General features: G+C 37.1%; 1 protein-coding gene across 1 annotated transcript; it reads right to left on the bottom strand.

Annotated features, from left to right (window-relative positions):
* Positions 1 to 49,769: 49,769 nt before the first annotated feature.
* Positions 49,770 to 61,478, bottom strand: LOC141613990 (uncharacterized). Its single transcript, XM_074432739.1, has 3 exons — positions 61,330 to 61,478; positions 60,694 to 60,752; positions 49,770 to 50,815 (listed from the first exon to the last, which is right to left on the bottom strand). The coding sequence occupies exons 1-3, from the start codon at positions 61,476 to 61,478 to the stop codon at positions 49,770 to 49,772; spliced, it is 1,254 nt and encodes a 417-aa protein (XP_074288840.1).
* Positions 61,479 to 72,089: the final 10,611 nt, after the last annotated feature.

Raw genomic sequence — 72,089 nt, 5'->3', positions numbered from 1 at the left:
CATAGTTCTAAGATACTCTTTTACATGATATGTCCTTAACCTATTTCTAGGACTTCATGACGATCTCATTGATGTAAAATTTTTACGTTGATCATCTTTATAATACGCTTCTCTTGAATCAAGCTTGAATAACTAAATAATAAACACTACAAAACATACCAAGCTCACAAAAGCGTAAAATAAAATAGCTTAGAAATAAAATGCTAATTTGACATGCTTCAAAACGCATCAAGCCCTAGGGTCAACAAATTCCCCCTTTTTGATGATGTCAAGTCTTTCCTAAGATTTATTTCTAATTTAGTTCCCTCTCAAATAGATATCATCTATAGTCAAATAAACCAAGTGTCAAAGAAATCAGGGTATCAACCGTAATGTCTAAATCAAACCATTATAGACAATTTAGAAACACAATCTAGAGGCAGAGAACGAATCTTTAAAAGCGTCTAAAGGGTTGACAAATAAATCAATCGAATCTTAGGTCTATTTCCCCCTTTTGACTTCATCGAAAAGGATAAGAGACTAGAATAATACCATGCAAAATTAGCACATCAGATCAAGAATATAAGACATGCACAGTAGGAATTATGCAAAAAGTCGAGTAAACATAGAAACAAGAAAATAAGAAATTGGTCAGTGAGAAGAACTAAATGAAAAACAGGAAGAGAGGAAAGATCCTAGGACCGACTACTTGTTCTTGGGATTGATGATATCAAGGATGTAACGACTCCTGGAAGTGTCTGTATAAATTTGGCGCAACCTATCCATGATCTCTGTATGCCTAGAAGCAGGAGCCGTGATTGTGCTACATACCAATCTAGTTGCTTCGGACATACTTACAGCCAACTTGTCTCCCTCAGTCCTTAAGCTATCCAAATCGTGCATGATACTTAACACACATAAGGAGATACTATCCATACTAACCTTAATCATATCGGCCATATGAGCCACATAGTCAGTAACGTTCTTTCCTGTAGTCTCAAACGCAGATGTGAAAGTGTCAAGCATACAACTGATTAACAACATCCATCCCTTGATTTCATCGATCCCTTTCATTATATCAGTGTTACTTGGAGATCCCTCAACATAACTTCCAATCGCCAACTTCTCATCCATCTTCTCAAGTTTATGCCTTTCAAAGTCATCAAGCTTAGTATCAATGATTGCTTTAATTACATCAAGAAAATTTTGTTCATCACTTAGACTAACACCCTTACCCTTTGGGTCAATATGAACCTCTTTTGCAAAATCAGGAACTGCACTACTAGCCTCACCTATCTTCCTCTTTCCCTTATTAGGCACCATACCTTTCAACAACACACGTTCATCCAACAACTTCATCTGTTTTAGGATTGCATTAGACATGTAATCCTCACAAACAACTGGTGTGACCAATCGTCCAATCACACCCTTCGATTTCAGAATAGATGACAACCACATGCAATACGGTATAATATGTTGGAGGATGTGTCCTCGATAATAATGCGATCACATGTTTAAATCTCATAATAAGAATGCGCGAGGGAAAGTAATATTTTGTTGTCAACTGATCCACATTAATCGATAATGATTGGCTGGCTAGAGTTTGACATTACTGTCGTGTGACGGTGGTGATCAGTTGATCCCATAAGGTCATACCTCTAGGGTAACATTCTTAATTGATTAATTAATTAATTGTATGTTGATAAAAGTTAATTAATTCCTTAAAATTGAACAAATGATTTTGTGAGTGAGATTACGTATCTTATTGTAATTCGATTAAATAAGATTCGTACTAAGTAATTAAATTGTTTTATTACTTAGGTTTATTTATTTTTTATGAAACAATTAAAATAAGAATGAATAATTTATTATAAATACAAGTTAATGTGATTTATAATTCTATGACCCATTTTAAGTTCTTGTAATTATTAATTACTAGTTAATTTTTGTATGTGACTTATTTTGTTAATAGAATGATTTTTAATAAGTTAAAAAAATGCATTATTAACAAACATGTCTAGTAACATGTCCAATATGTCACACTATACATATTGACAATTGACAAACTTAAAATGGACCCTTTTATCTCATGGGTGCCGTGTAATTAAGGGGTATGGGAGGTTGGTTGTGTTTTATTCATTTAATTAACATAACACAATTATACCCAACTAATGGTAGGCATGCAAGCCTAAATCTTGATAAGAACAAACTTGTGCATGCATTGGGCCTTCTTCCCCATGGTGCCCGGCCACCTAGAAAATAAGAAGAGTTTTCTCTTCTTATTTAAGTCATTCTTACTTAACAAAAATATGAGTAATTTGTAAACTCGCTCCTTTTGTTTACAACACTTAAGAAGTAAAAACTCACAAAATTACTAATATTATCTCATCTTTACTAGTAGTAGTAAACAATAATATTAGCATTATTTTAAGGCACATATACTAATTTCTAGTAACTAAATTAGTACATGTATTAAGGGTGATTATCTTGGTACAATTCCTTGAGGAGTAGATCCTACCATTGGGTCGAAGTTCATCCTTGGAGCACTCAGTTTTTACGAAGACTAATTTGGTAGGAGACCGATTAGTATAAACCATTCGGCCCTCATTGTAAGTAGATCATTTTCTTCGTACTTTGTATTATTTTGTTATGCATGCATAAGATCTAGTTAGTTTATGACTAAACTAAATTTTATTAAGTTATTAGAAGTGTCTAATAAGAGGTTAATGAATCTTATAATTGGTATCAGAGCAATGGTTGTTGCATGCATAATCGGTCATCCTTTTTCCGAGTTAATATGTTAATATATAAAACTAGAAATTTGTGTTTTATGAGGATAATACCACGAAAATTTTGGATGAATAACATTCTGGTCCTAAATTGATTTTAGGTCATTTTTAATGATTTATGGTATTTTATTGCTCGTTAATATGATTTTTAGTATTTTTATTACATTTTATTGAATAAAATGACACTTAAATTACTAAAATTAGTTAGACTTCGTCTCTGACCATGAAATTTTAGTATGTTCTCACATGAAATATTTACACACTGTATGTAAATTTTGAAATAAAATGGCTTTGTTTTGAATAATTTATGATTTTTAGATGTAAACATTACATAAATAGTGACTATTTTAGCATAAATTAGCTAAAATTAATTTTATGGCATGAAATTTTTTTCCCAATGTTGTATATGTGATATGAACATCTGATCTAAAGTTTCATGTCAAATTTCATTTAATTTGGATGTTTATTGATTTTATATTGTAAAATTGATAAATAGGAACTTTAAATAGTCATTAATATGAATTCGTTTTTGGAGGCTTTAAAATTTGTCATTTCCAGGTTATGGAAATTTATATAGAATATTCAAAATTTTAATTTTGATTTTTTTCATAAATTTTATGTTTAGTTTGGAATTAAAGGGATAAAGTTTTATTAAAATTTTATGTTTAGTTTGGAATTAAAGGGATAAAGTTCTATGGGCAAATTTTATTAAAATTTTGGAATGTTGGGAATTTTTGAGAATATAAAAAATTATGATTTTGAAATTTTTCGAATTTTATGACTTATTGGGAATTATTTCTTTATTATTATGAATAAAAGATGTTTAAAGAGCAATAATAAAATATCTAGTTGAATTGTTGTCAAAGATTTAGTGAAGACTATATTTTTGAGTCCTAAGAAGGTTGGGGTAATTAACTTGGACATAGATTTGATTTATGTAATATTGTGTGATTTTAATAAGTTAATAGTCACAATTATCTATAAAACCGGACCGAATATATGATATTAGCTTAAATAGGGCGATTTGGCACATCACATGGCATGTTTCATACATATATTAATGCTGAATTTTATTATGATTGTCATATTTTAAATTTATATAATTTTGAATTATGTAATTTGTACTTAGTATGGCCTTAGTTTTTAATTTATATTTCCCGAAATAAATGGGGATATCGATTCGGTTGTAATTATTGTGATCTCGTATCATTTTTATTTTATTTTTGTTTCTTTTTATAATGTATAAAGTAGAAAAGTTATGTAATTTATTTATCCCGGAGATCCTTGAAGACGGTACCATTTGGAAAGGCGTTCCGACAAAGGCGGTGTTGCCTTGGAGTGCGTGGCAAATGAAGTTCAAGGGACCAAAGGAGTTGGTTTCCGAATTTGTAAATAGTTTATTAGATTTACTATTTTAAGAAGGTCATACTAGGATTTTATTGCTTTGCTTTACATTTGTTTTATATGTTTGCATGCATAGCCAAATCGCCATAACTTCACATGCATATCATATTTTATCGAGTCATCGACTGTGTCAATTATAATTATCATAGTTCACCGCTTTAGTTCACTTAAAACGTGATAGATAATAAATTGACAAGACCTCTCACTAAATAATAATTGAGAATTAGCCTTACCAAATTGTAGAACCATGAATCCCAATTTCATAAGGAAGAAGGCTTGGCTCACCGAGGTACTAAACTTGTTACATTGGGTAAGTGGGTAGTAAATTGTTATTACATCGAAATTTGGATTGAGCTCAACGGAAGTATTCATGACCGTAGCCGCATGTGTTCCGGGCTTAAGATAAATATTAAAGTAATTTTATCGACCGAGAATTCTAGAAGTAGAGTCGATTAAAGAGTTAATCCACCGAATTATATTAATTAGGGATGAATCAGCTCACCGTGCCCGAATTGATATGAATTTGGATCTCGGGATCATTTATAATACATGGGTAGAGGTCACTATATAAATGCTTAAAACTTGTTTAAAGTGTTTACAAGTATGATTAAAATGACAAATGTTAATATTTCCTTTACCTCCATTTTGTAGTTTTTTCAATGGATCCTATCAATCCAACAACACCTATTACCATTGAGTCTTGTCATAACTTATTTGACGATATTTGCTCCAAGAACAACCTCGATACAACTAGAGAGCTTCATTTTGGGATCGGTTCCGACGGAAACTTTAATTTCATTACTTCCTCCATACCTCCTACTATGACTAGATATTTTGTGAATGTTTCTCGGGAAGCCAATATCACTAAATCTATGGGATCCTTATCTTTAGAAGAAAGGAATGCCGAAATTAGTGGGAGTCCTAGCCAGCAAGCTCTTGCAACTAAAGGGAAATAGTTCAAAAGGAAGGGGAAGAAAGGTAGAAAGTTCAACAATGGGAACAAGATGGCTAATGGGACTACTAAAGGATCCCAAGTTGATGATGAATGCCATTATTGTCATGGCATGGGACATTGGATGAGGAATTGCCCCATATATTTGTGAAATATTAGGGAAGGACTTGTTATTCCACTCGGTAAAATTCCTTCTGAAATTTATGTTATTGATGTAAATTTTACTTCCACCACAACGTGCGTATTAGATATCGGTTGCGGTTCTCACCTTTGTAATCATTTACAGGGGCTAAGAAACATGGAAAAGCTGAGTAAGGGCGATGTTGATCTCCGACTTGGGAATGGAGCTAGAGTAGCGGCCACATCCAAGGGAACTTATGTACTTGTTTTGGCAAATGGATTTGAGTTGTATTTCCATAATTGTTTTTATGTACCTTCTCTTTCTAATAACATTATTTCAATTGCTATGTTAGACATAGAAGGCTTTAATTTTGCCATTAAAAACAATTGTTGTATTATTTCTAGAAATGACTTGGTCATAGGTCGAGGCTCTTCTATAAATGGCATTTATATTCTAGAAATTCAAATCCATGTAAAGACATCTATAACATACAATCCAAGAGACTGAAATCAAGTGATCCAAATGAATCGTACATTAGGCATTGTCGATTAGGTCATATTAACGAGAATCACATTAAAAGATTAGTTTCAACTAATGTTATTAAACCATTTGATTTTCAATCATATGGTATATGCGAATCTTGCCTCCTAGGTAAAATGACTCATAATCCTTTTAGTGGTAAAGGGACACGAGCTTGTGAATTATTGGGCCTTATACATACCGATGTATGTGGACCAATGACTATCACCGCTAGGGGTAATTATGACTACTTCATTACCTTCACCGATGATTTAAGTAGATATGGGTATATCTACTTAATGAAATACAAGAGTGAGGCCTTTGAGAAATTTAAAGAATTTCAAAATAAAGTAGAAAACCAATTGAACAAGAAGATAAAGGCACTACCATCCGATCGTGGTGGAGAGTATCTTAGTAATGAATTTGATTCACACTTGAAAGGTTGTGGCATTGTGTCACAACTTACTCCACCCGGTACACCACAACTTAATGGTGTTGCCGAAAGGATAAATCAAACTCTACTAGATATGGTTCGATCTATGATGAGTCAAACCGAGTTACCCGACTCGTTTTGGGGATTTGCAATCCAAACCGCAATCAAATCATTAAACAATAGTCCGACAAAAGCAACTGAAAAGACTCCATATGAGATGTGGAAAGGAAGGGTACCTAATATATCCTATATGAAGATTTGGGGATGTGATGCTTACGTCAAGGTAAAGACAGACAACAAGCTAGCCCTGCGATCCGAAAAGTGCACCTTTGTAGGTTACCCCAATACCTCCCGAGGCTATTACTTCTACAAACCTCATGAAAACAAAGTGTTTGTGTCTAGTGAGGCTGTCTTTCTAGAAAATGAGTTTATTTCTAAAAGACAGAGTGGCAGAAATTTTGAACTTGATGAAGTTCAAGAGCCACAAACCGAAATAGAGGCGCAAGAAGACGTTCCTTTGTCGTCTAATTCTGTTGCTATTCTTCAACCAAGGAGGTCGGGTCGCGTTTCTCGCCATCCTGATAGATATGTCGGACTTATCCAAGAGGATGGGAGTCTTGATGTGTTACTTCTAGAAAGTGACGAGCCCGCCACCTATAAAGCTGCAATCTCTAGTCCCAATTCAGCTTTGTGGCTTGAAGACATGAAATCCAAATTGATTTCTATGCATGAAAATCAAGTTTGGAACTTGGTGGATTTGCCTGAAGGAGCAAGACCTTTTCAATGAGAATGGATCTTTAAGGTAAAGAATGGCATAGAAGAACATGATGATGTCTACAAAGCTAGGCTAGTGGCAAAAGGCTTTACCCAAGTTCATGGTCTTCACTATGACGAAACCTTTGCCCCCGTAGCCATGCTGAGATCCATTCGGATTCTGTTAGCGATCGCCGCATTTCATGACTATGAAATATGGCAAATGGATGTCAAGACCGCCTTTCTAAATGGGCATTTAGAAGAGGAGGTGTATATGATGCAACCTGAAGGTTTTGTAGATCCTGTAAATCCTAAAAAAGTGTGCAAGCTTAAGAGATCCATTTATGGTCTTAAGCAAGCATCAAGAAGTTGGAACCATCGATTTAATCATGTTATAAAAGAAAATGGTTTTTTTCGAAGTGTTAAGGAACCATGTTTATACATGAAGTTCAGTGGGAGCAATGTTGTGTTCCTAATATTGTATGTGGATGGCATACTGCTTATTGGAAATGACATTCTTATGTTGTCCTCCGTCAAAGAGTGGCTGGGAAATCATTTCCAAATGAAGGATTAGGAGAAGTACAACGCATATTAGGTATCCGGATCGATAGAGATAGACCCAAAAGGATATTGGCATTAAGTCAAGAATCTTATATTGACAAGGTTCTTCGATGCTTCAACATGGACCAGTCCAAGAGAGGCTTAATTCCTATGGGTAGTGGGATAATTTGAGCAAGTCTCAATCACCCACTGAACCCGAAGATGTGGAACGCATGAAGTTGATTCCCTATGCTTCCGCTGTTGGATCAATCATGTATGCCATGATATGCACTCGTCCAGATGTCTCGTATGCTTTAAGCATGACAAGTAGATATCAAGAAAATCCAGGTGAGAGTCACTGGATAGCTGTTAAGAACATCCTTAAATACTTACGAAGGACTAAGGATTCTATCATAGGGTTTGGAGGAGACTCCGAGCTATGTGTTAAGGGTTACACAGACTCGAGCTTTCAAACAGATAGAGATGACATGAAATCTCAAGTTGGGTATGTTTTCATGCTCAATGGTGGTGTTGTAAGCTGGAGAAGCTTCAAGTAAGCTGTGATTGCGGATTCTACTATGGAGGCTGAGTATGTTGCAGCATTAGAAGCTGCCAAGGAAGCCGTGTGGATTAGGCAATTCATGGAAGGGCTAAGGGTAGTTCCTACCGCCAAGGATCCCATTACTTTCTATTGCGACAATAATGGGACAATCTTCCAAGCTAGAGAGCCCAAGCACTACGCCAAATCTGGCAATCAATAAGGAGCGTATCACAATGGTCTAATACATTTAATAACGACACTTTGATTACCGTTTTCAAAATATTGGCGGAAACCTAGACCACGCTAATAAGAATAACGGTTTCCGTCTAGAACCGTTCTTATTATAATGTGACAACGGTTGTTTAACAAACCGTTATAAAAAACGTTTAACGATTTCCAAAAAACCGTTATAAAATCGCTCTTATCAACGATTGTTAGACAACCGTTACCAGTTTAAGAAAACGACATTTCGAAAACCGTTACTAAATTAGCACCATCAACGGTTTGTGGTACCCATTGTTATGTTATAGATACGCATTTCTTGTAACCGTTACAAGTTTAAGAACTTTAATAAATATTCAGTTTGACCAGTAATATTCAATTTGACCAAAATAATTCTATAAATGTGTCTTCATAATGTTTTAGGTCAAAATCTAAATTATCAAACATTTACTCTTTAATTTCTCTCTAAAAAAATATGGTTGGTGTATCGGAGCTACAATCCCGTCATCGTTACGCACAGCCTTTTACTTGCATTCTCCATAATCTCCCGGTGCGTTATGATGGGAATAGAAAGGGTTTAAACCCTAATTTTGGGTGGTTGACGCAAATGCTTCATGACTCCGGTTTCACTGCGGTTAAAAAAGTGTACCCTGTGTCTACAAACAAGCAAGGTTTTGTAGGCTTCGCTTTTATCGAGTTTGACGAAGCCAACTGCCATGATAGTTTTCGTCAGGCAAGAACATTAGGGGCTAGATTTGTTGAGAAAGATGCGGGGAAAAAGGACTTTTATTCGGATGCTAAACAAAAGGGCCCTTCTCTATGGGTTGCGACCCATGTTGATTTTCGTCTGCTGACACATTACAGGAGGCAGCACATTCCTGCAACGATGCCTATGTCATGGGAGAAAGAGGTCATTCTACCAGCTGTGCTGCCCGCTGATGATGAAGAGTCGATCTACGACTTGATCTATGCCGAAATTGGGCATGAAGACTATCCTAATTCTTCATCATATTCTAATTAAGTCTTTAATTAATTATTATCTGACATTATGAGTTGTATTTTGTTTATGGTGGTTATTTGAATAAAAGTTTAATTATTTATATTATTTGTTACTACGTTTTAATCAAGTCCTTATACTCAAATTCAATCCACTAAATAAAATATTATAATGACTAACTTTCTACTTATAATAATAAAAAAGAATGGAAACGACATAATAAAATAACAAGAATTGGTACCGTTATGTCAATAATAAGACAAAATGATAACGGTTCTTTGTTAAGTCGTTATCATATTTCATATATCAACAACGGTTATTTTAAAGACGTTGTCATATTACAACAATTAACAACGGTGTTTCTTAAAACCGTTGTAAAAATAGATCCACTGTGAAAACTGAAACGTTTGTGATTTTTGTTTACCAACTATTGTATATATAGAGTATTTATATTTTTAGGGTGTTATTTATAATGAAAAACTAATTAAAGAAGTCATCTTTGTCGTCGTCGCCGTCATTAATCTTTATAGCTTAAAAAAGGCAATCTCATTTTCATATCTACTGGCTTATATATGGGTCGTACTAGGATGATTGATGGTGAAATTGGTGATCCCATTTATAATGATGGAATTGCTGAATTTTACAATTTTGTTAGTGAAAATTTTCATCTCACTCATCAATCCCCTGCCCTTGTAATAGATGTGGTAATATTAGGGTTTTGCCTATCCCAGATGTCAAAATACACTTAGAAAATAATAGTTTCAGTAGAGATTATACGCGTTGGATTTTTCATGGAGAATTAGAGGATGAGGATGGGGAATCTGATGTAGAGGTAAATAATCATACACCTGAAGCTGCTGGTTTAGATATAGGGGATGGGGCATATGATGTGTGTGTAAACAATTGTTCACCTACACCTGAAGTTGTTTTAGGTGAGAAGTTTGCTGAAGATGATGGATTCGATGATTTTGAAGCTACCGGTGATGGGGAAATAAATGCTGATGATTTAATTGAGAAGTTGGGTCAATCTGAACTGCCTTTATTTACTGATTGTAAGAAGTATACCAAATTATCCGCGGTGGTAAAGTTATATAACTTTACTATGTGACATGCTTCCAGACGGTATTGTTCTTCCGAGTCGGACATATGAGGCTAAAAAATGATTACGGAATTGGGCATGGAATATGAGAAAATACATGCTTGTCCCAATGACTGCATATTGTACCGTAAAGATTATGAGAAATTATCATATTGTCCGCGCTGCTCTGTATGGCGTTATAAGACTAAGGAAGGGATCCCAGCTAATGTGTTGTGGTATTTTCCAATAATACCAAGATTCATAAGGATTTATTTGAATGAAGAAGATGCAAGAATGTTGACTTGGCATAATAGTGGAAGGATTGAAGATGGAAAGTTAAGACACCCAGTGGATGGTCAACAGTGGAAAGAGTTTGACGCTAAATATCCTGACTTCGCCAAAGAAGCAAGGAACTTGCGTCTAGCGCTCTCCACAGATGGAATGAACTCTCATGAAAACATGAGTACCCAACACAGTACTTGACCAGTTGTGTTGGCCATCTATAATTTGCCCCCATGGGTTTGCATTAAACGGAAGTATCTTATGTTGTCTTTGTTAATATATATGGCCCTCGACAACCTAGAAATGACATAGATGTGTATTTGGAACCACTTCTAGATGATCTGAAGCTTCTGTGGGAAAGAGGGATACCGGTGTTTGATGGTTATAAGAAGGAAAGTTTCAATCTGAGAGCTATGTTATTGTGTACAATAACTGACTTTCCGGCGTACGGCGATCTTTCTGGACATACTGTACATGGGAAAGAGGCTTGCCCATTGTGTAGGGGGGGGGGGGATGTTGAATCAGAATATTTGAAGCTTTCTCGCAAGCATGTGTACAGGGGAAATCGTCGATGGTTATGCCCTGATCATCATTATCGTAAGATTCACAAGGCGTTTAATGGGTGTCCTGAGCAACGTGGGAGTCCTCAGATTTTGAATGGTCATAAAGTGTATGAGTAAGTGAAAGATATTGAGATAACGTATGGGAAGAAGGGACCTAAGTTGTCTACTCGGGGTTATAAAAAAAACCATATTTTTTTATCAAACTTCCGTATTGGCGTTACCTCCCGGTTAGACATTGTCTAGATTTTATGCACATTGAAAAGAACGTTCGTGATAATATAATCAATACTCTGCTGAATGTTCCGGGTAGGACAAAAGACAACAAGGCCGCTAGGGATGATATGGTTGAGATGGGTATTAGGCCCGAGCTGGCAGCTAAAACAAATGGAAATCGGACTTTTTTTACCGCCTGCAGCTCATACTCTTTCAAAAAAGGAGAAAAAAAGTGTTTTGTGAATGCTTGCATGGTATTAAGGTGCCAGAGGGCTATTAATCTAATATTAGAAGCCTTGTTTCGTTGCAGGACCTAAAACTTACTGTTTTAAAGTCACATGACTGTCATACATTGATGCAACAACTATTAGTTGTGGCCGTTCGTTCCATTCTACCTCCAAAGGTTCGACCTGCTATATTAGATTTTGCTATTTCTTCAAATCAATCAACAGTAAAGTCATTGATCCCGATGAAACGGAAACTTTGCAGAAGATCCTCGTCATCAGTCTTTGTCAGTTTGAAATGTATTTTCCATCCTCATTTTTCACTATCATGGTTTATTTGACTGTCCACCTAGTCCGGGAGGTTTTGTATCTCGGGCCAGTGTATTTGAGATATCAGTACCCATTCGAATGATTGATGAAAGTTTACAAGGATTACACATCTAATAGGTATTGTCCTGAGGGGTGTATTGCTGAGCGAGCATTTATCGATGAAGATCTTTCGTATTGTTACGCGTACCTCTCCTTAAATGAGTTAATTGGAGCTCATACGAATCGTCATAGTGACTGGATGAATGGAAAAGGTGTAAGGGGTCGTGTTTCCAAGGATATGTCATCTAACATGCGACATAGAGCTCATACATACGTTCTATTTAACGATGATCATGTCCCGCCTTATAGTATGGAACACCAGAGTTTCCTTAAGGAAAAACACCCTCATAAGAACGAAAGGTGTTATGCAAATAAGCATTACAAGCAATTTAGTGACTGGTTTAAGGATACTATATACGATGATGACAACCTAATTGATGATTGCTCAACCAGCCTACGACATCTCGCTTTCGGTCCTGATGCTCGTGCAACTTTTTATAGCGGGTATGTGATCAATGGGTACACTTTCTACACCCACATTCAAGATGAGGCGAGCACAATGCAAAACAGTGGAGTTTGCTTAGATTCTGAGGCAATATACTTTGCTAGTTCAAAGGATAAAAATCATATTTTGGGTACAATGCAATATTATGGAGTTATTGAAGAGATAATGGTTTTAGACTAAATGGATTTTGAGATACCTCTATTTCGGTGCAAGTGGGTTGACAACAACAATGGTGTTAGAAAGGATGATTTAGGATTCACATTAGTAAATTTTGACAAGGTTGGAAACAAGGACGATCCTTTTATATTAGCGTCACAAGCAAAACAAGTTTTTTATGTTACCGATCCTAAGGATAAGAAGTGGTCAGTTGTTCTATCTTGCCATCGCCGAATTCCAGATGACGAAGACGTCGAATTTGAAGGACTTGATCACATTGCTATATCGCAATTTGGTAATGATGTTGAAAATTCTAACATTCTAAACATATATACACGTGATGATCATGATGAAGGTATTTGGGTTAATTAAGAGACTAGCAAATCCAAAAAACGTTCCCGGGAGCCGTGAAAATATCAGCAATCCAATCGAGATATCTTACGTCATGTGTAATTATTGTCTTGCTGTTATATATATCAAACTGTTGTTGTAAACTTTTTCTACTGTTGCAGCGGGCAGGTTAGGGAAAAATCGTAGCAAACAAAATGATGCTTTATCTATATGAAAATGTTGCTTTATTTCTTGGCGGTAAAATCAAACAAAATGAAATATAAAGTAAAACGGATATACCTAAACCATTGTTCTGGACGTGTACAGTTATAACGGTTGAGACCGTTGTTATGTATATAAAAATGTTGCTTTATTTCATGGCGGGAAAATCAAACAAAATGAAAATATTTCAGACAACGGTTATTTCTAACCCGTTGTAGATAGTACTAATCAATTACGGTTTCAAACAAAACCGCTGTCTATTTGGAAACAAAATATAACGGTTTTTCTTATACCGTGTTTATTACTTTCCAATAAACAAGGTCTTGCAAGTGTTGTATTATTCACACATATATACTCTGAGCTTCCCCTCCCCCACATAAGATTCTCAAACAATGAGCTTCCCCTCAACCACCAGCCTACCCCATCGCCGTCGCAGTCATCGTCATCATCGCCATTGCCGCCGCCAGATCAATCCGGATTATCCTCTTTAAAGAATCCGGATTCTCCTCTTTAAAGAAGTAATAAACCCTCCTCTCTAGAGATTTGTTTGTTATTATAAGTATGCATTATTATTATTTGTTTATTAATTTTTGCTTTAGATATGGTCCAAAAGCGCAAACGAAACGATGGAAATGCGTCAGGCGACGACTCAGGTGATGAGAATAATTTGCAACACACTGCGGGTCGAATGCGCCACAGGGTTTCCCTAGAAGCAATAAATTCAAAGATACCTAATCCTTTACAATGGGATAAAGATACGGGGCTGCCATATGGTGAGTATGCTGGGTATTTTGCGAATTGGATTGGTTGTTGTGTAAGATAATATGTGCCTCTCGGTACGCCGCATAACTATGAACTGAGTCAAATACCAAACACCATGCTAATAAACAGGATAACGGTATGTATATACAATAATAAATATTTTAGCTGAAATTAAGTTACTACTTGATATGTGTATTAGCAGAAACACTTGTACCAACTATGCTCATCATATATGCAGTTAGCTTACATTGTCCCCGAAATGTATGATAAGTACCTAAAAAAAAAGACAGGGGAAGCCCTCAGATCTTGGAAGTTAAAGACAAGTTTAAGGTAACTTAATAATAATAATAAGTAAAGAAGTATACTTAGTTTAGTGTTTGGTCATGCTTACGTTTCTTGATACAATTTATTTGATGAAGGCTATGAGTGAGAGGAATAAGGCGAACCTTTCAAAGAAAAAGACCGTCTTTTACGGCTCCCGATGTGGTTATAGATTGATTAAGAAGAAACTTGTAAGTACATAATTGTTATAGTATTAGACTATTAGGTGTTTTAATCGGATGTTATATATGTTCAAAGTAATCATACATATTTTGAGAGAATATCAATGTGATGAATGAATTGTAGGCGAAGCTTAGAAAATTCAGTCGCCACGACGCTTGGGTGGAAGGTCACACTCCTAAGAATGGAATGACGGAAACTGAATATGATAAGGACATCAAAGACAAAATTGTAAGTTTGAATAAATATGTCACTCTTACCACTGGTAGTCGGAGTTATATAATTGTGAGTTGCTTAATGGTTTTATGTGTATGTAGAGGATCTGTGAGAAGGAGGTAGAGGAAGGAAAATGGAAGCTTAAAGGACGTGATGACATTCTTGCTAGGGCAATCAGCAAAGCAGAGCATCCAGGTCGTGTGAGAGGGGTAGGAACGTATGTTGGTATCACTAAGTATTTTGGGAAAACTACTCGACGTGGTGATGCTTCCAAGAAGGTAATATATAAATACTGTATTTGAACCAACGTAATTAATTTATAACTATATATGCTGACATTAATTTCTACTACACAGCTACATAAAATAGCAAGGTTGTTGATGAGAATGTTGAAAACTGGGGAAAAGGCATCAGAAAAGGAGTTGGATATGGTTCAAGAAGTCATAAAGGAAGCATAGGAGGAGGAGGAGGAGGAGGAGGAGGAGGAGGAGGAGGAGGAGGAGGAGGAGGAGGACGAGGAGAAGAAGTAGGAGGGGGAGGAGGAGGAGGAGGAGGAGGAGGATGAGGAGGAGGAGGAGGAGGAGAAGGAGAAGGAGAAGGAGAAGGAGGAGGAGGAGGAGAAAAAAGAGGTAATAATATTTGTCTTATATAAAGTGTGTTATATGATTTGGAAAATCAGTACGTGTTATATGGACAAGTGTTAATGTACAGAAGGAACCCGAGGATGACATGGCAAGGGGGAAGGAAATGGGAAAGGAGACTGATGTGGGAGCCGAGGATCGGTATCATGCGGTTGAAGAGGAAGAGGATACCAGGAAGGCCGTGACACAGGATGAAGTGGAGGTAGTTAATGATCAAATGTTCTTCTCAACACCGAAAAAGGTAATAGATGCTAGTTTATAATTATTCATATCATTCACGTTTTTTACTTAGGAAATTTATTAAAGGTAGTGAATGTATGTGTACTAATTGATTAAAGCTGATGTGAAGGGCGATTGCAAGGTGGCTTGTCGTCTGTCCTATTTACTGGGGAAACAGAAAGTTGTTGTTGCCAGGGGATACGTGTTCAATTACGACCGGCTTCATCAAGTTAAGGTTCATAGTATACCCCTTCGTCACAATTGCAGGAAAGTGGAAGTGTCACAATTATATAAAGACGAGTATTGGGAAGTAAAAGTACCATTTCCTACTGAGGGGGTCACTTATTTGAAAGAAGCCCTAACCTCTTATGTGCAATGGCCTGACAAACTCATCAATGGTGTCATCCCCGAGGTACATATATGCAGACGTTAATCTTTACTGAGGGGGTCACTTGTTCTTTAAATATATTAGGGTACGAATATTAACGTAACGTAAGTAATTTAATCTATACATTTGCAGAACTTAAGCAAAGCCATGATGGCACCTAAAGCAATTACTACTACGTTAACGAAAGTTGTTGCAGGCAAGCCTGCTTATGATTCTTATTATGAATCGTGTGAATATTAGAAAAAGATGAAAACTGTGTAGATACCCGTATTCGTCGATATTGGAATTTATAGAGAACCCGACAAACACCCGATGATGATAGGAGACATGTATTCTTTAGTTGTCATTGTCATTATTTAGGCTCGTTTTACGATGTGGAATGAGCGTTGTCGACGGAGTATTTTATTAATTTAAATGATATTTAAATTAAAGCTTTTTTAAGTGAATTCATTTTATTATTTTAATTTGAATTTATTTCCTTAAATTTATTTTATTGAAAATAAAATATATATTTTGATTTGAAAAATCATTTATTTTAATGTGTTAATTGATTTGAAAAATCGAATTTGAAAATTTAAAACTCGTTTCAACCACGCGTTTTGGAGCTCGATTTTAGCTCGGTTTTTAAGCCCGTTTTCTTTACGAGTTGGCACGAATCTCGAGTACACTAACCAACCTAGGCCTCTACCCATTAAACCTCAGTTCGAACCCCCATATCCACACCCAAATCTCGTCTTAAACACTCCCCAACACAGCCCAATTCCTTCCTTTACCCGTGTTTGTATAGCCCATCGAAAGCCCTTCTAAACCGACTCAAACTTGGTCCAAACCCGCAACCCATCACCACCAACCCGCGCTCCACATTATCCACAACAACCCAGCACCTAGAACACCACAAAACCCATCCAATTCTCGTCCCAAATACTCCACAAACAGCCCGCAACACAAGCAGCCCCCCCTGTTTTGCGTGCTCAATCCCGAGCCCAAAACCCGCTCCAAACAGCTACCAAACCCGTGCCCATTAACCCTACACCATACCCTAGTATCCTACCCATATTACCTTAGCTTAACCACCAAGAAAACCTGCCATACAAACCCTAAAAACCCCACGATTTAGCTGATGGACAGCTGCTATGCGAAACAGGCCCGACTGCTTGTTGCCCTACTTCTACCCTTCGAAACTCCTTATAAATACCCCCCCTTCACCATACATTCATTCCTCTAAGTTCTTCACAGAACATACTGCAAATAACAACCATCAATCGTCCAAAAAACCCTAAACTAAAGCCGTGACAGCCGCTCGAAAACAGGGACACAAATCTTGTTTTCGAGTTTCTGTCGTGGTCTTTGGCCTTGATTCTCGTGCACAAATCCCATTAAAACTTCTGGTTTTTTTCCATATTCACAAAATTCAGTCTTTCTAGTTTCCAAAACATCTTTCGGTTTGAAAAATCGTTGAGAAACGAAGTCGTGGTGAGCGATTGAAAATCGCTGCCCAAGTCTGCCTTTTGAACGTGTTTGTTTCGTGATTTCAAAATTCAATTTCAATTGTATTCGTCGACGAAGGCCCCTCGAGATAAAATCTACGATCGATTACGACCCAAGACGGTGTCAACGATTCATGTAGGTTGAGGGTGCATTAAAACTCCCTTCTCTCATTTTTATTTCGTTTTTTTATTGTTTATTTACAAACCATTGTCTAACATCGTCTAACTAATATCGAAACTAGAATAGTTTGATTATGAGTTAAAGTACCATTCCGGCACCCGCGTTGACTTGAGATGGGAAAGAAATCCGCCATATCGGTCGGTCGTACACCCCGTCTCATTTACATATCCTCGTGTTGGAATAGGGCAATTTAATAAATCGAGTTTATTTAATTTACGTGTATTTATTTTTAACCATATAAAAATTGATTTTTTATGATTTTCCAGACCTATAATTTGTAATTTTAATTTAGGTAGATTTTCGTAATTTATTGCATTGATTTAGTATTTATTTCGTAATTAGCAATGTATTAATTCAAAACCTGTGCAGTGCACGGGTCAATTCTGACATATTTCGAAAATTTCAGATCCGTGCAGTGCACGGGTTTGTCCAGGTTTTGTGTTTTAATTTGTTTCCTTGTTTGACTTTGTTTGATTAATCCTTAGTTTAATTAGTTTATGTTTTAGATTTTAATTTACATTATTTATAATTTATATTGTATGTATGAGCTAACCACTAATGTTTGTTAATACATCTTATGCTAAGCGTAAGCCTTCCTATCCCTCTCTTTGGATGTGTTTTCTAGTTTAATCAATGAACCTCACATGCTAAACCACTTCGACGAAGTTAAATGCATTTTAAACGACTTAGAATGAAATTCGCATGATAGGATTTAAATTCAATGGTTGCATACGCATGTGATATCTTTCCGGAATAGCCATCTTTCACCTAGTAGAGACCGTTATTGCAACGGGCGGGGTTGGGTGTTGTTTTAATGAAATTAAATTAACTTCCTAACACGTAAAGTCACACGAATTCAAATCTCTAAAATTGGTTTCTAAATTCCATTTAAAAATTTAGTGGCGACTCTTTTAAAATTAAAAATGTTTTGAAAAAGCATTTGAGTGGAGCGTTTTTCCATAGTCCCCAATTTGGCGACTCCGCTGGGGAAAGTGAAACTTGAAAAGTGTAAGATGGCTATTAGAATTATTGTCACATTTTTTTTTTATGTTAATCATGCATAAACCCCCGAGACTTTAGGCGGGCCAAAGAATCTCTTGGGTTAATTCCAAGGGAGGATATTGATGTCCACTATGTCCGATTTAAGTATCAAGGTGATTCCGTGGAGGTAGGCAGCTGCATACGAGGCATATTGCTACGGGCATATGACGGTATGTGGACTCCCCGACAAAGCGGTTTCACTGGCATAGACCCATTTTAGAGGACTGACCGAGACTTAGAAGAGTCTAGTTCATGCATTGCATCCCTAAAATGCGAATGATTACATGCTATGTGAATCCCGGGTCATGTTTTCAAAATAGCATTTTCAAATCCATCTTCTTTTTCTTTCGAACATTTGATTCTTTTTCAAGTCCATTTCTTTTCGAAAATTTCGGCCCTCTATTTCGAAATTTTGAACCTTCTTTCAAGCCGAAGTGCTGCCCATTTTAAAAATCAATTCAATCCTTCTCGATTTCAAATTTCGATGAACCGTATCCCAGGTCCAACCCAAACCTAGAATAGAGTTTGAGTCAGTGGGGTCGGGTTAGTCGAGTTGGGCTTTTGCTTGCTCGATATAGGCGAGCTAGTCCACCCTTAGGCTCGAGTGAGCCTTTGTTTGGTTAGAACACTTGTCAAGTGAGTCACATAAACCGATCTTTGGGTCTGAGTCATGAAAGTCGACCATTTGGTCCAAGTCAGTCCACCAAAACGTCCCCACTAGGCCACCTAGGGCGTTTGTCACAAAGCCCAAGAGCCATGTCTGGTTTGAACACGGGTTTGTCATGTCGGATTTATGATCACGTTGAGTCTAAAACCCAAGCCACGTGTGTATCACAGTTAGCACCCGTTCCAACGAGCCAGAATAGTTCTATCGTAGGATCCATGTCAAGTTATAGCCAGTTTTTAGGTTTGAAAAACCGTCCCTAGTCGTGTATGACCCAAACCGAGGGGGCCCAATTGCTCGCTCTCCGGGTCTAAGCCCAATATCGAGTCGCATGGAGTCCGTGATGTTGTTATGAGTCGAGTCCTGTTTGTGCAGGGGATTTTGATTTGATAACTGATACTCGCTCGGGATTTTATTGTAGAAAGGCCGCTACAAACAAGAAGTATGACTACCGCAAAGGCACTGAAGCAGATTAACGACACTTTGGTCACAATGATGGAACGCTTGACGGCTGTGGAAGCCAAGATCGCGGTGGAAACTCCCATACCACCGCCCCCGGAAACTGAATTCGAAAAGAGGTTCCGACTAATATAGGAACAGTTGAAGCTATCCCGAGGGGAAAATGTGCATTATGAGAATGCCAGAGGGTACATGCCGGTCCAGGACAAGCTACCAACCAATTTTGTCCTAACTGATATCCCAAAGTTCAAAGGGACGGAAGATCCATTGCAACATATCCGTTCCTACAAGGAGTACCTTGCATTGAAAGGGGTACCTTTTCTTTGAGATGTTGCCCCACATTTTTGCTCAATCCCTAGGAGAACACCCGAAGGCGTGGTTCTACAACCTTGAGCTTAAGAATTTCCCCACTTTCGAAGATATAGCGGTGGAGTTCTGCAAACACTTTGCGATAATGCCGAGATTCGGACTCATCGTGCGCACACTCGAGGTGATGACACGAAGGATAAGGAGGATTTACTCGAATTCCTCAACCGCCGGCGCTGCCGAAAGCGTGAAGTTGGCCAAAAGGCCAGAGGAGACTGAAATGGTAGATAAGTTCATCAAAAATCTTCGACCTGTCTACCGTGACGCTATCAAATATCAACATTTCGGCTCATTCAAGGACCTTATTCGAGTCGGAAGAAAAATTGAGGACGACGTTCGTTCTCGCCGAGGCCGAAAAGCCAAAAGGGTATCGGGTGCCTCCTCTTCCAAAGCTAAGGCATCCGATTCGCCAATCATATCCAAGCCATCGGTCTTTTGGGAGGAGCTCCTAAGGGATCGCAACGCCATGGGCCAAGAGCGTTCACTGACATCGGGTGTACCTATGCATACGCCCTCCAAAGGCTCTCGACCCAAGGGAAACTGAACCCAATTGGTCCAACTCCGGACCCGCCTGCGGATCGACAGGGTAAATGGTATAAGCCCAACGCCTGCTGTGCTTATCATCATGGAAAAGGTCATGATACCAAAAATTGTTACCGTCTTAAACATGAAATCCAAGACATGATCGAGAATGGGTCGCTCCCCATCCCCACCGTCCGACCTAACAACCTGGACAATCCTTTTGGCGACCATGCCAATGCAGTATTCGTCGAAGACAATACCGATGTATCTCACTTAATCCAACCCATCTGCCGTCTTACTGGGTTTTTCGAGGGGAAGGTCTATGTAAGCTGATCTGAGTATATCCCTCAAGCTAAGAACGAAGTTCGAATTGGGGATTTTGCTATCGATTGCACACCATACATTCTCCGAAGCGAGAATGAAATTAATGGGGTCTGGGCTGACGATGAAGACGATATCTATCTCACCGAAGGTGCGATTATTCCCCGAACTCAGGAAGAAATTTCTAAATTGAGGAAATATGTCCTCGAATCTAATCATTTGACTCGATCGGGACGTCCCTATCGTGTCGAGAAGGCAAACCATGTCTCTATCTTTGGAGACAGTCAAGTAAGACACCCACCAAGGAGGCGCCACCTCGGTCCGGGCTCTTGGTGAAGGGTCGACCTCGAGGCCTCCCTCATCAAGCGATTCTAAAGACTAAGGCGGATGTCTCCATCTGGGAGTTAATGTTGAGCTCGTTTGAACACCGACAAGCTCTGCTTCAAGCCTTAATGAATATGACCGTGTCACCGCACACTACTCCAGATGACGTGGTCTCATTTGTTGCTCAAAACCAACCTCGGCTCACTAATGCCGTAACTTTTTCTCGATGAAGACCGCCCTCATTTGGGCCACAACATTGTCTCGCTATGTACATCACGGTAGAATGCCGTCATAAGCGACTCCCAATGACCCTTGTCGACCACGGGTCTGCAGTTAATGTTCTCCCACTACGGACCGCTTTTATTTTGGGACTCGAGAAAAGCGACTTCGCACCCACTACGCAAACGGTTCGGGCTTTCGATGGCACAGTGCGTCGAGTGTCCGGACTCGTCACTTTAAGCGTGAATGTGGGAAAGGTGGAGCGCAAGGTCAATTTCCAAGTGATAGATGTTGCCTCATCTTTCAACATTTTGCTCGGGAGACCATGGATTCACACAAACCGAGCCGTGTCTTCTACCCTCCATCGCAAGATTAAAATCCCTCTCAAGGGAGAGGTAGTGACCATCAATGCTACTCCTATAATTGTGACGGGAGGAGATGTTACTTCCGAAGTGCAAACTGATAATACCGCCTTGGAGTCTTGTGGTTTCGAGGTAATAAACGCAATTGAGTCCACTTTCGAGGCACCGAATATGGACTTATATACGGGAAGCCGTGTTTGTAAAACAATCTTCAAGACCGGAAAGTACTTCGGGTACTCCATGTACCCCCGAAGGGAAAACGCATTTCAATTGAAGTCGCCAAAGCCTAAGGGGACAAGATACGGGCTTGGGTATGAGCCAACCAAGAAGAATCCCTGAGAAAGAGAGTCTCGATCGAAGACCGAGACATCAAGATGGGGCCGTACTTGCTAACTCTAAACGGCCACTTTGTGAAAGCTGGGGAGGAAATGCCGAGTTTAGACTTCCCCGAACCACTGTTCAACTCAAAGGCCAACAAGCTGGTCCCCGGAATCGAAGTATTCCGTGATTGTTTCTATATTCCCGAAGACATTATGGCAGTAGCTACAATAAAGAAGGAGTCTGTTCCGATCGAAGATGGGAAAGCTATGGGTCTCCTCTTTGGAGAGGAAAAGAAGCCGGAAATACCAAACGAAGTCTTGGTAAACATGATCGTAAGGAGTGATCGTTTCGATCCATCTACCCTTATTACTGATGTAGATCCTCAGAGGAATACATCTGGATGGCGGAAAACCATGAAATGGACCGACAACAAGGGTTCGCTTTTCAAGATGACCATTTGAGAAGGGCAAATGTTCAAGCCTGATGACGATTCTTAGTCTGAGTCTGAGTCCGAGTCTGAGTCTGACATAAGTCCTAAGGCTAAGTCTAGGGTTTTAGGTGTCGAAGATACCCCTTCCCCAGTTTTTCCTTTTCCCGTACCTTCCCCTAGTGCTGGTATTCCGGGGCCTGTCCCGAATACTGCTCCTATCTCACCACTGACCTTTGATCAGTTGGCCCAAATGTTAACGCAATTTGCGCAGTTTCAAATCAATAATAAGATGAATCAGTTTGCTTACGACTTGTCTCATTTATATTGCGATTCAATTGATTGTTTTAATAACGTTGAGAATGAGGTCGAGGATAGACAGGTGGAAGAAGAAGAGGAGGAGGTGGAACCGCCTCCCCAGTTAGTAAAAGGGTTGGAAGAATACGACCAAAGAAGCTCGGTAATCGAAGATACCAAATTTGTTAATGTGGGGACTACCTTAGAGCCTCAGGAGCTTAAGATAGGAACAACCTTAGATCCCGCAGAAAGGAAGGGGTTTGTTGAATTGTTGAATGAATTCAAAGATATATTTGCTTGGTCCTACAAAGATATGCCGGGTATTGATAGGGAAATTGCAGAGCACAAGATTCCGATCAAGCCGGGTTCAAACCAATGAAAGCGAAGCCACGTAGAATGCGTGCTCGAGTGGTCTTTGAAAGTCAAAGAAGAGATTGATAAACAGATTCAAGGCGGGTTCATCAAAGTATCGGAATACTCGATTGGATAGCTAATGTGGTGCCATCCCAAAGAAAGACGGAAAGGTTCGGTCCTGTTGATTTTCGTGATCTAAATAAGGCTAGTCCAAAGGACGACTTTCTGTTACCTCACATTGACATCTTGGTTGCCAATACCGCTAACCATGCATTATTATCCTTTATGGATGGGTACGCCGATTACAACCAGATAAAAATGGCCGAGGAAGATATGCACAAGACTCGCTTTCACAACACCATGGGGCACTTATTGCTGCACAGTGATGCCGTTTGGATTAATAAATGCAGTAGCGACTTACCGAGAACAAAGAATGACGTTGTTGCATGACATGATTCATAAGGAAGTAGTGGTCTACGTCGATGACATGATCGTAAAATCGAAGGAACGTAATAACCATTTGATGGCATTACGAAAATTCTTCGAGAGGTTGAGAAAGTATAATATGAGATTAAACCCACGTATGCGCGTTCGGGTCACCTCGGCAAGCTTTTGGGTCATATCGTTAGCCACCGTGGCATCGAAATCGACCCATCAAAGATTAAAGCCATTATGGAAATGCCCCATCCTAAAACCGAGAAAGAAATTCGAGGTTTCTTAGGCCGAGTGCAATACATAAGCCGTTTCGTCTCAAAATTAATTATGATCTGGGAACCAATTTTTAAGAAATTGAAAGTTGGGGAGCATATTATGTGGGATGACCAATGCCAAGCCGCGTTTGATAAGATAAAGGAAGTGTTATCATCTCTGCCAGTTCTCAGTCCGCCTGTAGCCGGCTTGCCTCTATCACTGTATTTAACATTTATAGATACCGCGATGGGAGCAATGCTGGCACAAACCGTTGACAAAGAAGAAAGAGCAATTTACTACCTTAGTAAAAAGTTCTTGGAGTATGAATCAAAGTATACAGCATTAGAAAAGACATGCCTACCTTTAGTCTGGGCAACGAAGAAGCTACGTCACTACATGCTCACCTACAAGCAGTGAGTATATATTCCAGAATGGACCCCATCAAGTACTTGTTTGAAAAGCCGGTGCTAAACGGCAGAATGTCAAGATGGACCCTCATGCTATCGGAATTCGATCTCAAATATGTGCCGCTGAAAGCGATAAAAGGAAAGGTCGTTGCCGATTTCCTGGCCGATAATCCAGTCAAAGAAACTGACATTATTGACACTTGGTCGTTCCCAGATGAGGATATTGTCCATGTCGAAGATGATGCATGGGATCTATATTTCGATGGGGCTTCGAATAACATGGGATGCGGAATAGGTGTCCTTATCATTTCACCGAGAGGAGAGCACGTACCAGTTTCGATCAAATTGGACTTCGCCGTCACAAATAACGCCGCGGAATACGAAGCATGCCTACTTGGTTTGCGAGCGCTAACAAGTTAGGAGTCATGAAGTTGACAAGACACGGGGATTCCTCCTTGGTCATTAATCAAGTGACGGGGTCATGGAAGATCAAAAGTAGCGACCGGCACCCTACCAGGCTAAGATAGAAGAGCTAGAAAAACTCTTCGAAGAGGTGCGATACGTGTACCTCCCAAGGGAGGAAAATCGGTTCACGACGCATCATCAAAAACTCGGCAGCGTTGATAAACATCCCTGATCATATGGATAGCATGCCATTGTGTGTCGAACGAAGGTCCTCACCAGCTTATATAAATGCTGTCGATGATGGAGAGGAAAGCGAAGCCGAACCTTGGTATGCATCCATCGTGAGATTCAAAGAAGCAGGAGAATACCCTGCTGACCTCGATACACGTGGAAAGCGTGCATTGCGAATGTTATCCGCCCAATTCGTTAAAACTAACGATGAACAATTGTATAAGAAGACAAAGACAGGTGTCCTGTTGCGATCGTCAACAAGACAACGCGTCGAAAAGGTCATGGAAGAAGTCCACGACGGGGAATGTGGGCCGCATATGAACTCCCACATGCTAGTTTGGAAGATCATGAGGTTAGGGTACTATTGGACAACAATGGAAACAGATTGTCGCAGATATGTCCGGCATTGTCACAATTGCCAAATATTTGCGAATATTCAACATGTACCACCTTCTATGCTATACACCATGACGTCACCTTGGCCTTTCTCAACCTGGGGAATCGACATCATCGGAAAAGTAAACCCTTCTGGAACAGGAGGGCATTGTTATATCCTAGTCGCTATTGATTACTTTACCAAGTGGGTAGAGGCCAAGTCTTAAAAAGTGCTAAATGCGAAGCAAGTAGCCAAGTTTATTCAGAATGACATCATCTGTCGGTACGGAGTGCCGCACGAGTTCATCAGTGATCATGGAACTCACTTTCAAGCTAAGACGGTCGTTATACTTGAAAAGTATAGAATCAAGCATCATAAGTCATCTCCATATCGACCTCAGACAAATGGAGTGGAGGCGCCGCTAACAAAACGGTGGCTACTATATTGAGAAAGATGTCTGACAATTACAAGGAGTGGCCGGAGAAGATACCCTTCGCGTTGTGGGGATATAGAACATCCATCAGAACAGCCACAGGGGCAACCCCGTACTATCTAGTTTACGGGATGGAAGCAGTACAACCAGTCGAACTGGAAGTACCTTCCCTACGCATCTTGCTCGAAAGCCAGTCCCTAAGCGGATTGGGTCCAAGCCCGATATGATTCGTTGGTGTTGCTTGATGAGCGTCGTTTGAATGCGTTGTATCATGTTCACTCTATCGAAAAGGATAGAGCGGGCTTTTAACAAGAAGGTGAAGCCCAGGGGAATTAATGAAGGCGATTTAGTTCTCAAATCAGTAAGGGCTCTATTACCAGTCGATCCAAGAGGGAAGTTTAAGCCTAATTGGGCCGGTCCTTATCTCGTGAAGAAGATACTCACAGGAGGCGTGGTACGTTTGACAGATTTGGATGGAAATGATTTCTCGAATCCAACGAATCTGGATCAATTGAAGAAGTACTATCCTTAAGACCTCACTCTCAAAGTTATGAAATAACACTTGAATTGTGATGTATTTGAATAAGTTTTAAGTTTGGCATTTGTTGCCACCGCACGAAATGTTTTATGAGAGAACTACGAACTCGGTTTGATTCTCGTTGAAAAGCGATATCGTAGGCAACCCTTGAAAAGGGTACAACCACAATAAAAATGAAATATTCAATGCAGAAACTGGGGATTTCTAATAAATAATACGTGTCTTTTATTTTGATAAATCCGGGCGACGCCCATTACAAATCAAACTAACAGGAAAGCAAATAAAAGCATAATAGTAATACTAAATAATAGAGCCGTAACTACCGCCTATCTTTAGTTGGGTCGCGTGTCCCGTCACTACGAGACGATGTCTCACCCATCATCATTCTTGCCCGTTTCTTCGGGGGGACCACGCTGTCTTCTCGCGGGCCCAATCTCTCTTTTACGCTTAGTCGAGGGCCAAGTCTCTCTGCAAGTGTCGGAACGTCACCACTTGTAGTACCCGATCGGTCCCACACGCTAGGAGCACCAGGTTTAGCCCTAGGGTTCTCGTCAAGCCTAGTCTCGGTCTCGCCGGGCCCGAATCGGCCCGAAAAAGAATTGTCGATTTTTCAACCCCCTGTCATGCTTCTCCCGATCAATGGCATCATCTTTCTGTAGTTTCTTCCTTGCATTAAGGCCCGGTTCTGTAGTCCATTTGAGATATGAAGGAGAAACCCAAGTAGACTCGCGTGGCTCGGGAATGCGCCACACGGTCCTTCGGCGCCACGCATGGAGCCAAGTATGACATCTACCCTGAGAAATAACAAAAGCAGGACCTCGCGAAGCCTCCGTCGCAGGGACAATTTGTTGACGACCGAATTGGCGAAGCACTCGGTCCGGGTAAAAATAGACAGGGTGATCCAAGCCCAACAAAGTGACATACCGTGTATGATCGCATGATCTGCGAGCCCGGTAAGTGAGCTCAAATGAAGCCATGGTAAGGACCAGCGAATGTGAGACCTGTTCCGCTAATCAAAGATATTTCGCCGATGAATCGGATCCTTGCTCGAATCGTAGCGCCGTCGCCGATTAGTGAGACTTCTGACATGATAATCTTCTGGTTTCAACGACGGATCAATCAAACCAAGACGCTCGCTGAGCCATACCTGTTAGACAATCAGAAAAAGGCAGGTAAAAAAAAAAAACGGAAAAAACAAAAAAAAAAGAAAAAAAGAAAAAGGACGAAAAAAAAAGAAAAACGAAAAAAAAAAAAGAAAAAGAGACGAAGAAAAGAGAAAAAAGGAAAAAAGAGAAGAAAGACAAACTTGCAGTAGACGGGTTGATCCCATGAATACAACATCCGGATTGGCTTTTTGTGCATCCAAGCTTTTAATAGTCTCAGCTAGTATAATCCATGCAGGATTAGCACCATTCTCCATTTGCTCCAAGACTCGGATTAGTCTAGCTTGGCCGCGATAAGATGAAATTTCTATCACCCCCTCGAAACAATAAAGATGCAATAGAATGAGGCCAAAGGCGCGGCGTCGATAAATGATGGGTATATCTGGGTCATTCGCACGCCGGAATTTATGCACTAGCGCAAGCAGGTCCACCTTTCCACCATCGACGATGGTACGGGCTTCATCACGCGACAAGTTTAGATATTCGCGGTATTTTCGGGTCCAGTTGGACACAAAGTCGGGAACCACAGGCTCTTGCGTGGTCGTCCATCCTCCCAAGACGGTAAATTCTTCAGGAAGGGGACAGATTTCTCCCTCCGGAAAAGCAAAGACATGATGCTCGGGATCCCACACTCTCAGGCACTCTTTAAGAAATGCGGGTTGAATCATGACTTGCCTCAGGAAAATAATTTGTTGAATTCCCGCCGCATTCAGATTTTGGATTTCTAAACCCCTGAATTCTGTCGCCCATCCCTTCATGGTCCCAAACAAGGAATTCATGACTAGGTTTTTTCTAAGAAAGATATTCTTTTAAGCAGAGAGATTTCTGTTTGAGAAATTGTGCGAAATCTCAACCCTTAGCCCTTCCTTATATATGAAAAGTGATGAGGAATTTTGGAAGTATAATTCCTTTAGGTTTTGGAAACCTAAATCATCTAGGAAATTTGGAAACTTGGAAGCCTACTAGTTTTAGGAAATTTGGTAGCTTTTTGAAATAAGAAGGCAAGTTCCATACCTCCTCTATTTCGGCCGTGTAGAGCCCGTGTGGCACGCCAAGTGGGCCCCATCCGTCCCGGGTTTTGTTCGCTCATTTCTCTTGCGGAATTTGTCATAGTTCGTGCACCGAAGTGACTAATTTACAATCTCATCCCCTGCGCGTCCCGTGTGGAATTAACATCCCGTACACACTTACGGATTTTATTGGGTTACGCCCACATTGGTTACGGGTCAGAAAGTCCGAGTCTTTTCGTCAAAAGGTCGTGTCTACCCGTCGCTTTCACTCCGGAAATTTGAAATAAACTTCTGCGATTATTTTTTTGAAAATAAAATTGTGTTTTGATTTGAAAAATCATTTAACTCCAGAAATTTGAAATAATTTTTTCGCAATTAATTTTATTGAAAATAAAATTATGTGTTGATTCGAAAAATCATTTGGATCCAGAAAACTGAAATAAATTCTCGCCTCGAAGAGGCCAATCATTTTCGAGATATTCAAAGTTCGGGTCAATGACCCACCTTTTCTAAGCAATGTTCAGGTCTGCGGGTCGATAACCCATTTTCCTTTTCTTTAAAACTGGGGGCTCTGTCGCCGTCGGCTCCAGAGACCCATCAAAATTCGGTCGATGACCATTTCAAGTATCAAAATGTTGCTACGTGAATCGCGTGCTATATATTATGATTAAATTTGCAGAATATGCTCCAACTGGGGGCTCTGTCGCCGTCGGCTCTAGAGACCACCACAAAACAGACAGGATGGCATCCTCATAACAAATATCAACAGCAGAATGCTACGGAAATGACATTTCCCCAACAGAAACGTCAGTTTCAGTGAATCGTTCTCCCTAGAAGAACAGCGAAATTGACAAGCAAAGCGCATGTTTTGTCTTTACTCACATGAACAATGGGATATTGGCATCCGAGCCGAAGCAGCAGAAAGCTACAGGCCATCGAGCCGAACTACGATGCGGGTTTGATTCCGTCAGAAACGGATACGTAGGCGCCTGAGGATAAGGCTCAACCCACCATATATGCAATTTATGGGTCGATGACTAACGATGATAATTCGACGCAATGAAGCAAGAGTTGATCCCCGACGAAGTTTCAGGTATGATCTCTTCTTATGGCTGGCGAGCTTACATACGCAAGTCTAATGGACTATAAACGACCCGCAGAATCCTCAGGTCGAGAGGGACCTGGGGTATACTTTGACTTTCGCCTTGTCCAAGCCTCAGTCAAAGTGGGGGCTCTGTAGATACCCGTATTCGTCGATATTGGAATTTATAGAGAACCCGACAAACACCCGATGATGATAGGACACATGTATTCTTTAGTTGTCATTGTCATTATTTGGGCTCGTTTTACGATGTGGAATGAGCGTTGTCGACGGAGTATTTTATTAATTTAAATGATATTTAAATTAAAGCTTTTTTAAGTGAATTCATTTTATTATTTTAATTTGAATTTATTTCCTTAAATTTATTTTATTGAAAATAAAATATATTTTTTGATTTGAAAAATCATTTATTTTAATGTGTTAATTGATTTGAAAAATCGAATTTGAAAATTTAAAACTCGTTTCAACCACACGTTTTGGAGCTCGATTTTAGTTCGGTTTTTAAGCCCGTTTTCTTTACGAGTTGGCACGAATCTCGAGTACACTAACCAACCTAGGCCTCTACCCATTCAACCCCAGTTCGAACCCCCATATCCACACCCAAATATCGTCCTAAACACTCCCCAACACAGCCCAATTCCTTCCTTTACCCGTGTTTGTATAGCCCATCGAAAGCCCTTCTAAACCGACTCAAACTTGGTCCAAACCCGCAACCCATCACCACCAACCCGCGCTCCACATTACCCACAACAACCCAGCACCTAGAACACCACAAAACCCATCCAATTCTCGTCCCAAATACTCCACAAACAGCCCGCAACACAAGCAGCCCCCCCTGTTTTACGTGCTCAATCCCGAGCCCAAAACCCGCTCCAAACAGCTACCAAACCCGCGCCCATTAACCCTACACCATAACCTAGTATCCTACCCATATTACCTTAGCTTAAACACCAAGAAAACCTCCCATACAAACCCTAAAAACCCCACGATTTAGCTGATGGACAGCAGCTATGCGAAACAGGCCCGACTGCTTGTTGCCCTACTTCTACCCTTCGAAACTCCTTATAAATACCCCCCCCCCCCTCACCATACATTCATTACTCTAAGTTCTCCACACAACATACTGCAAATAACAACCATCAATCGTCCAAAAAAACCCTAAACTAAAGCCGTGACAGCCGCTCGAAAACAGGGACACAAATCTTGTTTTCGAGTTTTACGCGTGGTCTTTGGCCTTGATTCTCGTGCACAAATCCCATTAAAACTTCTGGTTTGTTTCCATATTCACAAAATTCAGTCTTTCTAGTTTCCAAAACATCTTTCGGTTTGAAAAATAGTTGAGAAACGAAGTCGTGGTGAGCGATTGAAAATCGCTGCTCAAGTCTGCCTTTTGAACGTGTTTGTTTCGTGATTTCAAAATTCAATTTCAATTGTCTTCGTCGACGACAGCCCCTCGAGATAAAATCTACGATCGATTACGACCCAAGACGGTGTCAACGATACATGTAGGTTGAGGGTGCATTAAAACTCCCTTCTCTCCTTTTTATTTCGTTTTTTTATTGTTTATTTACTAACCATTGTCTAACATCGTCTAACTAATATCGAAACTAGAATAGTTTGAGTATGAGTTAAAGTACCATTCCGGCACCCGCGTTGACTTGAGATGGGAAAGAAATCCGCCATATCGGTCGGTCGTACACCCCGTCTCATTTACATATCCTCGTGTTGGAATAGGGCAATTTAATAAATCGAGTTTATTTAATTTACGTGTATTTATTTTTAACCATATAAAAATTGATTTTTTATGATTTTCCAGACCTATAATTTGTAATTTTAATTTAGGTAGATTTTCGTAATTTATTGCATTGATTTAGTATTTATTTCGTAATTAGCAATGTATTAATTCAAAACCCGCGCAGTGCACGGGTCAATTCTGACATATTTCGAAAATTTCAGATCCGTGCAGTGCACGGGTTTGTCCAGGTTTTGTGTTTTAATTTGCTTCCTTGTTTGACTTTGTTTGATTAATCCTTAGTTTAATTAGTTTATGTTTTAGATTTTAATTTACATTATTTATAATTGATATTGTATGTATGAGCTAACCACTAATGTTTGTTAATACATCTTATGCTAAGCGTAAGCCTTCCTATCCCTCTCTTTGGATGTGTTTTCTAGTTTAAGCAATGAACCTCACATGCTAAACCACTTCGACGAAGTTAAATGCATTTTAAACGACTTAGAATGAAATTCGCATGATAGGATTTAAATTCAATGGTTGCATACGCATGTGATATCTTTCCGGAATAGCCATCTTTCACCTAGTAGAGACCGTTATTGCAACGGGCGGGGTTGGGTGTTGTTTTAATGAAATTAAATTAACTTCCTAACACGTAAAGTCACACGAATTCAAATCTCTAAAAGTGGTTTCTAAATTCCATTTAAAAATTTAGTGGCGACTCTTTTAAAATTAAAAATGTTTTGAAAAAGCATTTGAGTGGAGCGTTTTTCCATGGTCCACAAACTGCTTCGCTGAAGGCTTTGCACAACCTGGCTGTAAGGTGATGTAGTCATGATTACATTGAAAAAGATGTTATGGGCATAGCTGATATAGCCATACTGGACCCGAAGCAACTGATGGAATTTGTCGACCTTGACAATTTAGATGTCGTTCACATTTTGATTTGGATGAAGTAAATTTTATTAATATAACTATTTAGTCAGTTCCATTTACGAATAATGATGTTTGTTAAAATTATCAATTACAATAACAATCTTCGTTCCATGTGGCGTAATAGGTACCTCAATAATCAGTTCGCTGAGTGGAAGGTCCCTAGTCACGCCTACGGATTCTTGAGTCCTAAGGCGTTCTCTGTTAACAGAATTTCATACGAAGAACAAATCAATAGTATCGCTTGTCGGTTGATGTCATCCAAAAAACTATGGCTTGCCCCCTACAATGAGAATATGTATGTATAATACGTGATTATTGTAATGAATCACGGTTCTATAAATTCATTATTAACATGCTTAAATGCATATTAATGAACTAACAGTTCAATGTCTCAAAATGAATAGGAAGCATTGGGTGCTACTGGCAATCCAAGTGGAAACAAAAACAGTGTACTGGATTGACTCTCGTGAAGGCAAACCCTCTGACAGTTGTGTAAGGATGATAACTGAGTAACTTTACAACCTTCAATAATGTCATTTGTTATTGTATGACTTGAGCCATATATATGCAAATAATAATGGCATGTGTGTATATTTATGAATTTGTGTTTTTGAAGCAAAAAAAAAAAGATTATGTCCATTTGGGAAATATGAAAACAACACTGATCTCAATTTTATCACACCAATAGTAAGTGTACTCTGAATAATTACTCGTACCATTTAATTAATGTTTATGCGAGAGGTTGATTATTTAATTCTGCTGATTTGTGTGTGATTTACATAATACTCTCCTAAAGCACCAGACGACAAACAATGTGCCTTTTACGTTTGTCACTCCATGTGGAAGGTTATCGACGGAAAACTTTCTACCATTCCGATACGGGTTAGTGTGATTTAAAAACTATTTCAGATGTAAATTGAGTTCAATTCTGTATACTTCCATGTATTATATCTATTTTGATTATATATATTTTCCATTGTAGTGTCCACTAATACTCAACAAAGCCCCAGAATATTCGCCAGAGGACATCAATCGGATGAGAAATATGTGGGTTAGTTATGTTGTTTCATTAGCGGAGTCTCAATAGTTTGATCATGCTTTTGTACGTGTGTGTGTGTATATATATAGAGCCATTGTGTATTGGCTTCTTTTGTTTTTTTGAGGAAGTTGTGTTTTGGCTTTTGATCATCCTGTTTGTACTGTTTTGAAACTGGGTTTAATTGATCACGGGGTGTAATATTTTGATGCAGGATTGAATTTTTGCAGTGCACAGCTGCTGGAATGCTATTTTCAGCAGCAGCTGAAAAATAGCATTCCAGCAGCTGCTACAAATTAAAATCATTTTTTGAAAAAAAAAAATTTAAAAACGAAAACGGTTAAAACAACCCGTTGCAAACAATTATTTGACAACGGTTTTATTTAGATAAATAACCGTTGACATCTTTTCCCTTCCCATTCAAACCGCCAAAAATATAAGATGACGAACGATAACCGTTGTCGACTTCAAAATGTTAACAACGGTTAATTTAAAAAGAACCGTTGTCAAAGTTTCATCAATTGATAAATATAACAACGGTTTATCACGCAATAAAACCGTTGTTAAATATTGACATTTAGTTAAATAAGATAACGAAATGAACCGTTATCATAGATAATATTTAACAACGGTTTTGGAACCACTAAACCGTTGTCAATAGTAAACTAGGACAACGGTTTCTTAAAAGTATACCCATTGCCATAAACATAATTAACAACAGTTTTATAACGGTTCTTGAGTAGTGATAACGGTATTATAGATCCGTTATTGATGTTATATAACGGTCATACAACCGTGGTATATATTTATCAACAGTCGTTGCAATAACGGTTCAGTGTTTCTATTTAATAACGGTAATTGCATTATTTGACCGTTATTGGATGTCTTATTTGGCATAGTGAAGTCCAGTATTAGACCTAGACATGTACTCAGAAAATTTCATATTATTAGAGATTTTATTGAAAGAAAGAAAATTGCGATTTGTAAGGCTGGGACGGATGACAACTTAGCTGATCCTCTAACCAAGCCTTTATCGCAGGCTAAACACGATGGACATGTTGTTTCCATGGGGCTTAAACGTATGCCAAATTTGTACTAGATTATTTGATATGAAATAAAATATTTTTTTATTTGTTCATATATGATAATCGCATTTGTCTTTTAAATTTTTATTACTTTGTCATATCCAAATGGGTTGTTGAGACAATATTGAACCCCATTAAAGTGAACTAGATTGACATAGTAATCGCCCATAGTTACTTACATGAGGTGACATCTCGAAGTAACTAGCGTGTGATGCGATTGATGGCGAGTTCAAGTGTCATAGAGTCATGAGAAATGACTAATTGATCACATAGGCAGACTGTATGGGATACTCTGTCGGGCTAATGACTGCTCATAGAGTTCTGGAAATTTTTATAGCCTGGTTGTGGCGAGAGCTACTATAGTATTCTTATGAGACGATTCTTTGACTAAAGACTGTTCGCCTAAGATGGCACAGTTTCGGAGTGACTTTGATTTGTGTTCTATGATCTTCGTAATTGTGGTCAAATGGGCACGTTTTGGGTTATAATGAGCTATGACTATTCGAAGAGAAAAGTACAATAGGAATTGTCCACCCCAGTCAGGGTTATCTTATATCTCAAGGCCACTCGAGGAGTAATGAACTGGAAATGCGTGGCCATGCTCGGAAGGTATCTATGGTAGATAATTCCGGTCAGACAACTATTCTCCAGATTGAGGAAACCACTCATGATATTATCAAATGCAAGTACGACTTGCAAGACACCTTACATTGAGTGGGAGATAGTAATAGGACAAGAGAATTGGTGACGCACACTTGTCGCGGACAAGTGGGAGATTGTTGGAGGATGTGTCCTCAACAATAATGCGATCACATATTTAAATCTCATAATAAGAATGCGTGAGGGAATGTAATATTTTATTGTCAATTGATCCACATTAATCGGTAATGATTGGCTGGCTAGAGTTTGACATTACTGTCGTGTGACGGTGGTGATCACTTGATCCCTTAAGGTCATACCTCTAGGTTAACACTCTTAATTGATTAATTATTTAGTTGTATGTTGATACAAGTTAATTAATTCTTTAAAATTGAACAAATGATTTTGTGAGTGAGATTACGTATCTTTTTGTAATTCGATTAAATAAGATTCGTACTAAGTAATTAAATTGTTTTATTACTTAGGTTTATTTATTGTTTATGAAACAATTAAAATAAGAATGAATGATTTATTATAAATACAAGTTGTTGTCATTTATAATTCTATGACCCATTTTAAGTTCTTGTAATCATGAATTACTAGTTAATTTTTGTATGTGACTTATTTTGTTAATATAATGATTTTTAATAAGTTAAAAAATGCATTATTAACAAACATGTCTAGTAACATGTCGAATATGTCACACTATACAAATTGACAATTATACCCTACTAATGGTAGGCATGCAAGCCTAAATCTTGAGAAGAACAAACTTTTGCATGCATTAGGCCTTCTTCCCCATGGTACCTGACCAACTTGAAAATAAGAAGAGTTTTCTCTCTTCTTATTTTGGTCATTCTTACTTAACAAAAATATGAGTAATTTGTAAACTCTCTCCTTTTGTTTAGAACACTTAAGAAGTAAAAACTCACAAAATCACTAATATTATCTCATCTTTACTAGTAGTAGTAAACAATAATATTAGCATTATTTTAGGGCACTGATGTGACCATAATTAGCGCATATTTAGCCCCCGAATTAGCCTTGTTCCCATGCTTTTTCGTGCATATTTGGGCCATTTATTGTCTTTAGTTCTTTGTTTTGCATATTCTTTGAGATTTTGATCCCTTGGTAGGAAAGGAGTGCAAATCTTGCATTTTCATGGCAAAACGAGACTAAATTGATTAAATTCAATGACCAAGCATCAAGGAGAGACAAGATTAGAAGGCATTTGTACATATTATAGTAGTTGGTCAATGACGAGAAAGGATCCTTGCATCCCCAAGGAAATCCCCAAGGATTTTATGAAGAAAAGGGAAGAAAAGAAGAAGGAACAAAGCTGAGCTGCAATCCGTGCGGATTGCCCTGAATCCGCCCGTCCTCCACAGCACAATCCGTGCGTCTTCTACCAAAGACGCCCGGGTAAGCAGCCACCAGAATCCGCCCGGATTCCCTTGAAGACGCCCGTCTTCCCCTGCTACAATCCGCCTGTCCCGACACCAATACGCCCGGATTCCTGCCCAGCACAATTTCGTCTTCTTCAAGTTTCAAAGAAAGAAGCCCTTCCTTCGAAAAATACCGGCTTCTCCCTGCTCAATCTAAAAAGTGTAATTACTAGTTTAGCCCTTAGTTAACCCTAATGCATCCACCTAATTTCCACTATAAATACCCCATTAGTCTAATTAGAAGAGGATATTCTTCTTATCAATTATTAGAGTAGTTAATATCAATCAAATCTCTCTTTAGTATTGTAATCAACAATTAATCAAGTTTTAATACAAGTTTTATTTCCTTAATCTCTCTTTTGTTCATCCTTTATTTTGGGTAATTGAAGATTATTTGGGTTATTATTGGGAGATTGACAACCTCTCAATCAAGCATCAAGTACTTCTTTTATTCTTTGCTTTATTATTGGAATCATTAGTAGGTATAATTCTCTTAATCCCTTTTTAATTATTGTTAATTACTTTCATTTGTTCATCATGTTTCCTTTTGTTGGTATGATTGACAACCTTGCTAGCATGATCAACATGATAATGAGTGAGTAGTGACCTAGCTAGGGTTAATGGGTAATTAGGGGAAACTAACATAGGGAATGATTCATGCATAAATTAATATGCTTTTATGGTTTATTTGCTTGCTTGTTTTGATCTCAACTCATGCACATGTTATGTTTGATGAAATGTGAGCCTATGAATCCTTGCAGTTTTTACCCATCACCTATCTTTTCAATGAGACTTGTAAGATATAAACCAACTCGAGTCTCATTAGACCATGCATGTTGTTGAGTAGGAAAGACTAAGTCGACTTGTAGGTGTTGTACAATCTAATCGATTCGGCTCCGGGACCCAAACTTTCCTAGGATTGTAAGATATAACCCAACTCAATCCATCACAACAATAATTGCTTGCTTATAATTTGAGAACATGTTTGTATGATCAATTCCCATGATTCCCCTATGACCCCATGATACCCTAGTACTTTTTATCAATTGTTTACAACCCTTTTAATTCATCTTGCTTATTTACTTTCATTGCTATTTAGTTAGTGACCTTCTACATCAACCCAAATTGTGACACCCCTAAGACACCGCTAGTTTCAATAGAAATCTCATCTCAATTCCCGTCCCTTGGGACCCGACCTTTACTTGCCTCTTTACTAATTGTAGAGTTGTTTGTGAAGTTATAAATTGTGTTTTGATTCGGACGTGACCCAACGACAACATCTATTCAATTGTGAACACGAAACGGACAGATAAAAAATGGCGCCGTTGCCGGGGACAGTGTTAACTTGATTTAGATTTTCTTATATTGTTATTAGTTGTGTCTTTCTTTGCCTTGGGGAAGTAAAACTCCTCAAGGTTTGTTCGAATTGTTTTCTAGTTGTTCGATATTTTGCAAGATGGACCTTATAGATTGTTTTGTAGAGGACCACTTAAGTATACCTTTCTTTAAAGATTCCATGCAAGCATTGGAAGCCTTGGAAGCAAGTGAGGCTAAGAATATGTATTGGGAATTGGAGGTGGATCTTTTTGAGGCCGCTCTAGCTAACAAAGAACTTACTCATGCACAATCCGTATTGGTGCATAACATCCTTGTGGAAGCATGTCAACCCATAGAAGATGAGCAATCCATCCTAGAAGATATTTTACAAGCTCAAGAGCAAGAGGAACCCATCATGGCATTTGAATATGATGAGGTTGATGAGAATGAAGTTGAATATGCTATGAGAATGGAATGTCTAATGGAGATGGAGCAAATTCTCAATGAAATTCCAAAGGGGAAAGTGAGGTACAAATTCCTACTTTAAAACCTCTTCCCCCAAATTTGAAATATTCTTACCTTGATGAATCAAAGACCAAACCCGTGATTGTGAATGATAGACTTGATGATAACCAATTGGGAAAATTGCTTGATGTGTTGAAACAACATGAAAAGGCTATAGGTTATAGTCTAGATGACCTTAAGGGGATAAGTCCCAACTTTTGCATGCATAGAATTCATCTAGAGGAAGACTATAAACCTACTATTCAACCCCAAAGAAGATTGAACCCCCACATGCAAGAAGTTGTCAAAGGAGAAGTTATGAAATTACTTGATGCGGGAATCATATATCCCATATCGGACTCTTTGTGGGTTAGACCCGTCCAAGTGGTACCTAAGAAAGGAGGTACCACGGTAGTGACAAATGAAAAGAATGAACTAATACCCACAAGAATGATCACCGGTTGGCGTATGTGTATTGACTATCGAAAATTAAACTCCGCAACAAGAAAGGATCATTTTCCCCTACCATTCATTGACCAAATGCTTGAGAGGTTAGCCTCCAACAAATTCTTTTGCTACCTTGACGGGTATTCGGGATTCTTCCAAATCCCCATACACCCGGATGACCAACATAAGACCACCTTCACATGCCCTTATGATACTTTTGCATATAGGAGGATGCCTTTTGGTTTATGTAATGCCCCCGCCACTTTCCAAAGATGCATGATGAGTGTCTTCTCTGATTACTTAGAGACCATAATGGAAGTTTTTATGGATGATTTTAGTGTTTATGGAAAGGACTTTGACTCATGTTTGCATAATCTTTCTCTTGTGTTGCAAAAATGTGAAGATGTTAGTCTTGTTTTAAATTGGGAAAAGTGTCACTTCATGGTCAATGAAGGAATTGTTTTGGGTCATTTAATTTCGGAAAAGGGCATCGAGGTCGATAAAGCTAAAGTTGAGGTGATAGAGAAACTCCCATCTCTCGTGAATGTTAGAGGGTGAGAAGTTTTCTCGGTCACGCGGGTTTCTATCTCCGTTTCATAAAGGATTTTTCAAAAATAGCAAAACCCCTCACTCAACTTTTGCTTAAAGATGCCCAATTCCAATTCATTGATGAGTGTGTTGAAGCCTTTAATAGAATCAAGGAAGCACTAATCTCGGCACCGATCATCCAACCTCCAAATTGGGAATTACCATTCGAGATTATGTGTCATGCTAGCAACTACGCCGTTGGAGCGGTTCTTGGCCAACGGGTAGGGAGAGCTCTTCACACCATCTATTATATAAGCAAGACTCTTGACTCCTCCCAATTGAATTATGATACCACCGAGAAGGAGCTTCTTGCCATTGTCTATGCTTTGGACAAATTTCGTTCCTACTTGCTTGGATCCAAAGTGATTGTATTTTCGGATCACCGTGCTCTCCGACATCTCTTGATAAAGAAGGAGGCAAAACCAAGATTGTTGAGATGGATTTTGCTTCTTCAAGAATTTGACTTAGAAATAAGAGACAAGAAAGGAGCCGAGAATGTAGTGGCGGATCATTTGTCAAGAATCCGGTTTCATGATGAAAATGGAGAAACCCCGATCAATGACTCATTTCCCGACGATATTTTGATGGCCATTCAAACACAACTCGAAAGGCACATCACCCCATAATTTCCCGATTATGCTAACTATATTGTTGGAAAAGTACTCCCTCCAAATTTGAATCACAACCAAAGGAAGAGATTCCTATTCGAAGTGAAGAGGTACTTTTGGGACGACCCAAACCTCTACAAAGAATGTAGTGATGGGCTCTACCGGATATGCATCCCTCAATGGGAAGTCCAAGGAATCTTGGAAGGATGTCACTCATCACCCTACGGTGGGCACCATGGAGCAAGGAGGACCGTTGCAAAAATTCTTCAATCGGGCTTCTATTGGCCTACAATGTTTCAAGATACAAGAGAATTCATCATTCATTGCGATGCTTGTCAAATAACGGGGAATGTCTCTTGGAGGAACGAAATCCCACAAAGGGGCATTCTAGAGGTGGAGATCTTCAATGTTTGGGGAATCGACTACCAAGGTCCCTTTGTGACATCCAATGGGAATAAGTACATCCTTGTGGCCGTAGACTACGTCTCAAAGTGGGTGGAGGCAATTGCCACTCCAAATGATGATGCAAAAACGGTCACCAAGCTCTTCAAGAAGATAATCTTCCCAAGATTTGGAGTTCCTAGAGCAATCATAAGTGATGGAGGAACGCATTTCCATGAGAAGAAACTTGCATCTCTTTTGACCAAATATGGTGTTCAACATAGAACCGGCTTGGGATATCATCCTCAAACAAGCGGTCAAGTTGAAATTTCAAATAGAGAGATCAAACAAATCCTTGAGAAAGTTGTGAACAAGACCCGAAAAGATTGGAGCACAAAGCTTGATGATGCTCTTTGGGCTTATAGGACGGCCTATAAGACTCCCATAGGAGCCTCCCCTTACAAGCTTGTTTATGGAAAAGCATGTCATTTGCCAATCGAATTGGAGTACAAAGCTTTTTGGGCAATCCGAGCACTTAATCTTGATCTCAAATTTAGTGGTCAAAAGAGGATGATTCAAATTCAAGAGTTGGAGGAATTCCGACTACAATCCTATGAGAATGCAAAGATTTACAAGGAAAGAACAAAATTACTCCATGACAAGAGAATTAGACAAAAGGCCTTGCACAAAGGGGACAAAGTCCTTCTATTCAATTCTCGCTACCGACGTTTTCCGGGAAGGTTGAACTCTAGATGAATGGGTCCCTATGTGATAACCGAAGTTGAAAGATATGGAGATTTTGAACTCAAGGCGGAAGATGGAAGCAAGTTTAAAGTCAATGGTCAAAGATTGAAGCCATAATATGAAGGAGCGTTCATTGGAGAGGTCGAGGTCACTTACCTCGGGCCTTCTTATCCTTGAAAGAACCATCAAAGGGAGAGTTTGGTGGAGTCCTCCCTAAACCACCACTTGTAAATATACTAACCCTCTAACTTGTATTTATAATTTTATTGCACTTCTTTTAATAATAAGCATGAGCTCTTTTCATGAGAGTAAGTGAGGGAGGGTCACTAATGAATTTTTATGAAGGAAGGAACCAATTTTCAAGTGTGGGGAAGCATCTAGGAGAGAAAAGAAAGTCAAAGGAAGAATTCACAACTTGAACACGTGCGTGTTCCCCGGAATCAGGCCGTCTTGCCAGAATCCGGGCGGCTTGAGGAGAATCCGTCCGTCCTGCTAAACCGAGAATTTGAAGATTTTGGGACTGAAGGAGAATCCGAGCGTCTCAGAAGGGAAGACGCCCGTCCTGAAGAATCCGGCCGGGTTTGCAGAAAGACACCCGTCTTTCTACCTGTGCATTTCAAGAAAAATCCCTGGAAGGGAATCCGCCCGACTTCAGAAGAATCCGCCCGTCCCGATAAAAAGGAATCCGAGCGTCTCATGCTCGGGACGCCCGTCTTTGTGGCGTTATATTTTTGGAAATTTAGCTGTGAAAGAATCCGGGCGTCTTACCCAGAATCCGCCCGTCCCGAGAAGCCTGAATCCGAGCGTCTTCTGCTGGAATCCGCCCGTCTTCCCACGTTGATTTGACCCGTCTTTTCTTAACTAAAATTACACCCCACCTCACATTTAGTGACACGTCACCCTTCTTTCCACTTGCATTATAAAACCCACCTCCTTATGACTCCCAAGCATATCCAAATCACTCTTAAACCCACAAAATAAAAAAGCTCCAATTTTCTAGGGTTTCCAAAGGTAACACTCAATCAACAAGGAGCATCTTTATTCCGTCACAAATCAAAAGAATTCAGCTCTATAATCAAGGAATGGCACCAAAGAGATCCTCTTTTCGGAATAGAAGGGGACCAAGGATGAGGGGAAGTTATTCTACCTCCCATGTCAACACATTAAGAAGGGAGCATGAAGAGATTGTAGATCTCACAAGGCTTGATGACTTCTCAAATGTGGAATTTGTCAATGATGTGCAAAGATTAGTCTTCCACCGGCTTCTAAGTAAGAATATTCTTCCCACTAAGTTTTTATGTCATGCTACCTTGAGGAAACTTGGGATTTATCACCAAGTGGAAGCTCTCTTTGAAGTATTTGGTCTCTCAACCCTTTTTTGCATGTATGAACAAACTTATCGATCTCTTGTGCTTGAATTTTTGAGCTTTTGAACATTACAACCTTGACCAAAACAATATGCATAGAATTTAGGTTGGAGAATGTTTCTAGGATGATGACCCTTGTAGAATTCGCAAATGTACTCGGTCTTGATGTTTTGCCTACCCGAACATCGAAGCAAAAGAAGTATAGTGTTGAACCTTTGTGGAGGGCCATGACCGGCCGGGACTTCATACACACCAAGGAATGTCTCGCTTTTCATATTCAAAATCCGATCTTGAGCCTTACTTATCGATTCCTTTCGGGCACCCTACTTGCCCGCCGAGATCCGGCCATAGTGAACCAATTAGACCTTGTGTTTATGGAATCCTACCTCAATATTCAAGGAAGAAGTGTGTACCACTTCAATGCACCTCTAGTATTACCAGAGAAATGGGCAAAGTTTAGGAATGGTGACGATGATGGAATGAAACACATTGTGAATGGAGGACTCATTACTAGGCTTGCAAAGCATTTCAACCCGAGATTCAATGAGAATAATGAGTATGCTCCTCTTTTGGGAAACACAAGGATAAACGAAGATCTTCTTCTTATTCATCACCATTGGATAACCCTTGAGGGGGTCGATAAGCGGATCAAGTGGTTAACGAAAGGAAGCGATCCGATTGATCTTCCAATGGCCGACTTACCACGAATCTCCCCAAGAAGAGGACCTTTAGCTCCAATTCCCTTCTACCTCATCCCTCCAAACCCAACCCAACCAAGACAAGCACCACCTCCAAATCCCCAACAACAACAACAAGAGCAACAATCCCGAGATGAAAAGATCAGAGTGCCTCCCTACCCATTTCCATATCAACCGTATAACCATCCCAACCCCTTCATCCTTCCCCGTGACGACTTTGTCACGGGAATTCTACAAGATTTGTGTTGGAGTAGTGTCCTCCACAATGAGTGCGTTTACATATTAAATCTCGTAAAAGGAATATCAGGGATTTATTTATTTTTTGTCAGCTGGTCATCGTTAATCGGTAATGATTGGCTGACTAGAGTTTGACATTACTGTCGTGTGACGGCGGTGATCAGCTGATCCCTTTAGGTCACACCTATAGGATGACGCCCAAATAGAATAAATTAATTATTTGTATGAGATACGAGATAATTAATTCCTTGTATTATTTGACTTTTAGTTAGTCACGTAAATGTATTATTTGATGACGGGTTACGAACTCGGGACAAGGAGATTTATTATTTAATTATGTAATATTTAAATAATAAATAATTCGAATTTATTAATTAATTGTTAATTAATTAATTTTATACGATATGTGTTTTTGTTTTGAAATGGAATTAATTAGCTATTTAATTTTTACAAGAGGTTGTAAAATTAGCTAAGTGGGATAATATTGACACATTGTATGTTGATAAAATGGTCTTATGATTACTTAATGGTTATGTAGTTATTGGTAGTTAATTTATATTATTTAAGGGTTAAATAATTAAATTAATATTTAATTATGTAAGATAATTAAATATAAGACTTATAAGCATTTGTGGGGCAAATGTCGAAAACCGAAATGGAGCCAAAATGGTCCATATGAACTGGTTTTTTAAGGACTTACATGTGTCCTTTATGTGGCATTTTCCACTCACCTTTGTCTCCCCAATTTGCCTATATATACCCATGTTATTCCACCATTTATTAGGTGGAGAAAATTTGAAGAAAGATTTGGTCTTTATAGCTTGTAGTAGCCACTTTATGACCACATTTTTCTTCTTATTTTTGTTCATCTTTTACATAAGAAAACACATATAAAAATAAACTAATAATATTATCAAAGTAATAATATTAATTAGTACATCAAATATACAAATAAACAAGGTTACTACTACATTTACCTAGTTAGTATTTCTAGTAGTATTTTGGGTTAATCTTGGGTGCCACCAAAGGAGATTACCTATTTTGGTAATTGGTGTTGTTGGAGGATCATCCTTATTGCATTAGCACAAGAACAACATCGAGGAAGGAGTCCTTGAGTTGTGCCCATTTTGCCTTATAACAATGTAAGGAACTTTTGTCTTAAGATGGTTTAAAACCATCTTTTATACATTTTATTTGCATGCATGTAGTTTTAGACCACTCTAAATTAATTTGTAATTTTAATATCATCAGGTGAGTATTAATTTGGTCTAAATAACTAACAAGTGGTATCAGAGCATTGTTAAATACATGTATGTTATCTTAAGACGATTTTAGGAATTTATGAGATAAATTAATAAAATTGATATTATGTTACTAAAATTCGTTTTATCACATAATATAGTCTTGCATGTAAATAATCTGGTCTTAGAATGATATGGGACGAAAATTTGATTTTTGTTAAATTTTTCCACTTTTTATAACTTAAATTGGCATAAAATTGAGTAAAAATGCATTAAAATTAATTAAGAGTTAATTAAATTGGGTTGCATGTTAATTTTATGCATATTTATTTATAAATAACCACATTCATGTTCTATTTATGATAAAAATAGAAACTTTAAATTAATGTGATTAATTTAGGTTGTTTATTAATTTTTATTTGATAAAAATGGGTAAATAATGGTTATTTTTTAAATAAATATTGATTTAATTTTAGGGCTCGAAATTTCTGAATTTTTAGCTCCTGGAAATTGTTCCAAAATGTATAAAATTTTATTTTAAGTCGTTTCAATTTTTATGGTTTGATTTAGAATTAAATCGTAAAAATTATCTCTTTATCGATTAAATTGTGAAATCTTTTTAAATAAAGTTTAAAAACAAAAATTTTCACTTGCATGGAATTTTTGGTGTAAGACCATAATGTTCATGGTTTTGAAATTTATTTTTCCAAGAATTTTTATATTAAATGGAATTTTTGTATGATAATTGTGAATTATTATATCATTTTTTGTCACAATTGTGTTTTAATTCCCTTATAAATTCAAGATAATTGTTGAGAATAATTATTTTGATATTAGACCAGATTAGTATGATGAGTAAGTATTAAAATTGTTTTAAGAATTGATTATGAATTTTTTTTTTTGGTAAAAATTCCGTCAAGGCAAGCTCAAATGATCATTGTTGGTAAGTTAGACGATTTGGCATGTCATTTTCCATAATGCATTTTATTATTCATTTAGATGAATGGTTTTTAGAATTATAATTATGTTATTTTTCCTAATATGGCCATAGGTAGAAGTTGGTATTTCCCGAAATGTAAGGGAATATCGACTTGTTTTGTAATTAATTGCGATTTCGTATCGCCTAATTTGTAATTAATTAATAGTTTTTATTTTAATTTTATTACAAATTATATAATAGGTTATTGTTATGTAATTTAATTATTAGTAATCAGATGAAGCATCTAAAGACGGAGTTTTCATGAAGACGGTGTTTTCGGAAAGGCGTTCCGAAATCCTAAAGAATGAGGCCTATTTATGAAGACTCAAGGGACCAAGGAGTTGGTTTCCGAAGTGTAATAATTTTAGTTAATTAGATTAACTAGGTGGCCATATTAGGACTTGTTTGTTTTAATTCTTTTATGCATTCATGCCAAATCGTCACTACATGTTTTCTTTTTGTTGTTATCGATTTAATCGTCTAGCATTCACTAATTTTGTTCACTTAAAAGTGATAGACAATTAAATTGATAAGATCTCTCACATTTGTTTAAAATTGAGATTAAGCCTTACCAAATAATAGCACCTATGAATCCCTTCTTCATTAGAGGTAGGTTCGGATCACCGAGGTACACTCTTTTTACGTTGGGTAAGTAGGGTAATAAAAGTTATTACGCGTGAAAATTGGTTGGACTCAACGGGATAAATATGGGTTGAATCGGTCCACCGTGCCCATATTTATTCTGGGGCTAAAAGATAGATTATAAGAAAATCCGTCAACCAAGAGTTCTAGTAGTAGAATCAGTCAAAGATATTGACTCACCAAATTTATATAAATATGGGTTGAATCGGTCCACCGTTCCCGTGTTTATATAAAATTGGATCTTGGAATCATTTATATAATTAAGCGCGAAAGTGGTAATTAAGCCCCTTAACTTTGTTCAATTGTAAAATTAGGCCCCATAAGTTTTAATTTGAGCAATTTAGCCCCTTAAGTTTCACCAAAAGTGAAATTCAACCCCATTTTTAAAATTTTTACAAAAAATTTAATTAAAAATATTTTATATTAGTATTAAACACTTTATTATATACTAAAAATTACTAATTGTAACTTTACGAAATTGTTCATAATTTATTAATCATTGAAAAATATTTTACATACATATATTTAGTAAATTGTTTATAACTTGTATAGTATTCATACATATATCATAAATTATCTATATACAATAAAATTCAAAAAAATAATTCTCAATATTTAATATAAATATAAAAGTTTTAAAATCATAAAAAGAAATATTTTATAATTGATAAATTGTATTAAAAGTGATTTTAATATAAGAATTTGGTGAAATTTTTAAAAATGGGGTTGAATTTCACTTCTGGTGAAACTTAAGGGGTTTGATTGCTCCAATTGAAACTTATGGGGCCTAATTTCACAATTGAATAGAGTTTCACAAGTTAAATATTTCTAGACGATAAATGTTAATCTTTCCTTTATTTTCTTTGTAGTAATCACGATGACTTCTACTAGTGAAATCGCCACAATAGCTAGAGATTCATGGCTACGTTCTTTTATGGACAAATATGTTTTAAAAGCCGACGGTAGTAATTTTAAAGATTGGGAAGAACAACTTCGATTAGCTGCCGCAGGTGATGGCAAATTACGTTACCTTGTCGATCCCTCTCCTCCTTCGCCTAGTACTAGAGCCACTGCCGATGTGAGGGAGGCTTTTTCAAATTATCAGAAGGAATCCGCTGCAATAAAACATGTTTTGATTTTTTCAATGGATCCTGCTTTACAAAGGCAATGTGTCAAGTTTCGTGATGCATATGAAGTATTCTCGAGGCTTTCAACTATGTTTTCTCAAGCCCCGAGAATAATTCAGTATGACACCGCTGTTCATTTCTTTGAGGCTAACCTCAAAGATGGTCAACCTGTAAGTTCACACGTACTTAAAATGATTGAGTACGTGGAAACTTTAGAGGGGTTGGGATGTACGATCCCCGACGAACTTGTGGTGGACCGAGTGCTCCACTCTCTCTCGCACGTCAAGGGATTTACCCAATTTAGGGTAAATTACAATATGACGAACATGAGAAAGAGTTTACATGAGCTCCATTCTCTGCTTGTGCAAGCAGAGAAGGACATGGGATTGAGTGGGAGTACAAGGAAAGATGTGCTTGCGATTAATGTGAAGGGGAAGAAGCAGTTTAAGAGGAATGCAGGTAAGAAGCTCGTTCAGGTGGAGGGCAAACGTAAAGCAATTGCGAATTGCTCTACCAAGCCAAAATCCATAAAGGGTAATCCTCTTAAAGATACTTGTAATTATTGTAATAACAAGGGACATTGGAGACGTAATTGTACAAAGTACCTGGATGACATAAAAGCTGGCATTGTGAAGCCGACATGTAATTTCTCAACCGAATCTTTTATGATAGACATAAATTATGCTTCAAATACAACTTGGGTATTAGATACAGGTTGTGGTTCTCACTTGTGCAATCATTTGTAGGGCCTAAAAAGCATAAGAAAGCTAAACAAGGGTGATGTCGATCTCCGAATGGGAAACGGGTCTAAAGTAGCTGCCATCTCTGTAGGAACTTATGTACTTAGTTTAGCTTCGGGGTTGGATTTACATCTTAATAATTGTTATTTTGTACCAACGCTATCTAGAAATATAATATCCGTATCTGTGTTAGACACAGAAGGGTTTTCCTTTGTAATTAAAGACAAGTGTTGTACTTTTTCCCTTAATGGGATTGTATATAGTCAAGCTATTTCAATCAATGTTATTTATATTCTAGATACGTGCAACGATGTTTATCATTTAGATAATAAAAGACTCAAACAGGTGATCCCAATCAATCTTATTTATGGCATTGTCGCTTAGGACACATTAACGAGAAGCGCATTAAAATACTAGTGTCGACTGGTGTAATTAAACCTTCTGATTTCGAATCATTTGGTACATGCGAATCTTGTCTTCTTGGCAAGATGACTCGTTCACCTTTTCTAGGAAAAGGATCTCGAGCTAGTGAGTTATTGGGTTTAATACATACCGATGTTTGTGGCCCAATGACAGTCACTGCTAGAGGTAATTATGACTATTTCATTACTTTTACCGATGACATGAGTAGATATGGGTATATCTACTTAATGAGGTATAAAAGTGAAGCTTTTGATAAGTTCAAAGAGTTTCAGAATGAAGTACAAAACCAATTAAATAAGAAGATTAAAGCATTACGATCAGATCGTGGTGGGGAATATTTAAGCAATGACTTTAAAGATCACCTTATAAACTGTGGTATTGTATCTCAGTTAACTCCTCCTGACACACCACAATTAAATGGTGTGGCTGAAAGGAGGAATCGAACTTTATTAGATATGGTTCGATCGATGATGAGTCAAACAGAGTTACCTAAGTCATTCTGGGGTTTTGCCATTTTATCTGCATTGTACAATCACTTAATAAAAGTCCCACTAAAGCAAATCGACAAAACTCTATATGAGATATGGAAAGGAAAGTCCCGAATCTGCGATACATGAAAGTATGGGGTTGTGATGCTTATGTCAAGAGCAAGTCCGACGATAAGCTTGCACCTCGTTAAAAAGTGTATTTTTGTAGGCTACCTTAAGGAAACTTGTGGATATTACTTCTACAATAGTAACGAGAACAAAGTGTTTGTGGCTCGTGAAGCTGTCTTTCTAGAAAAAAAGTTTATTTCTAGGAGACAGAGTGGGAGAAAATTTGAACTTGACGAAGTTCAAGAGCCACAAACTGATTTGACAATACAGGAAGATGTTCCTTCTACGTCTGAATCAGTTATTGTTCCCTCTGAACCTAGGAGGTCAGAAAGGGTTAGGCGCCAGCCTGATAGATACCTTGGTATTATCGAGAAAGATGGTGACTATGAGGTTTTACTTTTAGAAAGTGATGAACCCAAGACCTATAAAGCAGCTATTATGAGTTCTGACTCTAAGCTATGGCTCGAAGCCATGCAATCCGAAATGGATTCCATGTACGATAATCAGGTATGAGACCTGGTTGATTTTTTTTGGTAAAATGTGAGATGTATAATATATATCAAAAATAAATGATAATTACAAGAATGATAGTCAAGACTTTAGGTTTGATTCCCAGAAGGATCAAACCGTACAACTCAATTTTCTAGAGTACACAGCCAATTCATGTCAACACTTGACATGTGATCATTTCGTTTGACCTTGATCCTATGTCTCACACTGTCTTTAATCATTTGCACAACTCTTTTTGGACTCACTAGAACAGCATTAATCCTTGCATTGTTTCTCTGCACCCACACATGATAGTAGCTATCAGTCAGCACAAGAGCATACACACCTTGTTGTGTTGTTGATCCTGCAGTCCGTATATCTCTGGTCACTAATAGCTGTAGCTTGCTCCAATCCCTTATCTGGTTCATTATAAGCTTACTATACCCACACTCAAAGAACAAGTGTTCCTGAGTCTCAGGTGCAGCTTCACAGACACAGTATCTATCAGAATTGCTACATCCAATCCTGAAAAGCTTCTCTCTTGTATTTATCCCGTTATTCTTTATAAGCCATGAGATCAGTGAGTGTTTAGGAGTATTCCAGTTGGACCATACAGTCCCAAACCAGATTGGTTTAGCTTGGTGAAGTCTCAACCAGTCATACCCCCTACTGACAGTATATCCCCTAGTATCAGGCATCCATTGTCCATCTGCATAAGCAGGCTTCATGAGTTCCTTAACTTTACAAATACTTTTCCAAGTCCAAGTAACATCAGCTGTAGGTTCATAGTCATGCCAGTCTTGCTGCTTTAGATAAATTTGATTTACCCATTTAATCCACAATCTATCAGCTTTACAATAGAGCCAATCCACAAGCTTAGCCACTGTAGCAGTATTCGAGATTGTAACATTTTTCAGCCCTAGTCCTCCTTCATTTTTTGGGAGAGTGATAGTGTCCCATTTGACAAGGGGCACTCTATGGTATTCAGCACATCCATCCCAGAAAAAATTCCTACACACAGCTTCAATTCTTCTTATCACACCTTTGGGGAAAATAAAAATATTTGCCCAGTAGTTGTACAAAGTGTTCAAGACTGAATTGATTAGGGTCAGTCTGCCAGCATAAGACAATTTCTTGGCTCCTAGACTCCTAATTCTATTCAGTATCTTCTCAGTGTAAGTGGTTGACTTACCTAAAGATGTTCGACCTCTTCAGTGTAAGGGGATATTCAAGATTAAAATCGGCATGGATGAACATAAAGATGTCTACAAAGCTAGATTGGTTGCAAAAGGTTTCACTCAGGTTCATGGTTTACACTATGATGAAAATTTTGCACCAGTTGCTATGCTTAGATCTGTTCGGGTAATGTTAGCGATTGCTGCATTTCATGATTATGAGATATGGCAAATGGATGTCAAAACCGCTTTCCTGAACGGGTTTATGGAAGAGGAAGTGTTCATGACACAACCTGAGGGTTTTGTGGATCCTAAAAATCCTAACAAAGTATGCAAACTTAAGAGATCCATTTATGGTCTTAAGCAAGCGTCAAGGAGTTGGAATCATCGTTTTGATCATGTTATTAAACAGAATGGTTTTTCTCGAAGTGTTGAGGAACCATGTTTATACATGAAGTTTAGTGGGAGTAAAGTTGTTTTCTTACTTCTTTATGTAATCACTTCCAAATGAAAGATTTGGGAGAAGCTCAGCGCATCTTGGGTATCCGGATCTATAGGGATAGATCCAAAAGGATATTAGCATTGAGTCAAGAAGCCTATATCGATAAGATTCTTGACCGATTCAATATGAAAAACTCCAAGAGAGGTTTTCTACCTATGGGCAGTGGGATCACTTTGATTAAGTCACAGTGTCCTGCTGAGCCTAAGGATATTGAACGCATGAAATCGATTCCCTATGCTTCCGCTGTTGGATCGATCATGTATGCTATGATGTGTTCTCGTTCTCATGTCTCGTATGCTTTGAGTATGACGAGTCGTTTTCAGAAAACTCCGGGTGAGAGTCACTGGATAGCCGTCAAGAATATTCTGAAGTACTTAAGAAGGACTAAAGATTCATTCTTAGTGTTTGGAGGAGAATCTGAATTACGTATAAGAGGTTATACGGATGCCAGTTTCCAAACCGATAGGGATGATTTGAAATCCCAGGCTGGTTTTGTCTTTTTGTTGAACGGAGGGGCGGTTTGGAGAAGTTTCAAAGAGTCTGTGACTCGCGATTCTACAACGGAAGTCCGAGTACATTGCGGCCTCTCTCGAAGCTGCAAAGGAAGCTGTTTGGATTAGGCAATTTTTAGAGGGACTGAAAGTAGTTCCGACCGCCGAGGATCATATCACTTTGTATTGTGATAACAGTGGGGCTATTTATCAAGCAAAAGAACCCAAGTCTACTAACAAATCTAGACATGTACTTAGGATTCATGTAATTAGAGATTTAATCGAAAGGAAAGAAATTACAGTTTGTAAGGTTGGGACAGCTGACAACATCCCTGATCCTTTAACCAAGCCATTGTCTCAAGCTAAACATGATAGTCATGTAGTTTCGATGGGGTTGAGACGAATGCCAGAACTGTTGTAAATTATATGATATGTAATAATCAAAATATTGTATTTATTATTTCATATATGATAAGTTGCATTTATCGTTATATTCAGTTTTATGTCTGAATTTATATACTTTGTTTTCTCCAAATAGGTTGTAAAGACAACGTCGAACCCTATTAAGTGAACTGGATTAACATTTTATTTTGTCCCTAGTTACTTTATGAGGTGACATCTTGGAGTGACTAGATTGTAAGGCGATAGATGACAGGTTCGACTGTCATATGGTCATAGTGATGACTGGTCGATTACATAGGCATATTGTGAGACAATTTGTCGGACAGTGACCGTTTATAAAGTCCTTTTGTTGCTAGGTCGTGGCGAGGACTTCTATTTATTCCTTCGAGTCAATTATTTAGACTGGTGACTATTTGTCTAAGTTGGTACGGTTTTCCGGTGGCTTTGGTTATTGTTCTAGGTCGCACCGTAAAAGGAGGCTGATGAGCATTTACTGGGTCATTGTGATCTGTATCGAATGAAGAAAATAGGTCAACAGGATTGTCCTTTTAAGTCATATTTTATCTCAAGGCCACTCGAGGAGAGATGACTGTAAATGCGTGGCCACGCTCGGATGTGATCTATAGTAGATTATCCGGTCAGACATTCATTCTCCTGATCGAGGAAACCACTTTATGATATGATCACGTGCAAGAACGACCTGAAAGACATATTGCATTGAGTGGGAGATATTATTGGACAAGAGAATTGGTAACGCACACTTGTGTCAGACAAGTGGGAGATTGTTGGAGTAGTGTCCTCCACAATGAGTGCGTTTATATATTAAATATCGTAAAAGGAATATCAGGGATTTATTTATTTTTTGTCAGCTGGTCATCATTAATCGGTAATGATTGGCTGACTAAAGGTTGACATTACTGTCGTGTGATGGCGGTGATCAGCTGATCCCTTTAGGTCACACCTATAGGATGACGCCCAAATAGAATAAATTAATTATTTGTATGAGATACGAGATAATTAATTCCTTGTATTATTTGACTTTTAGTTAGTCACGTAAATGTATTATTTGATGACGGGTTACGAACTCGGGACAAGGAGATTTATTATTTAATTATGTGATATTTAAATAATAAATAATTCGAATTTATTAATTAATTGTTAATTAATTAATTTTATACGATACGTGTTTTTGTTTTGAAATGGAATTAATTAGCTATTTAATTTTTACAAGAGGTTGTAATATTAGCTAAGTGGGATAATACTGACACATTGTATGTTGATAAAATGGTCTTATGATTACTTAATAGTTAAGTAGTTATTGGTAGTTAATTTATATTATTTAAGGGTTAAATAATTAAATTAATATTTAATTATGTAAGATAATTAAATATAAGACTTATAAGCATTTGTGGGGCAAATGTCGAAAACCGAAATGGAGCCAAAATGGTCCATATGAACTGGTTTTTTAAGGACTTACATGTGTCCTTTATGTGGCATTTTCCACTCACCTTTGTCTCCCCAATTTGCCTATATATACCCATGTTATTCCACCATTTATTAGGTGGAGAAAATTTGAAGAAAGATTTGGTCTTTATAGCTTGTAGTAGCCACTTTATGACCACATTTTTCTTCTTATTTTTGTTCATCTTTTACCTAAGAAAACAGATATAAAAATAAACTAATAATATTATCAAAGTAATAATATTAATTAGTACATCAAATATACAAATAAACAAGGTTACTACTACATTTACCTAGTTAGTATTTCTAGTAGTATTTTGGGTTAATCTTGGGTGCCACCAAAGGAGATTACCTATTTTGGTAATTGGTGTTGTTGGAGGATCATCCTTATTGCATTAGCACAAGAACAACATCAAGGAAGGAGTCCTTGAGTTGTGCCCATTTTGCCTTATAACAATGTAAGGAACTTTTGTCTTAAGATGGTTTAAAACCATCTTTTATACATTTTATTTGCATGCATGTAGATTTAGACCACTCTAAATTAATTTGTAATTTTAATATCATAAGATGAGTATTAATTTGGTCTAAATAACTAACAATTTGCACTTCCGCTAATACGAAACCAACGTGGACATTTCTTATGCAATCTATCCTCAATACCACGATATGGTTCAAAAGGGAAAGATTAGTTAGGAAGGAGTATTTCCCTCAAGGGCTCAAATGGACCTACTCTTCCCCAATTCAGAGAGGGCTAATGAAGGGGCAAACGGGAGACAAGAGGAGGGAAGCAACAACTCTTGCGGAGGGGACACGGTGGAGCTTGAAAGTGAAGAGGACGAGTTCATGGACCCAAGTATGAGTGATGCATCAAAGGAGATATGGGATAGCGATCTAGAAGGTAAAGATGCCGACCTCTAGAGGATTACTTCATAGCTAGGTGCAGCGGGCGAGAGGCACCCACCTAAGTTTAAGTGAAGTTCCCTCATCTCCTCTCTTTAATTTTTCAAGTTTCATGAAAAGAAGTTTGTGTTTTGTTAACTTGTATATTTATTAATCTTGATCATTGAGGACTAACACCTCGGCCCCATTGAGGTGTTCTCATTTTATTGCTCCCACCTTTCAAAATCCAAAATGACAAAATTAGTTTCATGCATTGCATAGTGTGTGCATGAACTACACCCATCCTTGGACATTAGCAATAATGTCTAGATTGGTTTGGGGAAGTTAATGCATACACGATGGGAGGTAATCTAAATTATCCTCTCCGTCATAAACAAAAACCATGCATCATGTAGTGTAGATTAGTGTAGCTTGCATTTAGTGTAGAAATCATGCATCATGTTTGCATAATTTCCCATCATTTTGGCCATTGAGGACAATGCCCATATTAGTGTGGGGATGGGGAATTCTAACTTAAATTCTAAAAAAACTTTATTCAAAAATCCAAAAAAATTGAAAATTTTTGAAAAACCATAAAAATTTGAAAATTGAAAAACCCAAAAACATGTTCATTTCTTTGGTAGTGTAGTTATGTATATATTGTTGTATATATATGTGTTTGTTCTATCCTTGTTCACATTGATTGACTACGCCACATCCGAGACATGAGGATCATGAAGACCGCATGGTATGATCTTTCCAATCTCCTTTTTCCTTTTTATGTTAATGACTACGTGGCTTTATTTTGATTAATGCGGTATAACAATGTGAACTTAGGACTTGCATTTAGTTTATATGTCATATTAGTTGATAGAATCACTTGCATGAGGATGTATATAATAGTTATATCATGGCATATAGTTGCATTTAGATAAAATATTTTGAAAAGTGCCTAATTGAGAACTTTGTCAAGAGCAACTAAGCCATTACAAATACTTTTTCAACTTAAGACTTTGCCTACAAGAATGGTTGTAAAACACCCTAGATTGTGTCATACTAGTGTCTTTTGACCCATGACCCAAAGCCTAGTCAAGGGTTTGCATGTGAGTCACCTATCCAACCTTGTGATGCGATGTGGACTTGGTTAACTTGTATAGGTGACCTTTATTGACCTTGTGGTAAGGCAACCCAAAAATACTTTTCTATCAATAAGTTTGAAGTGCTCATTTCGAAAATTTTGTCATGTGGAAGTAATTTATTGCTAAGGAAACCTCGAATGTTATGAAATGTTGAAATGTTGAGAAATTTAGTTGTTTTGATGGAGGCGTACCACTTCGATGTGCTTTGGAGAGGGATACATTGAATTGGGCCCCGACACGGTTGTGAATTCAACCGCCCAGAGACAGAGTGACTATCACCCCGAAAAGCTATTGTCTAGAGGTTAACCGGTTGCCTAATAAGCGATTGGCGAAAGCAAAGGACACTAGCCCGGAAGGGACAAACCCCATCTTAAATTTTTGAAATGTGAAAGTTAAATGAGGACAATTTTGAATACTAGTCATATCCACCTTTGTTTATAACGATTTGAGCATTTCATTCCCAAAAAGCCTTTTGTCAAGCCACTTTGTCGAGCTTGGGACGATCCATGACCTTTACTTTTGTAGAGAATTCGAGACTTGTCATGTCATATGCTACTAGCATCATAGGGATCATCATTCCACCACCATCCGATCGCTCTTGACGAAAGCATTTGGAAATTGAGGACGAAAGTAGTCTAGTTTAACGCCATTTGGAGGTGATTTAGTGTCATCCTCTTAGCCTTAATAATTTGTTGAACTAGTATTTGTGAAGGATTATATGCTCTTAAATTTGTTCTCTCTTAATTGCCTCCGCCACTTGATAAGGAAGTGGCTATTCCTTTTGTAGATGCATCCATTATTTGATTTTGTGTGCTTAAATGTTTGGATGTGTCGCCATTTTGGCAAGAACCACCTTGCCTTGCAAGAAGGCATCCTACCTCATGGTTGTCTTGTTGTGAGTTGAAGGGGCGGAGTGAGACCCGCTAATTGTCTCATATCGGCTATGTTATTAGGTTAGTTTAAATAATGGTCCTAGTCTTTGTCACCTCTTTACTCAGGACGAGCAAAGGTTCGGTTTGGGGATATTTGACGTGACCATAATTAGCGCATATTTAGCCCCCAAATTAGCCTTGTTCCCATGCTTTTTAGTGCATATTTGGGTCATTTATTGTCTTTAGTTCTTTGTTTTGCATATTCTTTGAGATTTTGATCCCTTGGTAGGAAAGGAGTGCAAATCTTGCATTTTCATGGCAAAACGAGACTAAATTGATTAAATTCAATGACCAAGCATCAAGGAGAGACAAGATTAGAAGGCCTTTGTACATATTATAGTAGTTGGGCAATGACGAGAATGGATCCTTGCATCCCCAAGGAAATCCCTAAGGATTTTATGAAGAAAAGGGAAGAAAAGAAGAAGGAACAAAGCTGAGCTGCAATCCGTGCGGATTGCCCTGAATCCGCCCGTCCTCCACAGCACAATCCGTGCGTCTTCTGCCAAAGACGCCTGGGTAAGCAGCCACCAGAATCCGCCCGAATTCCCTTGAAGACGTCCGTCTTCCCCTGCTACAATCCGCCCGTCCCGACACCAATACGCCCGGATTCCTGTCCAGCACAATTTCGTCTTCTTCAAGTTTCAAAGAAAGAAGCCCTTCCTTCGAAAAATACCGGCTTCTCCCTGCTCAATCTAAAAAGTGTAATTACTAGTTTAACCCTTAGTTAACCCTAATGCATCCACCTAATTTCCACTATAAATACCTCATTAGTCTAATTAGAAGTGGATGTTCTTCTTATCAATTATTAGAGTAGTTAATATCAATCAAATCTCTCTTTAGTATTGTAATCAACAATTAATCAAGTTTTAATACAAGTTTTATTTCCTTAATCTCTCTTTTGTTCATCCTTTATTTTGGGTAATTGAAGATTATTTGGGTTATTATTGGGAGATTGACAACCTCTCAATCAAGCATCAAGTACTTCTTTTATTCTTTGCTTTATTATTGGAATCATTAGTAGGTATAATTCTCTTAATCCCTTTTTAATTATTGTTAATTACTTTCATTTGTTCATCATGTTTCCTTTTGTTGGTATGATTGACAACCTTGCTAGCATGATCAACATGATAATGAGTGAGTAGTGACCTAGCTAGGGTTAATGGGTAATTAGGGGAAACCAACATGGGGAATGATTCATGTTTAAATTAATATGCTTTCATGGTTTATTTGCTTGCTTGTTTTGATATCAACTCATGCACATGTTATGTTTGATGAAATGTGAGCCTATGAATCCTTGCATTTTTTACCCATCACCTATCTTTTCAATGAGACTTGTAAGACATAAACCAACTCGAGTCTCATTAGACCATGCATGTTGTTGAGTAGGAAAGACTAAGTCGACTTGTAGGTGTTGTACAATCTAATCGATTCGGCTCCGGGACCCAAACTTTCCTAGGATTGTAAGATATAACCCAACTCAATCCATCACAACAATAATTGCTTGCTTATAATTTGAGAACATGTTTGTATGATCAATTCCCATGATTCCCCTATGACCCCATGATACCCTAGTGCTTTTTATCAATTGTTTACAACCCTTTTAATTCATCTTGCTTATTTACTTTCATTGCTATTTAGTTAGTGACCTTCTACATCAACCCAAATTGTGACACCCCTAAGACACCGCTAGTTTCAATAGAAATCTCATCTCAATTCCCGTCCCTTGGGATCCGACCTTTACTTGCCTCTTTACTAATTGTAGAGTTGTTTGTGAAGTTATAAATTGAGTTTTGATTCGGACGTGACCCAACGACAACATCTATTCAATTGTGAACACGAAACGGACCGATCAGGCACATATACTAATATCTAGTAATTAAATTAGTACATGTACTATTAAAGGTGATTATCTTGGTACAATTTCTTGAGGAGTAGATCCTACCATTGGGTCTAAGTTCATCCTTGGAGCACTCGGTTTTTACGAAGACTAATTTGGTAGGAGACCGATTAGTATAAACCATTCGACCCTCATTGTAAGTAGATCGTTTTCTTCTTATTTTGTATTATATTGTTATGCATGCATAAGATCTAGTTAGTTTATGACTAAACTAAATTTTATTAAGTTATTAGAAGTGTCTAATAAGAGGTTAATGAATCTTACATAATAATTGTCCTATCCACTACAGATTTAGAGACATGATTAAGCACATATTCAATGTGACCAAAAATCAAGAATGGAACGTTTACCTTGTCCCTATTGAGAATATGATAGAGCAGCCGAATCTTATGTGTGTGCACCTTGGTCTTCCCCTTCTTTCGTGGTAGAATAGAATTATGAATCACATTTAACCATAGTTTGGCGTTTGAAGAAAGAGAGGAAGGTGCTACATGAGAGCTAAGTACTGCATTTTCATCAAAGAACCACCTATAACGCAATTTTGCATCCTCATATTGATGTTTTGGCCATCCCAAGCCTGAATTTCAATTCCTTCAAGACTAAGACCTATCACATTAGCAAGATCTTCCATAGTTACCTTAATAAATTTCTCACCAAAATTTGTAGTCAAGGTTTTCTTGTCAACCTTTAACGTTCTCCAGAACTGAGCAAGATGTACAAGGAAAATATCAAGGGGAGTAGCAAGAAGTTTACCCTAATCTTGAAATTCCAGGTCATCTTTAAAACCTCGCAGAGCAGAAGAATCGCTATACTAAGTGGTCTCAAAGAGACGGCCATAAAACAGAGGATAGCGTAATACTTTACTGACCTATTTCAACTCGTTCTTAGTGAGTTTAATATCATCAAAGGCTTGATATATAGTCTGGTTTTCAAACAAAATAACACTTGTTTTTCAGTCTCCTTATTCAATCCTTTCAACCTTTGGTTTCTTACCAATAGACTAATGTGACAGATTCCGGGACGAGTCATAGTGAGTTGACTCGGTGTCAGAAACATGAACAAAAGAGCGAGTATGAATGTTGCTTTTAGGTGTTTGGGTTGCTTTCTTGGGTGCCATGGTTGTTGGTGTGGGTGTTATCGGTGTTTGAATGAAGAGAGGATGTAAATTATAATTTTTTAATGGTAAATGTGAAAGGTTTTACATGGAATGGTGAAAGGGTTATGGGAAGTTGTGTTTTGGTAAAAAGGAAAGTGATGTGACGTGAAGAAGGAAAGAAGGTAAAAGATACTTAAGGATTTTAGAGAATAAGTTTTGGTAGATAAGTTGTACCGCAAAGTCTTTTTCAGATTCTTTTCCTACGTACATTTCCATAACATAACAACTTTGCTAAGATGAAGCGAAGATATTTTGTGACAGAATATTTTGTGAGAGACTTAAAGACACAAAATGCTAGCAAATATCTTGTAAAAATATATCATATTACATATGAGAAACTATTTCCTTACGAGTAATATTTTTATCACTAAAAATATCGAGAATATTTGGAAGAAATTCCAAAATACGAGAAATAATGAAATATTGAATCGTATGATATAAGATCTATTTTATAAACAAATTTCCACTTCTTCAATAAACACAAATCGACTAAGATTTTAATACCAATCTACACATACAAATTATGCATCAGATATGTATTCACCTTACATATTACGGACACAGTTCAACTTTGTCCAGAACTCGTCAGTCATTGAGGGAAAGTAAACATTCAGATGTCAATTATCATTAATTAAACCAATTTCTAGACGTAGTTTAGCAAAATGTTTACTAGCTAAAGGCTTGGTAAAAATATCGGCCTTTTAATCGTCACTAGGATAAAGATTAATTCAATGTTTCCTTTTTTGACATGGTCTCTAAGAAAATGATGACGAATATCTATATGTTCAGTTTTAGAATGTTTGGCCATGATTTTTGGAAATAGCAATTGTGCTAATATTATCATAATAAATCGGTATGTATACAAAAATCACCCCATAATAATCACGTAATTGTTGTTTAAGCCAAAGTAATTAAGAACATACCAGTGATGATGCAATGTACTCACTTTTAGTTGTAGATAATGCAACCGTGGCTGGTTTCTTAGATCCCAATGGGATTATGCTAGAACCAAGGAACGTTGTTGTTCAAGATGTACTTTTTCTATCTATAGAACATCCTCCGAAATCAGCATCTGAATATCCTTTAAGATCAAAACTATCAAACATAGGATAAAACAGATAAAGTTTACTTGTTTCGACGAGATATCGTAATATGCATTTCACAACTACTAAATGTGCTTCTTTAGGATTTGCTTGAAAACGAGCACATAAACATACACTTTGCATAATGTCAGGACAACTAACTGTAAGATAAAGAAGAGAGCCTATCATACCTCTATAGAGCGTCTCATTTACAGACTTACCATCTTCATCTTTTTCTAACTTCTTATTTGCTAACATTGGTGTAGAAATAGTTGTAGCCTTTTTCATCCCGAACTTCTTATGTAGCTCCTAATATATTTTTGTTAATGTACCATTATACCTTTTCGAGTTTGCTTAATCTGAAGACCTAGGAAGAATTCTAATTCTTCCATCATACTCATTTCAAATTTTGATTGCATTAACTCAGAGAAATACTTACACAATGTTTCATTAATAGAACTAAATATATTCATCAACATAAATTTGGACAATTAAAATATCCAACCCTTGATTCTTTAAGAATAAAGTTTTATTGACAGATCCTCTTTTGAAATAATTTTTTAAGTAAAAATCGTGATAAATGATCGTACCACGAACGTGGTGCTTGATTTAGACCATAAAGGGCCTTGTCGAGTTTAAAAACATATTCGGGAAATTCTTTATCTTGAAAACCAGGTGGTAGTTCAGCAAATACTTCTTCTTTCAAATAGCCATTAAGAAAAGTTCTCTTAACATCCATTTGAAAGACTTTAAAACCTTTGTGAGAATCAAAACCAATTAATAAAATTATAGCTTCCAGCCTTGCTACTGGTGCGAAGGTTTCATCAAAATCAATACCTTCTTGTTGGTTATAGCCTGCACCACTAACCTAGCCTTATTTCTCACTATAGCCCCCGAATCGTCAAGTTTGTTCTAAAAACTCATCTTGTTCCAATAACTTTACGATTTAGGGGTTTAGGCACCAAATGTCAAACATGGTTTCCCTCAAATTTTCCTAATTCATCTTGCATTGCAACTATCCAATCCGAATCAGTTAGTGCAACCTTGATGTTTTCAGGTTCAATCATTGAGAGGAATGAGTTTAAAACACACACATATTATTTCTAATAGACTTACATGTTTGTACTCTAACATTTGGATCACTAATGATCGTGCTTGCTGGATGTGCGCTCTTATATTTCTATTTCTTAGACGTAGATAGAATGTTGCTGACATTCTGGTCCGAGGAAACATTACCCTGAGTTGAGGTAACGTTACCCTCATCTGAGGCGACAATATCCTCATCCGAGGTAACCATATCCTATAGATTTCCCCCTGAATTCAAGCTAGAATTTTGTGTAGATTTACCAGTAGCTTCATGTCCTAGAGAATCTTTAGGAGACTCTTTAGGTTTAGAATATATAGATGAATCAACATTAGTCCTTGCTTGATTTCTGACTTCCTTTGCTTTGTGGGTGTTCTAGGCATTTATTCCATTAATCTCTTGATTTCATTTTCTCCTAGCTCGGGAGGAGCCTTATGAGTAAGCCAAAAATATGGATCATTATCATCTTCCTCGTAATAAAACATTTGCTTACAGCACGGCTATGTATATAACATGTTGCGTTTACAGCTTCTGCCCAGAAGTTTCTAGGTAGACCACTACAAAGTAACATTGTGCGACATATCCTCAAGAGTTCTATTCATTCTTTCAATGACTCCATTTTGTTGTGGAGTTTATGTAGCGGACAAATTATGATCCATTTTGTTGTGGAGTTTATATGACAAAAGTGTTTACGCCACATAGTTAGATCATTTGTAATGGCACTCATACATGTTAGAGAGGCAGATGAAATAGAATTAATATAAAAATATAAATGTTATTCTTTCTTCTACCTTCTAATATGATATTGCTACATCCTTCACGAAAGATACGACACGTGTTAGAGTGAAATACAACCTTATTCCCACGATCACACAACTGTGATATACTTAAGAGATTATGTCTTAAACCTTTAACATATAGCACATTATCAATGGAATCTGACTTTGAGATACCTTTTTGCCAATACCAACAATCTTTCCTTTCTTGTTATCTCAAAAGGTCACACTACCACCATTATAGGCCTCCAGCGAGAGCAACTTTGATTTATCCCCAGTTATGTGTCTCGAACAACCACTTTCGAGATACCATTGATTGCTTCTACTCACTTTGACCTGCAAAAGAATTACTTGTTTGTTTTAGGTACCCACACAAAGTTGGGTCCTAATTCGTTAATATCAGGAAGTAAATCCTTGTGAATCCACATTTGTTTAATCACATATTTCTTGTTAGATTAATGAGAGTTTTTAGTACCTTGCTTTTGATTACATAAGTCTTATTTCTAACGGGTTTATTATTATTATTATTATTATTATTATTATTATTATTATTATTATTATTATTATTATTATTATTATTATTATTATTATTATAATTATAATTATTATTATTATTATTATTATTATTATTATTATTATTATTATTATTATTATTATTATTATTATTATTATTATTATTATTATTATTATTATTATTATTATTATTATTATTATGTATAACACTTCATATACCTTGAGTGTGATGAATTGTTTTCAAAATCGAATTTAAGTAATCTTTACCAAGTAAGCCATAAAGATTACCCTTAAGTGCTTGTAGAAGCATTAAGGCTATGATGCAAAGTGTTTATGATGCAATTTTGTGTAAGGGTGTTACACAATTGACAATTGACAATTGAGATTGCGCATGGTTTCCGACAAAACCATAATCAAAACACATTAGGATGGTTAAGATACCATTGTGGCAATGTTAATTAAGAAGTAGATTTTCTAGAATCGTTCTAGGCAATAAAGAACAATGAGAGATATTTATAACGGAAATTGAGTACACTTGCAATCATGAGATGTGCAAAAAGATGAGTCCCGCACACTGTGAAAACAGTGGGAGCTATTCTTGGGCTAAGAGGGCCTATGTCTTGATTGGATCTCGACACGTACTCAGAAAGTTTTGTGATGCAAATGTATACATTACAAAGGAAAACGAGTATGTAGTAAGGTTGAGTAAGGTACAAGAAGTTGATAAAACCTACTGACCAAAGCCTTCTCATAGGCTTAACATGATGAGTCATGTCATTTCAATTAAATTGAGATGAATAACTACATTCAAGATCAAATTAGATTATAGAATATGAAATAGTAATCAGGCATTGACTATTCATATGTGATAATCGCATTTGTCGTTCGAGTTTTACTTTAAAACTCTTCTATTATACTTTGTTACATCCAAACGGGTTGTAGAGACAACATTGAACCCCGTTAAAGTGAACACGGATTAACATAGTATTCGCCCATAGTCACTTGTATGAGGTGACGTCTCGAAGTGACTAGAGTGTGATGCGATTGATGGCAAGTTCAAGTGCCATAGAGTCATGTGAGATGACTAGTCGATCACATAAGCATCATTAGGAACACTTTGTCGGGCGGTGACCGCTTATAGAGTTCTGGCAAATTTATAAAGCCTGGTCGTGGCGAGAGCTACTATAGTATTCTAATGAGTCGATGCTTTTGACTAAAGACTGTTCACCTAAGATGGCACAGTTTCAGATTAACTTTGATTTGTGTTACTACGACCTTCGTAAATGGGGTCAAATGGGCATATTTTGGGTTATGATGGCTGTGGCTAGTCGAAGGGAATAAGTACGATAGAAATTGTCCACCCCCTTGTCAGGGTTAAAACAATATCTCAGGGCCACTCGATGAGTAATGAACTGGAAATGCGTGGCCACGCTCGGAAGGTGTCCATGGTGGATAAATTCCGGTCAATCAGTTATTCTCCAGATCGAGGAAACCACTCTCGATATGATCACTTGCAAGTACGACCCGAAAGACACCTTGCATTGAGTGGGAGATAGTAATAGGACAAGAGAATTGATGACGCACACTTGTCGAGGACAAGTGGGAGATTGTTGGGAAATGTGTCCTCAACAATAGTGCTATCACATGATTTAAATATCATTATTAAATCTCATTACAAGAATACGGAAGGGATGATACATAATATATATAGTCAACTGGTCCACACATATCGGTAATGATTGGTGGCTAGAGTTTGACATTACTTGCGTCGTGCGACGGTGGTGATGATTGATCCCTTAAGGTCACACCTAAAGGACGATTCCCTTAATTGAAAAGGTTAATTAGTTGTATACCGATACAGATTAATTAATTCCTTAAAATTGAACAAATTGTTATAAGAGAGAAAATAACATCTTATTATAATGTGATTAAATGAGATTTTATTTAGTAATTTAAGAAGTTATATTACTAAAATTAATCGGTGTTTGCGAAACACGCGAGATGAGAATGATGAGTTAGTTATAATTACAAGATATTGTGAATTATACTAGCTAGTAATTAAATGACCATTTTATGAGAAAGTAATTTTATATTACTAGTCAATTTGTTAAATATGATTTATTTAATTTGTAAATGATATTTAATTTGTTAAATATGCATTTTAAATTAAAACATGACATAAGACATGTCACATGTCACATGACATACAATTGTACAATTGACAAAAATAAAATGGACTCCATATTACAAAATGTAAACCGAAAATTGGGTGAGCTTGTGAGAAATTTTGTTTTGTTCATTTGTCTTATTCATTTGTCTATGACACTTGATAGTGACATGACCATGCAAAAGCCTTACACCAATTTGTCTTGTGAAGACAAAAAGAAAAAGAAAAATTTGGTCTATAGACCATCACCAACCGGTTTTGGTTAGAGCATAGAGTGGATTTTTCTTATTTTTATCATTCTCTCATGTTTTTATGAAAACCTACTACTTCTCTCTCTTGTTCATCAAAAATTCAAGTTTGATGAATCTAATTTGTGAAAATCAAACACTAATAATACTAGGAGTAGTATATGAGTATTAGTAATAGATTTTAAGGTAAACTATATTACAAACATCTAGTACATGTTTATTTGTGGGTTTAAGGGATTGTCTTGGGTGCAACTAATTGGAGGGCTTCTAATTTGAAGTAAAAAATGTTCATCCATTAATGGAAAGCTCAAGAACTAACAATAAGGAGATCTTGTTGGTGCCCAATATGACCGAAATTTAATTGGTGAGAAAATAATTTCTTCACTTATTTATTTTAGTTTGCATGCATAATATCATTAGTTAATTTTATGACAAATTAAATTTGAAACATATAAGAATATGTTGTATAATGAGATATACTTTTCCTTCAATTGGTATCAGAGCCATGGTTGTTTGCATGCAAATCGGTTAAAAGTTTTTCCGAGTTATAAAGATTAACATATAAAACTTGTATAATTTGTGTTATTATGATATATCACAAAATTAATTTTTGCATGTAAAAGTTTCTGATCCTAAAATGTATTTAGGATATTTTGGTTAATTTATGGATTTTATTGTTCATTTTATATAATATTGGCATTAAAATGTGATTTTTATGATAAAAATGTCATTTTTGGACGAAAATTAGCTAAACTTTGAATTTTCAGGTGGTTTTTGGATATGTTTTCACATATATTATTTTTAGATGATCTGGAAATTTTCATAATTTTATGAGTTCTTATGCTCGAAAAATGGATTTTTCATTATAAAAATCGGATTTAGATGAAAAATAGGTTAATATGAGAAATATTTCGAATCTGGTCATAGAAATTTAGTATGTTGTCACATGCAATTTTACAAGATGTGTGTAAAATAATAGGCTATAATGAAGTCTTCATGCATGATTTATGGATTTTTGATGAAAAATAGCATAAATAGTGACTTAATTAGTGAAAAATTGCTAAAACATACTTCATGACTAAGGAAAAACGTCACATGTTGCATTTTATTATCTTTTTCAGATCTAAAATTGAAAAGTTGATGAATATAATTTTTCTCATGTTTTTATGATTTTTATTGATAAATCCGATTAACCGCAACATTGTTTTTCCCGATAAATTTCGAAATTTTTAACCTAAGTTTTTGAACATTATGAGTGTCATGGTATTTTTCCAGAATGGTCATGAGTTTAAATTTTAAATTTTTTAATTTATTTGAAATTTTTGTGATTTATTTGAAGTTTATGGCTTTATTTTGTAATTTTAAGTCCATTATGAACAATTTTAAGAAATATAAGTTAATTATAGTCAAATGGTTAGTGGAGACTAATTTTGAGTCCTAAGATGGTTAGGGTAATTAACTTGTGCATAAATATGAATTTATGTAATTATCGTGATTATAAAACGTTGAATCACGCAAATCCGTAAAAACCGTGTAATATACGATATTGGCTCCTTAAAGGCGATCTAGCATAAAATTGGGCATGTTCATACATATTATAATGCTGCATTTTATTTATGATTGTCATAATTTTTATTGTACGTAATTTTTTGAATTATGTAATTTTTGCTTAGTATGGCCTTAGTTTTTAATTGGTATTACCCGAAATGTATGGGAATATCGATTCGGTTGTAATTTATTGTGATCTCGTATCACAGATTTTGTAATTTAATAGATTTATTTTATTTTAGTTACAAATGTATAATAGGAAATTATGTAATTTATTATGTAATTTTATTTACTTCGGAGTTCCCAAAGACGGATTTCTTCAAGAATGGCGATACATAAAGACGGTGTTACCTCGAGATGCGTGCCACAACCGAAGTTCAAGGGACCAATGGAGTTGGTTTCCGAATATGTAATAGTTAAATAGTTTTTTTATTTTAGGAAGGCCATACTAGGATTTATTTTTATGTTTGCATATTATTTTTATGTCGCATGCGTCGCTAAATCGCCATAACTAAAACATGCATCTTCTTTCATCGAGTTTATCGACCGTGTCAATTAAAATTATCATAGTTCACCGCTTTAGTTCACTTAAAACATGATAGATAATAAATTGACATGACCTCTCGCTAAAACAATCAATTGAGACATAGCCTTACCAAATAGTAGAAACCATGAAAACCTATTTCGTGAGGGAGTGCACTCGGCCACACCGGGGTACAAACCTTGTTACGTAGGGGAAGTGGGTGATAAATGTCAATCCACCGAATTCATGTTGATAAGGGATGTATCGGCCACGCCGTGCCCAAGTTGATGTGGATTTGGATCATGGACACATTTATTCGAAATTTGGATTGAACTCAACAAAAGTTTTTCGATAAGGGTTTTATCGGCCACACCGCCCCCTTGTTGAATGTGTTTTGGGCTAAAGATAAAAGTTAATGTAATTTTATCGACCAAGAGTTCTAAAAGTAGAATCGATTAAAGAGTTAATCCACTGAGTTATATTGATAAGGGATGTAACGGCCACACCGTGCCCAAGTTAATATGAATTTGGATCTTGGAATCATTTATCATAGTTGGGTAGAGGTCACTATGTAAATGCTTTACTTGTTGTTTACAAGTACTAGTAAAACTATAAATGTTAAGTTTTCCACTATTCCGTTGTTATATTATTCTATTTCTTTACCACAATTCATATACGATATCATTTCGTTTTTGATTCAAAACTCCATTAAAACATCGTAACTAAAGACAAAATTTGAATTTTCTTCTAAAGACCTCGAATTAACCATTGCTAAGGATCTCTTGCAAGAGTATAGATTAAAGTTATTCATTATCAAACAGGTTTTTGATTCTAGACTAACACATCTACTTACAATGGATTGTTTTTCATGTACTTAAATGAATTAAGTACCTTGAAGCGATAAATTGTTTTGGCAATTAGTTTTGTCAAGAATTCGTAGTTGACCAAAATAACGCAACCACTTCAATGAAAGTTTTAAGACTAAAACGAACAAATGAAGAGTGATCTTCATGAATTCACTTTTGCTTCTCAAAGCAAAGACTTATTAAAATAAGTGGGAGCATTCTCTTAAACCGTTAAGATGAGGACGAGGTTCAAGAAGTAAAGATTATAATGGAATTGATACAAGGTAATGTTAAAGGTAAAGTTGTTGAGAATGACGATACTAAACCTATCAATCCCGAACGATAAAGTTTCCATTGTCTTAAATGTTGGACACAAGAAAGGAAACTACCCCAAATTATTGAAGAATCAACAAGTTAGTTGTGGGACATCTAATGGGACCTTCTTCTTTAAATGTTTATTTGATTAAAACATAAATTTTGCTAGTACCACTTCGTCAATATTAGAAACCAGTGGAGGTTTTCATTATTGTATTCGACACATAAGATGATTAGAATATGACGACTAGCAACAATGAAGTCGAGAGATAGAGTCATTGTGTACTAAATCTAGTTTTTGGGTTTGGAGTTATACTTAATTGTGACTATTAAGTACATAAACTCTAAATAAGAATACAAACTTGTTAAGATACAAAAGAGGTTTTACTTTTGTGACCCTATACACCACGATTTGATGTATGGCTATCCCATTATCAAGGTGATTATATTCTAAACCAAACTAGAATGATATATCATGAAGATGATGCAAGACTCAAATTGGTAACCCAAGATTAAACCTTGAATTTTGGAATGATGAACGCAAAGAGTTATCGAGTACTCTTGAAACCATTAGATTGTTAATGGTATATGCGTATCTTGTATTCAAAGCAAGATATCTCGTGCCTTTTGGTTGAAAAGGAGATCGAGGTTTTAAATCATTGATCCAAAATAGGTTAATCATTTTCTTTTACCAACGATTTAAGTTGACGCTAATGTGTTCACTCAATAAGGTAAATAGAAAAATCTTTGAAGAAGTTTAAAGAGTTCAAGGAATCACGATTTAGTCGTGATGGGATTATCAAAGTGAAGACTTTGATATAAGCCAAAGGAAATGTGATATAGTATCACAAGTTGATTTCTCTTAGCACACATTATGGAATAATGTGTGGTTGGATAAGAAATAAAACGCTATTCGATATGGTATGGACTTCAATCAAGTTACTTTGAGTTACTTGATCCTTTTGGGGATTTTATCATTTTTGTCTAAATTATTTTTCCAGTAAATCGAATCATATGAGATATGAAATGGTAAGGGTACCATGTTTGTAATTTTTCACAAGAAAAAAATGCTCATTTTTCCCTCTTCAATTATCACGAGTACGACGGGTTTGCGGCTCGTGAAACTGTCTTTCTAAAATACAAGTTTATTTTTAGAAGACAGAGTGGGAGAAATTATTCAAAGAGCCACAAAGAATGCCACAGAGAATGTTATGTCGCAAGAAACTGGTCTTTCTTGGCTACATGAGACGTTTTGTGTAAGACATTGTTTCTTCAAAACCTAGGAGGTTAAATTCGTCACTTGTTAAAGATGATGAATTCATGCTACTTTTAAGAAAGTAAAGAGCTTTTAACTTACAAAAGAAATCGTTCGATTCAAGTTGATTACTTCTGGAAAGTAATGAACATATGACTTACATAAGACATGAGAGTGTTTAAGTCACAACTCAATACAAGGCTTAGAGCCATGAAAATCCGAAATAAAAAGACTTGATTAGTGACAAAGGGTTTTGCACTAATAAAGAGAGATTTCAAAGCTTGATTGGTGGCAAAGTGTTTTGCACTAATTGAAATGCTTAAGTCTATTTGGATCATCTTAGGGATTGTGTTTCATTATGAGGATACGCATACAGCATGTGAATCTAAAAACCACTTCTTCAAAACAAGGAATGTATTCAATACATGTCATGAGTTTTATAGATTCTTGCAATCCTAAGATAATGTGCAACTTAAGAGATGGTCTTAAATAGGACATCAATGAGTTGGAATCAATGTTTTGATCATGTTATAAAACTTTTCTCGATAAGTCGAGAAGTTGTGTTTATACATGGAGTTTAGTGGGAGTTACAAAAATTTTATTTAGTCCGATATGTGGATGACATATTGATCATTGAGAATGATTTAAGACTTTTGGAGTAATATAATACATCTTTAATATCCAGATTTATGAAGATAAATCTACATGATATTAGCGTCAATAAGAAGTCTTATGTTGATAAGATTCATGACTAGTGAACATATTTGATTGATTCCATTTGCTTCCGCTGCCGGATCAATTAAATGAGTAATGATGTATAACACTTCATATACCTTGAGTATGATGAATTGTTTTCAAAATCGAATTTAAGTAATCTTTACCAAGTAAGCCATAAAGATTACCCTTAAGTTCTTGTAGAAGCATTAAGGCTATGATGCAAAGTGTTTATGATGCAATTTTGTGTAAGGGTGTTACACAATTGACAATTGACAATTGAGATTGCGCATGGTTTCCGACAAAACCATAATCAAAACACATTAGGATGGTTAAGATACCATTGTGGCAATGTTAATTAAGAAGTAGATTTTCTAGAATCGTTCTAGGCAATAAAGAACAATGAGAGATATTTATAACGGAAATTGAGTACACTTGCAATCATGAGTTGTGCAAAAAGATGAGTCTCGCACACTGTGAAAACAGTGGGAGCTATTCTTAGGCTAAGAGGGCCTATGTCTTGATTGGATCTCGACACGTACTCAGAAAGTTTTGTGATGCAAATGTATACATTACAAAGGAAAACGGGTATGTAGTAAGGTTGAGTAAGGTACAATAAGTTGATAAAACCTACTGACCAAAGCCTTCTCATAGGCTTAACATGATGAGTCATGTCATTTCAATTAAATTGAGATGAATAACTACATTCAAGATCAAATTAGATTATAGAATATGAAATAGTAATCAGGCATTGACTATTCATATGTGATAATCGCATTTGTAGTTCGAGTTTTACTTTAAAACTCTTCTATTATACTTTGTTACATCCAAACGGGTTGTAGAGACAACATTGAACCCCGTTAAAGTGAACACGGATTAACATAGTATTCGCCCATAGTCACTTGTATGAGGTGACGTCTCGAAGTGACTAGAGTGTGATGCGATTGATGGCAAGTTCAAGTGCCATAGAGTCATGTGAGATGACTAGTCGATCACATAAGCAGACTGTTAGGAACACTTTATCGGGCAGTGACCGCTTATAGAGTTCTGGCAAATTTATAAAGCCTGGTCGTGGCGAGAGCTACTATAGTATTCTAATGAGTCGATGCTTTTGACTAAAGACTGTTCATCTAAGATGGCACAGTTTCAGATTAACTTTGATTTGTGTTACTACAACCTTCGTAAATGGGGTCAAATGGGCATATTTTGGGTTATGATGGCTGTGGCTAGTCGAAGGGAATAAGTGCGATAGAAATTGTCCACCCCCTTGTCAGGGTTAAAACAATATCTCAGGGCCACTCGAGGAGTAATGAACTGGAAATGCGTGGCCACGCTCGGAAGGTGTCCATGGTGGATAAATTC

Source organism: Silene latifolia, chromosome 11 (assembly GCF_048544455.1).
Source record: "Silene latifolia isolate original U9 population chromosome 11, ASM4854445v1, whole genome shotgun sequence".
Lineage (NCBI taxonomy): Eukaryota > Viridiplantae > Streptophyta > Magnoliopsida > Caryophyllales > Caryophyllaceae > Silene > Silene latifolia.
This window is presented reverse-complemented; position numbering and strand designations above follow the sequence as displayed.

Excerpts from the sequence above, each read along its gene's own strand:
- LOC141613990 (XM_074432739.1), bottom strand. The coding sequence starts at position 61,478 with ATGGATGTTAAGAGAACTTTTCTTAATGGCTATTTGAAAGAAGAAGTA. Across the intron at positions 60,753-61,329 it reads AATCAAGCACCACGTTCGTG|TTTTGATCTTAAAGGATATT; the intron begins GTACGATCATTT and ends TATGTTTGATAG. Across the intron at positions 50,816-60,693 it reads ATGTTCTATAGATAGAAAAA|GTAAGTCAACCACTTACACT; the intron begins GTACATCTTGAA and ends GAACATCTTTAG.